General features: G+C 35.0%; 3 protein-coding genes across 5 annotated transcripts; 2 read left to right on the top strand and 1 right to left on the bottom strand.

Moving 5' to 3' along the window:
• Positions 1 to 36,700: 36,700 nt before the first annotated feature.
• LOC126721473 (uncharacterized) lies at positions 36,701 to 38,689 on the top strand. The gene has a single exon (XM_050424509.1). The coding sequence runs from the start codon at positions 36,701 to 36,703 to the stop codon at positions 38,687 to 38,689; it is 1,989 nt and encodes a 662-aa protein (XP_050280466.1).
• A 4,651-nt stretch (positions 38,690 to 43,340) lies between these two features.
• Positions 43,341 to 47,840, top strand: LOC126720711 (zinc finger CCCH domain-containing protein 1-like). 3 transcript variants are annotated; one of them, XM_050423469.1, is made up of 5 exons: positions 43,341 to 43,570; positions 44,266 to 44,341; positions 45,244 to 45,289; positions 45,419 to 46,251; positions 47,296 to 47,840. In XM_050423469.1, exons 3-5 carry the CDS (start codon positions 45,253 to 45,255, stop codon positions 47,386 to 47,388), a joined length of 963 nt encoding a protein of 320 aa, XP_050279426.1. In that variant the 5' UTR covers positions 43,341 to 43,570; positions 44,266 to 44,341; positions 45,244 to 45,252; the 3' UTR covers positions 47,389 to 47,840. The 3 variants fall into 3 exon arrangements, with proteins under 3 accessions (XP_050279426.1, XP_050279424.1, XP_050279425.1); XM_050423467.1 differs by having other exon boundaries at positions 45,419 to 46,257; positions 47,290 to 47,840; XM_050423468.1 differs by lacking the exon at positions 44,266 to 44,341 and having other exon boundaries at positions 45,419 to 46,257; positions 47,290 to 47,840.
• Positions 47,841 to 50,451: 2,611 nt separating this feature from the next.
• Positions 50,452 to 51,126, bottom strand: LOC126721472 (E3 ubiquitin-protein ligase AIP2-like). The gene has a single exon (XM_050424508.1). The coding sequence runs from the start codon at positions 51,124 to 51,126 to the stop codon at positions 50,452 to 50,454; it is 675 nt and encodes a 224-aa protein (XP_050280465.1).
• Positions 51,127 to 59,299: the final 8,173 nt, after the last annotated feature.

Genomic DNA, 59,299 nt, shown 5'->3' with positions numbered 1-59,299 from the left:
CATAAAGGACTGTCAAATTATAAAATCTTCAAGTAAAAGCATGAATTTTATTTACGAATGTTTTGGTAATAATAATTAAATGATTGGTTGTTATATAACTTCACTATATAGTATTACTATATAGTATACTATATCTATACTATATATATAAGAGGATTCTCCTCTTTCAACTAGACTTTTATATAGTTTAAAAATACCCTCATTAATAAAGGATAACTTTATTTAGAAAGAGGGTCATAAATGTCAAATAAAAAATTTCATTTTGAATTCAAAAAGAGAACTCCTAAAATTTAGGATTTTTTTCCCTTTACATTCAAAAAAGAAATTACAGTTATGACTTATCTCTAAAATTTATCTTTTTTATTTGTTTAATATATATATATATATATATTTCTAAATTATAATAGATACAAATTATTAATCTTTACCCAAAAAAATAAAAAGCTTCTGTGCACGAACGTAAGCGCATGCTCAGAGGCTAGTGTTTTATAGTTTCATGTGCAAGGATTGCCTTTTTTGTTTTTGTTTTTTTGTTGTTTTTTTTTTTTTTTTTGGATAGGTTTTTAATATGTATTAAAATTTTCCCATAAAAAAACATATATTTAAATTCATGTTTTTTAGTTTTAGTTAATGGAAAGCCATTAAGAATGTGACTTAAAATGAGTTTCAAACTTCAAAAGTCATGACTTTGATTTAAAATTTTTAAAATTTTAAAGTTTAGGACAGATTACAACTTACCTATCTGTGGTTTGGTCGAAATTTAAGTTGTCTACCTATGACTTGAAATTTGACACTTTACCCACCTGAGGTTTGACCGAAATATAAGTTCATGCTTATAGTTTGAAATTCTATTATACAAGTGTTCTGCTTGATTCATTTTGATCTTATTATTATTATTATTATTATATTTTATTGTCTTTTTGGAGGAGAGAGGCATAAAAGTGGAGCAAAATTTCATATTTAACCATATTTTTAACACATGTGGATTATAAAACTCTAACTAAGCGAACTTTAAGTGGGTAAAGTATCAAATTTCTAAGTAAAGGCAGGTAACTTAAATTTTGGCCAAACTACAGTGATAAGTAGTAGCAAAAGCACAAATGGCATCCGGAAACAGCCATAAGTGGTAACATATCATAGGAAGGTAGTCATACACTCCCTGTTTCAGATCTAAGGTTAGATCCAGAAATTGGAAGATAAAGGTAGTCTAGGTTGTAATTGATTTCTTAGGCTTTTAATCCAGAATGATAAATAGGATGTTTAGAAGGAGTGACTCTTCCACTTCCATCAGATCTAGCAGTACAAATCCTCCTGATATTCCACAAGAAGATGGAACAATCAACTTAGAGTCGTACCAGCTTTCAGATCTAGATCAGAAGTTAGGAGATTGGAACATACCCAAAGTTCCCACAACCCAAGTCTATAAGTCTTCGTCATGGTCCTTGAAAAAGTCTTTTAGAACGGACTACCATGTTAGGACTATAGAACAAGTTTACAGCATTAACAAGGAATTTGAAACTTGTTATTTGTTGTTCCCTGCAGCCATAAAAGCTCACAGGGAAAGTGGTCATAGATTCCTCCACATAGGACTTGTCCAAGTTGGAGTAAAACCATTGATCAGAGAAGGTTTGAATAACTCGATCCTTATGGCACTTAGAGACACCCGTCTTATCAGATTTAGAGACAGTCTCCTAGGAACCATAGAATCTAGTTTGAGTAATGGTCCAATTCACTTCGACTGTTACCCAAACCTCACAGTTGCACTTGATGACCCTCACATCTTGAAGGTCCTCACTCTCAATATCAAAACCCATGGAAACCTAGTGTTACATGGTACCAGACAGATTGCTCTTATATACAGGGTGTATTATAAGTGCATGAGAACCAACATGTCCATTCAAGCATTCGATAAGAGAAAGCCAGGAGAAACTACTCTTATCCAAACCTCGGATGTTAGATCCACTGTTCAGGTACCTAAAACCCTGAAATGGTCTGAAATAACATTCCCAGCACAATGGACTTTGGAAAATGAGAATTATCCTTTACAGGTCCAGAACCCTGTTAGGAGTCCAGATCTAGATATCATCCAGCAGCTAGCCGATGGAACGGTTAGACTAAGCTTTGATCAGTCTAGGTTTAGGTCACCCTTAGACTATGAGGAACCCAGAACTCCCATAGATCTTCATCATAGGTCTAGATCCATAGATCTACGCCAACCCTTTAGGCAGTTAACTATCCTCTTGAAAGATAGACCTGCATCCCAGTATAGTAGTTCGTCTAGAACACGAACTCCTACCTCTAGAAGAGACTTAGGTCCATTGTTTCAAGGTGTCATAGACCACTCCCAGGTTAGTACCCCTTGTTACACAGCCAAACAAGACTCAGTTGCTGATCAAGAAGAAGACAGCACTAGTCAAGATAGTCTTAAGCCCCCCTCACCATCAGGATCTGATTTTAAGAATCCTATTCAGCAGGAAACTGAATATGACCATCAGCTCCTAGTGTTGACCAAAGAGTTCATCCCTGATATGGACATGCTTGAAAAGGAATTTAATTCTGAGCAGAACAAAGTTAAAAGAGAAGCCTATCGAGCCAACCATACCAAGGAACAAAAGGTTGAAGTTTTGGAGAAATGGAAGCTATTCATGAAAGAGGTAAAAGCAGATTATCCTTTCTTTGAATACTTTGAGAAACATTTCACTTGGCGTAAAAAGAATTGTGTCAAAACCAAACTTCCAGCGAAAACCCTCTCACTAAAGGCTAGACATTCAGCACAGAAATCAGTCTCTCCTTCACCAGAAGTAAATGTCCTAGAAGCCCATCTATCTTCTAGTAGTTCTAATGAACCCTCCTAGAACCACTAGACGACCAGCTTGGTGATACACCTCCACTCCCTCCTAAGAAATGGATATCCAAATTTAGAGGAAACCCAGCCTTCAAAGATTTCCACAGGGAAAGGATAGTTTCCAGAGAATATAGAAGACAAAAGCTGTTAGCCAGAGGCTTCTATAACAAAAGGAATCCCAATCCTGTAGAAACCCTCAAACCTAAAGCAAAAGGAAAATGCTTTAAGTGTGGAAAAAAGGGACATTTCAAGAAAGAATGTCCAGGCAAATCTCCTACCCATTCCTTAGTATTTGAAGATATCTCCAAAGCTTTAGAACCTGACCATCCAGAAAATGTGTCTCCAAATAGTTCTATTGACCGAGAAATCTGTCAGATCTATCAAGATTCATCCTCTCCTAGAGTTTCAGATTGCACCTCTAGTAGTCCCGATGAAGTCATACCTTGTCAAGATAGTTGTTGCAGGAACAACACTATCGAAACTCTTTCTAAGCAAGAAGAGCTACTCCTAGATCTCATAGAACAGATCAAGGACCCAGAAGAGAAATCTCGAAGACTTAGTGAGTTCCATAAAACCCTAGTCAAGGAAGCTAGTACATCCGACCCTAGGATTCAGGAACCCAAAGTTGACTTGGATAAAATCTACAATAGATTTACCAAATCCAAGAAAGAGATAACTGTCCAAGATCTCCAAAAAGAGATTAGGGAAACTAAGTCTGAGGCCAGAACCCTTAGGCAAAAGTTAATCATCCTCAAGGTTGATCATGGTCTCATAGATCAAAGAGTCAAAAACCTAGAGTATACTTCTCATCAAGGCAATGAGGACAGAATCTCATTAAAAAACCCTTCTGAAGATGAAGTAGATGAAACTGTTAATCCTACTGCAGATATGGAACCAGAATCATCCAATGGATCGTTCTTGCAAACCATCAGTAGAATTAACTCCCAGAAATGGCATTCCAAAGTCAGGATTGCCATAAGCAAGGATTTTCAATTCGAGGTAGTTGCCTTAATAGACTCAGGCGCTGATCTCAACTGCATTCAAGAAGGAATCATTCCCTCTAAGTACTTCCGGAAAACCAAAGAAAGGTTAACCTCCGCAAGTGGTGGGAAAATGCAGATTGAATTCAAAATCCCAAAAGCACATGTTTGCCAAGACAATGCGTGTTTCAAAACCACCTTTGTTCTTGTCAAAAATATGACAGATAGGGTCATCCTAGGAAACCCATTCATGTGTCTGTTATATCCTTTCACCACGGATAGTGAAGGAATCACTACCCATCCTTTTGGCCAACCAGCCAAGTTTAAGTTTCTTAGGAGTCCAGAACCTAAAGACATCAATAGTCTCCAAAAGGATTCTATCTCCAAGACCCTTAATCTTATCAAAGCCAAAACCCAACATCTTAAGTACCTTAGTAATGAACTAAGTTACAAAAGAGTAGATGAGCAATTAGCCTGCAAGAGTTACCAATCAGACATCAGAAAGTTTGAAGAAAAACTCAAGCATGAAGTTTGCTCTGATCTTCCCACAGCCTTTTGGCATAGGAAAAGGCACGAAGTTGCACTACCTTATGTCAAGGATTTCCATGAAAAGAACATCCCTACCAAAGCCAGACCTATCCAAATGAGTCAAGAACTTATGGATACTTGCAAGGCAGAAATAGAGGATCTTCTTAAAAAGGGAATCATCAGAAGCTCTAGGTCACCATGGTCTTGTCCAACCTTTTATGTCCAGAAAAATGCTGAGATAGAAAGAGGTGTTCCTCGACTTGTCATCAATTACAAGCCCCTTAACAAAGTCTTAGAATGGATTAGGTACCCTATTCCCAACAAAAGAGACTTAGTTAACAGGCTTAGTAAAGCAGTGGTTTTCAGTAAGTTCGACATGAAGAGTGGTTTTTGGCAGATACAAATCAGTGAGTCTGATAAGTACAAGACAGCCTTTACCACACCCTTTGGTCATTACGAATGGAATGTAATGCCCTTTGGTCTCAAGAATGCACCATCTGAATTCCAAAACATCATGAATGAGATTTTTAATCCATTCTCCAGTCATACCATAGTATACATTGATGATGTATTAATCTTCTCTGAATCCCTAGACAAACATTGGAAGCATCTCAGAACATTCTTCCAAACCATCAAAAGAAATGGTCTTGTTGTCTCGGCTCCTAAGATTAAGCTTTTCCAAACAAGTGTCAGGTTCTTAGGTTTTGATATAAGACATGGAGTCATCAAACCCATAGATAGAGCCATCCAGTTTGCAGAAAAGTTTCCTGATGAAATCCTAGAAAAGACCCAACTTCAAAGGTTCTTAGGATCCCTCAATTACATTTCTGATTTCTATCAAAATCTTAGGCAACAATGCAAGTCTCTCTTTGATAGACTCCGAACCAATCCTCCTCCTTGGACACCCACTCATACACTGATTGTGCAACAGATCAAGAAATATGTCAAGACACTCCCTTGCCTCGGAATCCCCTCTGAAAATTCCTTCAAGGTAGTTCAGACTGATGCCTCTAACATTGGTTATGGTGGCATTCTCCTTCAGCGTGTTAGTCCCACCTCCCCAGAACAGATTGTCTGTTTCCATTCTGGAGTTTGGACTCCCACTCAGTTAAATTACAGTACTATTAAAAAAGAGATTTTATCTATAGTACTATGCATTTCAAAGTTCCAAAGTGATATTTTAAATCAAAAGTTTCTAATAAGAATTGATTGTAAATCTGCAAAACATGTTTTAGAAAAAGATGTTCAAAACATTGCATCAAAACAGATTTTTGCACGTTGGCAAGCCATTCTTTTAGTTTTCGATTTTGACATTGAATTCATAGCAGGAACTAAAAACAGTATCCCTGACTTCCTAACCCGTGAATTTTTGCAGAATCCAGAACAAAATGTCCGGGAAGAAACCCGTACAACCCCAACCCCCTAAGTTGCCTAAACAGCAAACCACTAGGTGTACCAGTAAGGCACAGAACCCTGGCCCTTTAGTACCCTTTTCCAGTTCACCTAAGGTTTCACCTATGTCACCATCCGTTGTTGCCAATCGTTATTTGGTTTCCACAATCCCGAAACCTAATTACCAAAGGCCCCAAGGACAACACAGTTACAGTTCTGCTTTAGCCACACTTCCTCCCAAAGCAACTTTAGCTCCATACAAAGTTGAAGAACCCTTTGGTCCGATCGTGTCTAAGCAATCTTCATATACTCTCCCTCCCAGATCAGGTAGAGCTTCTTACATTAAGAAACCTTTTGTTCAGCACATCTCTTATGTTGAGCCACACTTGGCCCATATAACAGATCCACTGGCATTAGCAATGGAAGTATTGCCTCCTGAATGGCATTTCCTTCCCAAAAGCCCAGAGAAAAGCATCAAATTCTATAAAGGCATTCTCACTCAAGAAAAGTCTACCAGAATAGAAGACATCAGGGACAGGAATAATCCCTCAATTGTTCTGTACCATAAGTTCATAATACAGAGTTTTGTAAGCTGCAAAGATTGGGGACACCCCTCTACTCTCAAAACCCTTACAGCACTCAAGGGCTCAGAACCCCTATACAATTATTATGACTATATGGATGCATTTGAAAAGGTATTATTCTTCCAGAATGAGACCTATGATCACTCATGGTTCATTCAGTTTGACAGGAATTTCAAAGGACAAGTACCTTCGTGGTTCCTCAAATGGTGGGAAATGTTCGGTTCAACTCCACAGAACTGGCCAGAGCCCCTACAGGATGCACTAAGATACTTCAGTTCCAGATTCCAAGTAGATAAGCATTCCTCACAGTTTCCAGCCATCTTGCATATGACAATTCAATACAAGATCCACTGGATAAGCATGTGGAGTTATGCAATCAACCAGAACATACTTGATAGGGAGTTCTTTACAAAATGGTGGGATAAGTTCAGACCAACTGATGCTATCACCAAATTGTACAAAGACTTCCCTCTTCCAGTACAGAGACCTATAGCTCATTGTACAAGATCACAGTCAAGTCTGGATTCCGTACAAATCTCCGGAAAATCTAGCAAAGAACTCAAGGATCTTGCCCAACAGCTACTTCTGCAATCCGCACAGCTAGAGTCAGCAGAAAAGATCTCTCCTGCCTCTTCAGAAGCTTCGTGCAACCGTGTCCCGATTGACCCATTCCAGGATTCTCAAGATCCTTATGATGGTTATAATCTAGACAGTGACTGATATTCCCAGACGCTCCAAAACGGCCTCCAAAAGCTTTAGAAATCACCTCTGCAAAGAACCGGTTACTATTCAGAACAGTACCCGCATGCAGACAAATCACTATTCACTGCACAGTCCAGAACACTATGCAGATTCACTATTCCAGAAAAGCAAGGGGACAAAACACTGTTCATAAACAGTGACCAGCTACTGTTCACTCTACAGTACCCCAGACAGAATCATGGAAATCACTGTTTGCTTTCGGTGGAAAAGAATCTACCCTCAGTAAAAGCAAATTACTCTCCGTGATTTCAGCCTCCTCCTGATCTTATCCAAGGCTCTCCGCAGCTATAAAAGGGACCTTTGGCTTCAGTCTTCAGCAGGCTTAATTCTCCTAAGTCCTCTCCTCTAGAGCTCTTTACTTTGTACTCTGAAATACTTTGTAAAAATGGCTCTCTTCTTTCCCCTAGTTTACACTTGTACTAGAACTACATTTGTAACCTACCCAGTCTTCCGCATTGAGTCTGCCCAGATCGGCACGCTCACCCTCTGTAATTAGTAGCTTACCCCCATTTGGTACATATATATTAATAGGTGAAACTGAGAGAAAATCCAATTAGATTTCAAATTTGAATTTAATTAGAGTCTAATTTTGCGCCATGTGTCTCATCTAATCTAATTTTTAAAATTTGTGTCAAGTTAGGAGTTCAATATAAATAAACCATAAAAACCTAATCATATATATATATATATATATATATACCATGACTATATATAGTCCATTACTAACTAGGCAAAATAATTTGACTAATTACTTATATTTTTATAAAAAAAAAAAAAAATTGTGTTTAATTTTAATTGCATCTATGCATTTGCATGGATTACATTCAAATCTATATATATAATAATAGGTGAAGCTAAGAGAAACTCAAATTAGAATTCCAAATTAGAGTTCCAATTTTGCGCCATGTGTCCTAAATGATTTATTCTTAAAGAGTTTTATTTCTTAATTTTAGAATAAAATGTGGGATCACATCAAAAATATTTATCCAAGTAAGTTATTAAGCACTGTGGGGGTAACAGACCGGGGAGCCCATACCAGTATATACGTTGGGCCAAGGGCCCAGTCCAAGGAAGAACCCCTCCTCGGCCATGGGTAGACCCCTCTTCGGCCAGGTGTGGCCGAGGACAAAAGGAACGGCCTATTATTGAGATTGACATTCCGGGTCATTCCATGAAATAGGATACGTACTAAAATGGAAAAGGACAACGGAAAGAATGGAAATATCTGAGGGAAAGCTGCCATTATTGCATTAAGTGCTCTATACCTAACAGAGCCATGTTTTTCAGCCTTTACAACCACTCCCAACGACTTTGGGGAGAGGCTGATGGGACAAGTATCAGCACTATGAATCTAAATCTGCACGTGGACGTTGGGTGGAGGAAGGAAGCTATAAAATGGGGGGTAGGAGGCAATCTAGGGGGGACCCCGAGAACCACTACCACTCAACATGTACTAGAAAAAGCTCTTTGGATCGTACCGAGGACCAGTCTTCTTAGATAAATTTAGTTCATCTTTGCTTGATTATCATGAACACCATATTAACTATTATCCATGCATTAAAGCCTAACTCTTTGACCCACTCTCTACAAATTGATTGTACTAGGTTCACTGGTCTAAGATCCCATACATCTTGGACTTGGGCTGCAAAACGTATCCCTACAATTGGCGCCGTCTGTGGAAAGAGCTTGTGTGTTAGTGGGTGCAACGGTTAATCATGATAGGATTAAGCTCCTATCAGCAAGAGTCCCTCGAGAAGGCAATTTTGGCAGTGGTGCATGCTACACGAAAGCTTTCCCATTATTTCCAAGAACACACAGTTGTTGTCATAACTCAGCTTCCACTCAGGTCTACACTTCGAAATATTGATTACGCAGGGAGGATTGCTAAATGGGGCACAATTCTAGGGGCTTCTAACATTGAGTATATGCCCCGTACACTTGTTAAGGGGCTAGTTCTCACGGGTTTAGTAGCCCGGTTCACTGAATTCCCATTGGAGAAAGAAGCCGAGAATCAAAGCATGGATGGAAAATCGGCTGGCACAATTTCCATGTAAAAACTTCTATTTTGGAAGGAATATATTGGTATATTCTAATCTTGAAGCGGTTAAATAGAACCTTAGCTATGTCAGGTCCTCGGACCTCCTACTTTGGGAAAATTAACACGCACTGGAATCTTTTGAAGCGATTAAATAGAACCTTAGCTATGTCGGGTCCTTGGACCTCTTGCTTTGGGGAAATTAACACGCACTGTAATCTTTTGAAGCAGTTAAACAGAACCTTAGCTATGTCAGGTCCTTGGACTTCCTGCTTTGGGGAAATTAACACGCACTGGAATCTTTTGAAGCGGTTAAACAAAACCTTAGCTATGTCGGGTCCTCAGACCTCCTGCTTTGGGGAAATTAACACGCAATGTAATCTTTTGAAGCAGTTAAATAGAACCTTAGCTATGTCGGGTCCTTGGACCTCCTGTTTTGGGGAAATTAACATGCACTGGAATCTTTTGAAGTGGTTAAATAGAACCTTAGCTATGTCGGGTTCTTGGACCTCCTGCTTTGGGGAAATTAACATGCATTGGAATCTTTTGAAGCGGTTAAACAGAACCTTAGCTATGTTGGGTCCTCGGACCTCCTGCTTTGGGGAAATTAACACGCAATGTAATCTTTTGAAGCGATTAAACAGAACCTTAGCTATGTCGGGTCCTTGGATCTCCTGCTTTGGGGAAATTAACATGCACTGGAATCTTTTGAAGTGGTTAAACAGAACCTTAGCTATATCGAGTCCTCGGACCTCCTGCTTTGGGGAAATTAACATGCACTGGAATCTTTTGAAGCAATTAAACAGAATCTTAGCTATGTCGGGTCCTCAAACCTCCTGCTTTGGGGAAATTAACACGCACTGGAATCTTTTGAAGCGGTTAAATAGAACCTTAGCTATGTCGGGTCCTCGGACCTCCTGCTTTGGGGAAATTAACACGCACTGGAATCTTTTGAAGTGGTTAAATAGAACCTTAGCTATGCCGGGTCCTTGGACCTCCTGCTTTGGGGAAATCAACACGCACTGGCAACTTTCTAAGTGTTTAAGCTGAACTCAATCATGCCTCGGTCCTTGGACCAGATGATGTGGGAAGGTTAACACTCCGTGACAACTTTTGAAGTGCTTAAACAGAACCTAACGCATGCTTGAGTCCTCGGACCAGATGCTTAGGGGAAATCAATACTAGGGCATTGCCATAAAGTGTTTAAACAGAACTTAGCGCATGCCTGAGTCCTCGGACCAAATGTTTAAGGGATGTTAATGCTATAACATCATCGTAAATGTTGAAAAGAACCTTAGTACCGGTGAGTCCTCGGACCGCTTACTTTAAATTACCTGTTCTTTGATGGTTGCACCGTTCATAGTATAGAGCACACAGTTATTTTCCTGATTAGTCCTACATAGTTAACTTATTTAATGTTAGCGGCCAGGTGCCCGCCAGTTTTGATAAACTCAAGGTGACAACTTTTTATTACCATCAACAACATCAATTCTAAGTACTATTTGAAAGAAAAATACCAACACACCTATTCATGAAACAATTATTGCAGAAAAGGAAAGGTTCATAAAGTAAAATGCATCTATCTTTTTATTAAATAAAAGGAAAGTACATTGTATACAAAAGGGCTTAGGCAAGCCTATTTCAAAAGCTAACTCTAAAAAGCAGTCCATAGGAATGGTAAATCCACAATCTTGTTCTAGCAGCAATCGAGCCAGTATAGATGGTATTGGTAATAAGAAAGAAGAAGAAGCGGAGATGCCAAATCCACAATCTTGTTCTAGCAGCAATCGAGCCAGTATGGATGGTATCGGCGATGAGAAAGAAGAAGAAGCGGAGACGCCAGATCCACAATCTTGTTCTAGCAGCAATCAAGCCAGTATGGATGGTACCGGCGATGAGAAAGAAGAAGAGTCGAGAACGTTTGATGGACCCCTCTTCTCCTAACTACAAGATGTTCTGCTATCCAAGCTGAGAGACAGAACACCTCCCTACCCACGTTCTTGTTGGTTTGCTTGATCAACCTTAGTCCATCTCCACGTCTGCGCACACCTGACACACGGAGCCGGGTGAGACCCAAATTTTGTCGTACCAAAAATCTGATGCGATCTACACCTGCTTTGGGTTTTGGTTGAAGGAAGAGGGACTTATTTCGTGCTTGGCTGAAAGGAAGAAATGTCTTTGGCCTCTGTTTTCCTTGCCTTAACTGTGTCATCCTGAACCTTGGCGACATCCAAGGCTTCTAAAGAGGGCTTTATTCCCTCACCCTCACCTTCATCCTTGGCCACTTCATCCCCTAAACCTCAATCACCACCTTGGTGGGGCCCTTGGGAACGTCTGAAGAGTTAAGAGCTTAAAACTCTCGCAGAACTCAAGGATCTATAAACGAGGAAGAATAACCCCCCATGTGTCTTATATAGGAGGCAAACCCGGAGGCAATTAATTCGCCCGAATCTCAAAGAAAGAATTACAAGCGAGATAAATCTCGCTCAATTTCCAAAGCAGTCTTCAACCGTTGGATTTGCGTCACCTCGTAAAAGATCTTAATGAAAGTGCGCCTCGTGTACCGAAACGATAGGAACGCGACTTGGATAAACTAAAAGAATATCTTACAATCAGACGTAGTGTAAAATGGGCGCAAAATAACTATCGTCACATCGAGATCCTCCTTTCCTCCCCGAGGAAGAAAAGAAGAATCCTGAGGGGCTATTATAGGGGTAACAGACTAGGGAGCCTATACCAGTATATACGTTGGGCCAAGGGCCCAATCTAAGGAAGAACCCCTCCTCGGCCATAGGAAGAACCCCTCATCGGCCAGGTGTGGCCGAGGATAAAAGGAACGGCCTATTATTGAGATTGACAATTCGGGTCATTCCGTGGAATAGGATAAGTACTAAAACGGAAAAGGACAACGGAAAGAATGGAAATGGACAACGGAAAGAATGGAAATATCTAAGGAAAAGTTGTCATTATTGCATTAAGTGCTCTATACCTAACAGAGCCATGCTTTTCAGCCTTTACAACCACTCCCAACGACTTTGGGGAGAGGCTGATGGGACAAGTATCAGCACTATGAATCTAATCTACACGTGGATATTGGGTGGAGGAAGGAAGCTAGTATAAAATGGGGGGTAGGAGGCAATCTGGGGAGGACCCCGAGAACCCCTACCACTCAACATGTACTAGAAAAAGCTCCTCGGATCGTGCCGAGGACTAGTCTTCTTAGATAAATTCAGTTCATCTTTGCTTGATTGTCATGAACACCATATTAACTGTTATCCATGCACTAAAGCCTAGCTTTTTGACCCACTCTCTACAAATTTATTGTACTGGGTTCATTGGTCCAAGATCCCATACATCTTGGGCTTGGGCTGCAAAACGTGTCCTTACAAGTACAAAAACCAAATAGTCTAGAATAAATGAATCGTAAAAAAGAAAAAAAGAAAAAAAAAGTGCTTTACAATTTTTTTTTTTTAAATTCACAATTTACAATTTATTCCTAATGATATCCTTGCAAAATTTTTTAAAGAGTTAACAAAATATAAAAATGACTATCAATAATATTTAAATTATACATATATACATAGGAATTATATTATGCATCTTATTGTTTATCTTCAAGTGTATTTATGCATATACATGGGGTTACAAGCTAGTATATATAAAAGTCGAGACCACATGTGAGAGAGCATGAGGTTCTGCCAAATGGCACATTCATTGAACTTCTCTGATTTATGCTTCCACCTCATCAAAGTTTACATTTATGTAAAACTTTTAATTCATTGAATATGTCAATGAAATGAATACACATTAATTATCTATAATTATGTACTAATTATATATATATATATATATATTTTATGGTTTTTAAAAAAATTATATATATACACACGTATATAAGAAACAAAAAACATCACTTGAGAGACCACGCGATTATATCATGTAGCGCTTTGTAAGAATAATTTTTATTTAACTTTACACCTTAACTTCTTTACATATTTGGATTATAATAAAATTCTACTAATAGGATATCACTATTTTCGTTGAGTGTTTAACTTACCACTATCATACTTCAATAACATAAATATGACATCATAAATTTTAGATGATATTTCTGTAAGCCAACTAAACATTTACATTTTTCACCAAAAAAAAAAAAAAAAAAACTAAACATATACATGAAATTAAAAAAAATTTATGCTAACTCCAAGCCAATTTAGAAACAAAAATTATGATTAAAAATTTCAACAAAAAAATAAATGATTAAACAAACAATCAACTTATTACACCACATTTTTTTGAGAAAATATTACACCACATAATAACTAATTTCGAATTTATGTAACTTTTTCTCTATAGTTTAAATTCTCCATCCCCTTAATTTTGTATTACATCATTAATTTAACAAAAAACTCTTCATGTTATTGCAACATTGCTTCATGTTATTACTTTAAAATATTTTGGATATTTTATTATGTTTTTCACATAACAACTTAAAGTATTATCCGTGCATCGCACGGGACCATGGCTAGTTATATATAATAGCAGAGGCTTTTTTTCCTCCGGTTAAGGTAGCTTTGCCATGTAAGAAAAAAGACTACTTTAAAAACTGACATGTATACAGCTTTAAGTTAAAAGACCCCCATGGTGGATATTTTTTGCAATTTAACACCAAAATGCTAACAATTTTGTTAATTAGTATCGTTTCCAAACTATTTAGGAAGCTAACATCTCGAGTCTCCTAGACTCGATTTTATTGTAACAACTTGGGTCTTAAGGACTTGAGTTTTATTCGATGATAGTGTTGAGATGGAAAAATTTTCCATGTGGAAATCAAGTCTTTAAGACTTGAGTTTCCTAAAGAAAAAACGCAGTCATCAAAGATGGCGTAGATCAACAAAGAAAAGAGACAATGCAAAGATCAATGAAGAAGAAAGAACAACCCAACAAAGAAGCAACAAAAACAAAAACAATGATGCAAAACCCAATAGACTAGAGAAGCAACAACAATGCAAAACCAAGCAAACTAGAGAATCAACAACGAAGCAACCCAAGCGATGATTCGGATTGAACCCAGGTGGCAAGGGCTTCAAGCGAGGGAAATCGGATCGGACTTAATGTGGGTGTGGTTTTAGTCATGGGTGTTTGTGGGTTTGTTAGTGATAGACTAAGAATGTATTGACCCCTTATGATGAATTAACCAATTAATTAGTCAAGTTAATTAATTAATTCAATTAGCAGACAATATACGTGGTAGCACAAACAAATCACCAACTAAGTTAAAATGCAATGGAAAATAAATTGACATGGTGATTTGTTTACGAATGGGAAAAACGTACACGGAAAAAACCCCATTAGGTGATTTTAAGGTCACCACTCCCGAGAATCCGCTATTATCACAAGTGGTTACAAGTAAAGGAATCCCAGTACCTTATACCAACCAACAGTTGAACCCTTACCCCAATACCCAATTGTACTTGTTCTGTAGTGATAATCTCTCCTTTCAATGCAAGGCTCCCAGTACGTGACTAACCAATTCGATGCGTGGATCCCAGTACGCGGCTTACACACCAACTTGAGAAAGATGTTGGCTGCAAAGTTCTTCAGTTCATCACACGATGAAGATCACGAACCTCCTTAGTTACAAAACCCTACGATGTACAAACACAGCAACTTCTTCAAGAGAAAGATGAACTGGGGCATATGTCTCCGATACATACTATGCTTGTGAAAAACTTTTGTATTGAGGTGCATCAGCTGTGATGGCCCTTAAAACAATCCTTATATATGTTTAGGGTTGTGAGAAAAGAAAGCACAAATATCTATACATGGATTGAAGTGAAATCGGATCTGAAAACTGATTTTCTTAAATCTCAATAGATGCCTTATCTATCGAGCAGCTATCGAGCATCGGGTTTAAACAGCCTTTTAAATCTCAATAGATACTAGCTATTGAATTTTAAAATCCAGCACTTCTTCACTTGATTCTTGGACGGACTTGCATGGTTTTAACACTTGAACTTGAAACCTTGTTCCTTAAAGTATTAAACACATCCTAGATTTACCCAATTACAAGTAAAGTGCATTTTGTCAAAGGATTAGCCAATTCTATATTTACATATGTTCCTAACATGATTCACATATGTCCTAACAATCTCCCCCTTTGGCAATCCGTGACAAAACCACAACAATCAAATGAACATATGAGAGAAGTCATAAATCGCTCAACTCATACTTATTTGTTGAATACAATAAAATCTATCCTAACACAAACTCTTGAAAAACTTTTCAAGAAGAGAGTTTATGGCAAGAAGACTTTGACAACTTGTATTCTGAAACACTTTAAATAATACTTATCACGGCATCTTAGTGTGAAATAGAAATAAAAGATTGCATACAATAAATAAGAAGCATATGCATAAAGAGAGAAAAGAAACAACACATGAGAAGATAGGTGAAAGAAATGTAATAACAACCTCATCATATATATATATATATATATATATAAGTACAAGGTTTGCTATCATAAAGGAAAAACAATGTATCTAAAAGAGAAGAAAAGAAAAAAAAAATACATAAGTCCTCACTACATCCCTCAAAAAAAAAAAAAAAAAAAACTCCCCCTAACAAAAATCTCTTATGCTAACTCTTCCTCTATGTACATGACTACTCTCAAATCCAAAACTACTCCCCCTTTTTGTCACGCATGAAAAAGGGTAAGTAACTCAAGTAGTCATCTCATCGTCACTAGAAGAGCTAGCACTATCGTCCTCATTAGCATCATCACTCTCATCCTTGAAGTCGGTGGAGATGGAGAAGAAGAAGCAGTGAAACCACCCATGACAACTTGTCATCGTGCGATACGACCAACACGGGTGTTCACCAACACAACTCATCATTGAAAGTGTCAAGGCGAGCATCCATGCGCACAAGCTGTGCCATGATGGCCTTAAGAGTCACTCCACCTGTAAAAGAAGAAGGAGTGGAGGCAAATGGAGCAGAAGAAGCTGGAGGAATCACTATCTTTGTTCATGGCCGCCTTGGTCAAAGCTGGGCCTTGCTCCGTCTAACGGCAACAACGTCTATGGCATACATAACCGTAAAATGAGGAGACTCGAGATAGGAGACAGAAAAATGGTGAAGAAGCCTCGTGATAGCTGAAGGAAAAATGAGTTTATCACTAGTCGTCGTATTCTTGTAGACATCTATAAGGGAGAGTATGAAATGAGAGGGAAAATCTATGGTAAGCCTCTCAAGGAGGGATAACAAAAATCGAGCATGAGGCTTTGTGATAGAGTTATAGTGAGACAATGGATGGAGAACGAATGTTATCACTATGTTAAGGAATCTCGGACCTTTAGTAAAGCCCGAGCAAGGGGTGTTTTGATGATCACCCCAAGATGAAGCTGTCTCACAAAAGCGAGATGAGAGCTCATCTTTGGACACAGTCCTCAGACACTCACAACCGGGGTATTTAGCAAACTCTACCCTTGATACATGTAGCACCTTAGATATAAGATTTAGAGTGACTACAATGCGCGTACCTCAAACATGAATGACAAAATGAGGTACTGAATAATTAAATCCATGCATATTGGAGTAAAACTCCTGTATGATCATAGAGGGACAAGTGACCAAGATGCCACGCAGTGACTCCCAACCCCTACTATAGATGACAGTGGGAAGGTTAGTATCGGAAAAATCCGACAAAATGACTTGGCGTTTCGAATGAATGCCTCGTCGTGAGAAGTTCTCTGAAATGTCCTTACGGCTTTATCATCATGGAATTGGAGGTGAGATGGAGTAGAATTAGAGGGGGAAGAAGAAAAAGATGCCTCGGAACAAAGAGGGTTTCGAGACAAAGTATATTTGCGTTTAGGTGCCATAGAGCAAACTAAGGCAAGAAAGAGAGAGGGAGAGAGAGAGAGAGATACGCGGAAAAGCACCAACATAGATCAATTTAAGAATATAAAGAAATGAAGGTATGTATGCATGAAAAAATGCATGAGCATGTGATATGCAATAATAAAAACATCATGGGCTCAACCCAATCCAATCCTACGAGCACACATGAATTCAACATATATAGCACACATCTATAATGCATGCAAATATAGTTAAGATGCAAATGTAATGCAATGCATGACCATTTAGGATCATTGAAACAAAACCCATCCCAAAATTTTTGCAAAAACCTCTATAATTTTGAAAAACCCTAAAATTTTCAACAAACCCCAAAAGTTAGGTCTCAAAAGATGAAATGCATGATAAATGAATGAATAAGAGACATACCAGTGGAAGTAAATGCTCTTGAGACCGAAGAACACTTAAGAAAGAGGTCTGGAGTGATTGAGAAGTGTTTGGGTAGGTGAGAAGTCAGAAAGGATCGAGAAAAATGAAATGGAGATCGCATTGACCCTTTATATAGAAATCCTAGTTTCTCAATGGATTGAGAGGTGTCGAGAGCTATCAAGAATTAAAATAGCGAGAAATAGCTATTGAGGAGCTATCGAGAGGTGTCCATAGCAAAAGGGGCTCGATGGATCGAGAAGCTATCGAGCATACAGAAACTTCCTCGATCGATCAAGTAGCTATCGAGATTGATTCTCAAGAATCTCCATGGATCGATATTGCGTAACATATATCGAGAAAGGAGGCTGAAGAGCTCGGTAGATAGTCTAGCTGTCGAGAGGTGTCCAATAGCTGTCGAGATTGCTTAAAAACAGTTTTTCAAAGAAGAGAAAAACACAGATATGAATGCAATCAAACATACTACTCAACCAAAGATCTAAACAACATTTTAAGCTCTCAAAACGATCTCTCATCAAGAAAAATGTCAAGCATTTAGATCCAAAACACACACACACACACACACACACAAAACAAGTCTAACCAATTTTATATTTCAAAAACAGTCTAGATAGTTTAGTGAGCATACATTAACATATGTATTCCTTATGATGGCCAAATTACATTGTACTTGCACATGTATCAAGAGTAGCAAAGAATATTGCATATTGTGTGTGAAAAACATCGCAAGATTACATAAGTGTCTACATGTTATGACGATTTGAGATATGAGAAAATCATTTTAACTCACACACAATCATAACTGCTTGATGGAGATTATTACCTTTGAGGTACATCATATAACTCCCACATCTCCTAGAAAACACGCTTGCATTCATATATAAAGAATTTTGATTCTTTTTGCTTTTATTTTTCTTTGCATATTTTCTTTTAAGCAAACCATGCATAAGCATATAAGAGAAAGAAAAGAAATACCCAATTATGTTAAGCTTTTGACATTGCACTTTTGCTATGCCGAAGTATACATATGTCATTTCATGATTGGCGGGTAACAATGGTGAGATGGTTATTTATACATTTCTCTTAGGATTTTCTAGTTTTTCTCGTGAAAAGAGTAATACAGGTGTTAAGTACAAGACATTACTTAATTTTACTCATCACAGACACGAGCCACAAAACTCACTTGCTTAGTTGTACATAGAGATGCTCATCTAAGTTACAAAAGATACAAAATTTAGAAAACTTTATTTCAATGGCTATCCAAGGTACACAAGTACCAATGTACACAAAACATACACTATTTTTGTATTTTTCTGATTTTTTCAATTTTTTTTTATTTTTATGAAAAAAAAAATAAAACAAAATTGAAAGTAAACAAACAAAAACATGTTAAACAAAGCAAAGCATAAACTAGACTAACTCAAAACATGAAAGCAAAACACACAAGTAATGCAAAATCAAAAACAAGAAAAGGAGAGAGAGAAAAAGTGACTAAATCACTTGGAGTCTTTTTCCTTCCACACCTTGGAAGAACCTTTCTGTTTATCAAACCCTTGATCTGACAATGAAGGAGAAGAATTGATACCGTTCAAGTTCAAAAGGAACATGAGGGTTTTGAGTAGATCTCCAAGAGGAACAAAGGAGGATGGAAACTGATTTTGGTTTCTTGATGAGATCATACTGTTGCTCTGTTGAGTGGCTAATCACTTATAGCCTAACTGCTCCATAGTGATGACAGAGATGCTACTTCTTCTGTTTAGGTTTTTGAATGTTTCACTTCTTAGCCCTAGGGTTCTTAGTCTCTTTCTTATCCATCTTAGAGGGTGTTCCTAAGATAGATTTACCCTTGTCTACATTCTCACTAGCCAACATATTTTTTCACATCATTGTTCTCAGATTCAACATTATTACTAGGAGAAACAAAAATAGTAGTACTAGTAGAAGCAATACTAGGAGAAGAGAAATCATACACTAAACCGGTTTGATCATAAGAAGATTTTTGAAGACTCGGCATCTTGTCAAGCTTTGCACTTGAAGTCCTCTCTAGCTGAGCTTTGACTTGAAAAAATTCTGCCTCAAGTTTCTTAGTCTTCTTAGCCAAGAAATAATTCTTAAATCTCAGTACTTCAATGGTCTGATTGGCTTCATCAAGCTTCGTGGAGATTTCTTCTTGTTCAAGCTCCACTTCACTAAGCTTCTTGGTGGCCAACCTATACAACTTCTTATGTTTTTTCGAGTCCTTGTATAATTTTGCATAGGCTGTATGGATGTCATCTTGTTCATCCATCTTCTCAAATTTAAACTCCGCCAAGTCCTTTTCTTCATCCACATCTTTAACAATCCCCTTAGTAGGATTTACAGTGGCAGTGAAGGCATTTAGGATTCCATCACCCTCATTTAGCAAATGCCTTACTCTGCCCATTGGTCTTGAGATATGTAGGGCATTCTTGTTTCATGTGATCAAAGCCTTGACACCCAAAGCACTTTGGTCCTGAGGGAACAGTGTACTGATCGCTATCCCTAACATCCTTCTTTCCTTTGTCTTAGTTCTTGAACTTAGACGAACTAGACTACTTGCGGTCTTTGTCAAATCCTTTAGCATTGGCATTCTTCATAAAATTTTTGAATTTCCTGGTGATATAGGATTTCATCTTAGAATCTTCATCATCTAAAGACTCATAAATGTTACTGCTTTTGGCCTTCAATGCCATGCTCTTGCTCTTGCTTCATTTCCCGATTCTTATCAAACCTAGCTCTGTCAAAGGAATTTTGTCAATATACTTTGATTCCTTAATCGCAGTGATCTTGGCATGAAATCTCTCGGGTAGAGATCTGAACACCTTTCTAACAATCTTGGGTTCGGGAATAGTTTCTCCAAGATTAAAGGCTGAGTTCACTATGTCCTTGAGCATGGCATAGAACTCATCAAATGACTCATCATCTCCATCTTAATCTCTTCAAAACTTGTAGTAAGCCATTGAAGTTTTAAATCCTTGACAGTCTTAGTTCCTTTATAAGTTTTCTGGAGGATGGTCCATGATTCCTTAGCAGTTTCAGTAGAGGATATTTTCTTGAAATCCTCATTCATGACCGCACTGATGAAGCATTCAATGCCCTACTGTTGAAATTTACCGCCTTGATCTTAGCATCATCTCAATCGGTTGGCGCTTCCTTCGGCTTGGTCCAGCCTATCTCCACAACTTGCCACAACTTTTCATCTAATGACTACAAGAAAGTTCTCATGTGTACTTTCTAGCATGCATAGTTAGTGCCATCAAATAAATGAGGTATAATAAGAGACTATCCTCTATCCATGACAAACAGGAGTCAATGGATCACACAGTAAAGATTAACCCTAATTAGAGTGTGCCTGCTCTGATATCACTTGATAGACCAAGAATGTATTGACCCCTTGTAATGAATTATCCAATTAATTAGCCAAGTTAATTAATTAATTCAATTAGCATGCAATATGCGTGGTAGCACAAACAAATCACCAACTAAGTTAAAATGCAGCAAAAAATAAATTGCCAAGGTAATTTGTTTACGAATGGGGAAAACCTACACGGCAAAAATCCCACCAGGTGATTTTAAGGTCACCACTTCCGAGAATTCACTATTATCACAACAAGTGGTTACAAGTAAAGGAATCCTAGTATCTTATACCAACCAAAAGTTGAACCCTTACTCCAATATCCAGTTGGACTTGTTTTGTAGTGACAATCTCTCCTTTAAATGCACGGCTCCCAGTATGTGGCTAACCAATTCGATGCGCAGATCCCAATACATGGCTTACACACTAACTTGAGAAGGATGTTGACTACAAAGTTCTTCAGTTCATCATATGATGAAAATCATGAAACTCCTTGGTTACAAAACCCTACGATGTACAAACACAACAACTTCTTCAAGAGAAAGATGAACTAGGGCATATATCTCCAATACGCACTATGCTTGTGAAAAACTTTTGCATTGAGGTGCATCAGTTATGACAGCCCTTAAAACAATCCTTATATATGTTTAGGGTTGTGAGAAAATAAAACTCAAATATCTATACACGGATGGGGGTGAAATCAGATTTGAAAAATGATTTTCTTAAATCTCTATAGATACCGTATCTATCGAGCAGTTATCGAGCACCCGGTTTAAACAGCCTTTTAAACCTTGATAAACACTAGCTGTCGAGCTAGTTGTCGAGCTTTAAAATCCAATACTTCTTCACTTGATTCTTGGATAGACTTGCATGACTTTAACACTTGAACTTGAAATCTTGTTCTTTGAAGCATTAAACACATCATAGATCTACCCAATTATAAGTAAAGTGCATTTTGTCAAAGGATTAGCCAATTCTATATTTACATATGCTCCTAACATCATTCACACATGTCCTAACAATTCGTGGGTGTTATTCTCATTCTTCTTCTTCTGCTATAAGTCTTTATGGGTTTGTTCCTGAGGTTCTTTTTGATTATGGTCTAGTGGGTGTTTGTGGGTTTGTTCTATGTTCTTATTCTTCTCTTCCTAGTTCTTCTGTCTTGGGTGTTTGTGGGTTTGTCCCTAGGATTTGTTTTTTATTTGGGTTTGGTTGGTCTAGAGAATGAAGCATGAAGGAAGAAAAGGAAAATAAGGAAGAACAGTTCTGGGTTTGTTGAGAGAAGATGAGAGCGTGTGTTTTTTGGGTTTTGTTTAGTGAAAAAAAATTTCCCACCTCAACTTTGCCAACACATTGAACTTGAGTCTCTAAGGCTTGAGTTGCTACAGTGAACTTGAGTATTAGAGACTCGAGATGTTAGATGCTAACTATCGTTATTATTTTGATGTTAAATTGCCAAAAAAAAAAAAAAAAGTCCACTTGGTACATTGTTTCAGTATTCTTAAGGATACGTTTGGTAGATTGTAATAGGTACTGTAATATAATAGTTATTCCTATGATTTAGCTATTCCTATGATTTAGCTATTCAGTAATTTGGTTATATTTTTATTATAGGGAATAGTCATTCCTTATGAATAACTAATCTTTAAAATGAAGAATAACTATTTATCTCTAAAAGATTTGTAATAGTTATTCTTCTGTAAGTGTATGAATTTCTAAAATTAATATATTTCCAAATACACAAACTTTCCATATGCAATAACAATTATGAAAATAAAAAATCATAAAAAATAATTAATCTCTTTCAAATTTAAAAAATATTTTTTTAGAAAAAATAATTATATGAGTAAGATATTTCCTAAAATATATTTTAAGTTTGATTTAAAATGCTTTCATTCCATTGTTTTCAGGATTCTATTATTGATGTGTCACTAAACAAATGACTAATAATAAATATTACATTACAACATCTTGTATTCCTTGTAATACTTATTCTTATTGTTATGTAATTACTGTTACAGTCTACCAAACGTGTCTTAAAAGTTTTAACTTTTACTACTTCAAACGTTCTTTTAAAACCCATAGAAATCCTCTCATAAATCCTTCCTCTGCATCTTCAATGTCTCAAAGGCCAAAACCATCATCTCTTATCCATTCACAAAACAAAACCAAAAAGTAAATAAATAAATAACAATTTTTTTGGCCCAATATTAACCGATCTGGTTCAGTACTTTTTAAGGGATCGTTTGGTTCGGCAGAATTACTAAACGTTCACAATGTTAAAAAAAGCCCACCAACTCTAATAAGTTTTTCACTATAGTTGGGAACGAATAAGAGCCGAAGAGAGTGAGAGAGAGATATGGAAATTTGAGAGACTTTATCAGGCCAATCTCTCTCTCCAAATTCCGCCTTCGAGTCACTGTTATAGTTCCTATAAACATTGTTAGTAAATTTTTCAGTTATGATTTTAAAATTTGCTGACAAAATATGTTTTAGGTTTTGGTATTTCAATTGAATTGCTTTTGATTTAGGCTTAGGTTTGGGTATGTGTTACTCTTTAGGATGATTACCAGATAATAGTTAGTTATTTATTATAATAGTTAAGGTTTCAATATGTTTTCTTTGTTTGTCTTCACAACGTTGTTGAGATGATCATTTAATAATTTCCTTTTGCAACCCAAGTAACTTAATGCAAATAATATAGTCTAATTTTTGAGCTCCACTGGGCTTTTTTTTCTTTTTTCTTTTTTCCTTTCTTCTGCAATTTAATTGGTGGGTCTCAAACATTATTCTATATTCTATATTTGCTTCTAGGATTGTGCCTTAGTAAAATTTGGGAGCATTAAGAAGCATGTGACTTTTTTTACTTTAAGGCATATGTATCCAATTAGAAAATTATATGGGTATTTTTTGTTCCGTGATGAGATTTATTTGAATTGTAGAATTGTACTCTTTTGAGCTCCACTGGGCTTCTTTTTTTTTTTTTTGATGAGTGCCTCTTCTTGCATATATGGCAATTTGGAATGATTTTGTAATGAGTCTTATATCATTTGTCCTCTAGATCATACAAATGTGTATATTCATGTCACCATGTTGATTCTCTAAAATCATATTTTAGAAGTGACACATTTAGTTTTCATTTTTTTTAAAAGGTAATAATTGGGTATATTTGCAATTAAAGGAAGAAAGTAAAAATGCTGCAATGATGTAGCAAGTGAATTTCACCAATTAGAGATTTCTGATATTAAAATGTTGTTAGCAGCTTGCTTTAGTAACCATTGATTATGATTTATGTTTTTGGCAATGAATCTAGAATAATTTTCATACGCGCGTGTGCGCGCACACACACATATATATAGATAGACATTCACATAAAAAAATGCTATGTAATTAGGACACATCAAGAACCTTGCTTTCATGTAACAATGATAGAGGATACTTAGTATATCTTACTTGGGTTTTCTCAAATTGTCGTTTTTTATTGCTTATATTGTGATTGTTTTATATAATAATTCAGCCAAAAATATTTATTGAGTTATAAAATTATCATGCATGCATTTTAAAGGGAAAAAAAAAATTGATCAATTTTACTTAGGTAGTTCGTGCAGTTGGTTGGTATAGTGTCTGTCTTTTTTGTTTATTCAGTTAGTGAGATTTACTTATATAAATAATGTATCTAGCACCAGAATGTAATTAAGCAAGATTAAAATACAATCTCTCTCTATCTTTCTCTCTTTTCTTCTCTCTCTGCAATTGTTTGTTGTTCTTCAATCTTGCTAAACATTGTTAGATTCTCTTTGTTCGAATTTCTTCATGGTATCAGAGCAATCATTCTCTACGAATAATTCAACAATTGCAGCATCAAGCTCAACTATGACTTCGTCTTCTACAGCTCCTTCAAGTTCCATTGTAAGTGTAATCAATCAACCTCTATTGCTGTTATCAAGCATGGCTAACATGATGACTATTATGCTAGACAACACAAACTACATTGTGTGGAAGCACCAGATCACTATGGTCTTAAAAACCTACTTGATGTTTGAGCTCTTGGAGGAACCTTAATAAATTCCAGAGAAGTTCCTTAAGGATCTTTCTAGTTCATTCATAACTATTTTGAATCTATATTATGTGAATTGGAGATCAAAAGAAAAGGCTTTGCTGACCTGTATGAGTTCCACACTTTCCCCTTCTATTCTGGCTCTAATAGTTTGATGTACCACTGCAATGGAGGTGTGGAAGGTTCTAGAGAATAGGTTTTCATCTATTTCTAGGTCTCATGTGATGAATCTCAAAGGAGAGTTGCATAACATCAAGAAAGACATTGATTCTGTGGATGTTTACCTACAGAAAATTAAAGTGGTTAGGGACAAACTTTTGATTGTTGGTGTAATTGTTGATGATGAAGAATTGCTTCATATTGCAAGCAAAGGGCTACCTAAGGACTATAATGCCTTCAGGTCTACTATAAGGACTAGAAGCACTCAACTCAGCTTTGATGGGCTTGCTACAATGCTCAATGTAGAAGAAGAGTCCTTGAATGAAGGATAGGAAGTTAAAGATCCTATCTTTGCTATGGCAGTTGCTTCAAACTCAAGGCCAAACAGCAATTGTGGCTATAATTAGTCCTACAATCAGTCTTACAACAATAGAGGAAGGGATAGAGGTAACTACAACAATAGATAAGGTCGAGGAGGAAGAATTTCCAACACTCCATAGAATCAATTCAACCAATTCTCACATAATTAATTTTCTAGTGCAAAATCACTGAGGGCTACTTACCAACTCTATGGTAAAGTTGGACATTTGGCAATAGATTGTTATCATAGGATGGACTATGCTTATCAAGGAAAGCATCCATCTACCAAGCTTGCTGCTATGGCTACTGCCTCTAATGCATATCTTGCTCAAGAGCAGCCCTGACTTGCTAATAGTGCAGCCACATACCATGTGACCTCAAGCCTTAATCATCTCAACTTTCCTAAGCCCTATAATGGTCAAGATCATCTCACAGTTGGAAATGGACAAAATTTACCTATCACTCATGTTGGTAATTCCACTATTCCTTCATCTTATTCTGCTCTTCACCTTAAAAATGTCCTTAGGTTTCCTTCCATTACTTCTAATCTTGCATCTGTGCTTAAAATTTGCCATGATAATAATTGTTGGTGTTATTTTGATGAAAACATACTCTCTATTCAGGCTTTGGCCATAGGGAATGTTCTCAAGAGTAAAGATGGTGTCTATCCCATCTATCCTCACAAAGCTTTAAAGCTTTCACTTGCTTCAAAACTTTGCAACAGTGTTGCTTTGTCTTCTACTTTCAATAAAACCCTTTAGCACGTGAGACTTGGACATCCACACAATCAAGTTCTTCGTGTTCTTTTTCCAAAATTCAAATTTGTATCAAATAAGTGTACCAATCCTAATTACTCCTGTACTCACTACTTATATGGAAAAATGCATAAACTTCCTTATCCCAAGTCTCATTTTACCGCATCTAGTCCTTTTGAACTTGTTCATCCTGATTTATAGGATCTAGCTCCTGTTACATCTGTGAATGGCTTTAAATACTATGTCCTTTTCATTGATCATTTTACTAGATTCACTTGGCTTTATTTGCTTCAAAGTAAATCTGAGGTCTTTGATAAGTTTGTCCATTTCAAAAATTTGATTGAAAATCAGTTTTCTATCAAGATTAAGATCTTCAGGTCTAATGGAGGTGGCGAATACACATCTAACATTTTAAGTCTTCCCTATCTCAACATGGTATCATACATAAATTTCATGCCCATACACTCCTCAACAAAATGGCTTAGTTGAAAGGAAGCACATGCATCTTATTGAGACTACAATCACATTTTTGTCTTAAGCTTCCATTTCAATTGCCTATTGGTCTTATGCTGTTTAAACTATAGTCTCCTCAATCAACTTTGCACTTCTGTCTTGAGTTTTCATTCGCCTTGGCAAAAATTGTATTACTCTCAACCTGATTTATCTCAACTTAAGGTATTTGATTGTGCTTGTTATCCCTATCTCAGGTCCTATAATTCTTATAAACTAGAACCTAGATTTAAAGAATGCCTTTTTCAGGACTATTCCACAGTCTTTAAAGGTTATCACTGTCTTAACCTTGTTATTAAGCACCTATGCACTTCTAGACATGTGCTCTTTAATGAGTCCAAATTTCCATTTTCCACCATTCCTTCCTCCAATTTTGTGTCTCTATCTTCATTCTTATTATCAGTTTCTGACCCCTTGTGGTTGTCTAATCTCCTTTATCTCCATTCCACTAATCAACCTTCTCTTTTAGGATCTCATACTCCTCCCACTACCTTTACCCAACCTGATCTCACTTCTCTTCCTACCATTACCGAGCTTCCCATTGTTCCTTTTCCTAACTCTCATCCACATGACAATCCCACTTCTATTGTACCAAATTTTGCAGTAACAAATTCTGCAATACCAGATTCTATAGTAACAAATTCTATAGTCCCTAACTCTGTAGTACCTGCATCTACCTCTACTCTTGACCTTATTCCTATTTCCTCATCCATCAACACTATCCAAAATCAGCATCCTATGCTGACTAGATCTAAAATAGTATTACCAAACCAAAACTATGCTACAAAGTTGTTATTGACTACTCTTACACAGAACCTCCCACTTACAAAATTACCTCTCAATTTCCTAAGTGGTGTGATGCTATGGATGCTAAATTTCAAGCTCTTTAAAAGCAAGAAACTTGGTCATTGGTTCCACCTCCTCGTATTGTAAATTTGGCTGGTTTCAAATGGGTGTTTAAGCTCAAATTTCACGCAACCAAACGGTAGGTAAAAATGGTCTCCGTGATGGTTCTATAGCCAGGTATAAGGCAAGATTGGTGGCTAAAAGGTTTCATCAGCAGGTTGGATTGGATTACATTGAAACCTTTAGTCCTGTAATTAAGCCTGCTACAATGAGGTTAGTTCTAGCCATTGCAGTTAGCTTTAACTAACCTTTGAGACAACTTGATGTCTCTAATGTCTTTTTACATGGTTTCTTGAAAGAAGAGGTCTATATGCACCAACCCCTAGGATATGTAGATTCTCAACATCCTGACTATGTGTGTAAATTGAAGAAGTCCCTCTACAGTCTTAAACAAGCCCTTCGAGCTTGGTTTGAGAGGTTTACCTTTAATCTTCTTCATATGGGGTTCATTGCTTCCTTTGTAGACGACTTTATCTTCATTTTCCAAAGTTCCAAGCACCATTATATATCTTCTCTTATATGCTGATGACATAATTATCATGGGTAACAGTTCTTTACAGATCTCTAGTCTTATCTCTACCCTTAATCATACCTTTGAACTTAAGGACTTGGGCTCTCTCAATTACCTCCTATGGCATTTAGATTACTCCTACTAAGTTTGGTCCTACCTTGACTCAAACCAAATATGCCTCAGATGTGCTTCATAGATTCCAAATGGAGAATGCCAAGCCCACAAAAACTCCTTCTTGCCCCTGTATCAAATTGTTGCCACATGAGGGTACTACCCTTTCTAATCCAATTGATTATAGACGTATGGTGGGGGCTCTTCAATATTTGACATTTATAGACCTGACTTAGCTTTCAGTGTTCACCAACTATGTCAATTTATGCATCATCCCACTACTACTCACTTTGAAGCTGCCAAATGTGTTTTGCGTTATGTAAATGGTACTTTGAATCATGGCATTCACTTCTCACTAGGTTCCTTGACTTTATCAGCCTTTGCTAATGCAGATTGGGCCGGTGACCCCACTGATCGTCGTTCTACCATTGGGTTTATAGTTTTCCTTAGGTCTAATCTTGTCTCATGGTCCTCAAAGAAACAGTCTACTGTTTCTCATTCCTCAACTGAGGTTGAATATATAGCATTGGCCACCATTGCTATTGAATTAGCTTGGCTTCGTATTCTTTTTAAAGAACTTCGATTATTCCTTTATCAAGTTCCTGTGCTATGGTGTGATAATGTGTTTGCTATTGCACTCTCTGCAAATCAAGTTTTTCATTCGTACACTAAACATATTGAAGTGGATTATCATTATGTCCATGAAAAGCTTCTTCGAAAGGACATGTGTTTTCTTTTTGTCTTTGGCAAGGATAACTTGGCTGATGTCTTCACCAAGCCCTTGACTGCATCTTTATTTCAAGCTCAGCAACGCAAATTCATGGTGATTTCTTCCCCCTTTCATTTGAGGGGGGATGTTGAAGATGATAAAGCTAAACACTCCGTTTCATTAAGTTTGAAGACCAAAGGCAGTCAAACGCATTGTTTCATTAAAGCAAATAGCTAATGTATTGGTATTGCTCAAACGGTGTCGTATTGAAAGTTCAAGAATCAATTGGTATTGGCAGCAAGGGAGTGAATTCTGTACCGTACCAGCTGGTACCTCCAGTATTTTCCGCACCGGTAGCTTGGCCAATATAGAAATGCATCAATTTTGTTCTGGAATAAATACTAGCAATACTTGAGTTGTTTTAGTCGTACCGAGAAAGTTACTAGATTTTGGCCAGCTAATAGATACCAGTCCGATACTGACCTATAACCCAAAAATGGATTCATCCCTTATTCACTCACCGTCTCTTTTTTCACTGAAGGCAACGGCCTCTCACTGAATCTTGAGTGGTGATGGATGGCAATACAAGCAACAAAATGAACTCAGAATCAAAACTACAAAACTGAGAGAGACGAGACAAAACTGAAAGCTCAAAAGACAAGACTAAGAAGAGAGAGCTAAAATAGTTTGAAATTTGAAAGTGGAGAAGAAAGTGTAAAAGAGTATATCAATAATTTTTTTTATTGGAAGATGTGAAAACCAGTGATTGTGAGAAAGAGAAACATGTGGAGAGGAAAAAGTAAAAAAGACAGCAGTACCAATGAGTGAAAAGATAAGAAAACAAGAGATGTATTTCTTGTTTCTTGATTCTTTCATTTGAAAAAATATATACTGGTAAAAAAAAACTATTAAAAGGATACTAAATTTATTTATTTTAAACGTTAATAAATAAATAAATAAATATAAATATAATTTTGCAGTAACTCCAAAACGGTACACTTGTATGAACCGATACCGAAATATATCGTTCCTATGAATAAACCGAAATAACCTCCAGTACGGTATTAACTCCCTTGATTGGCGGGCTTCTCAGTTAGGAAGCTGTGATCAACCAACTCCACCTTTTATGGATCTAATTCGTACTTCTAGGGGTTCTTTTTATTTAGTTAGGGAGATTTACTTGTATAAATACTGTATCTAGCACCATAATGTAATTAAGCAAAATCAAAATACAATTTCTCTTTGATCTCTCTCTCTCTCTCTCTCTCTCTTTGCAATTGTCTGTTGTTCTTCAATCTTCCGAAACACTATTAGATTCTCTCTGTTAGAATTTCTTCAAGTTTTAGGCCCTAGTATTTGATAAGATATATTATTATTTTTATTATAATTCAAGGTTATTTTTGTTATTAAATAAATTAAGTTTCTTATATCAATTAGAATTAAATTTTAACTCTTACATAAGAAAAGTATTGTACTCCTATTAAAGGGAGATTCTTATGAATAAATCTTCTATTGAAATTGCCTCTAGCCAACCTATACGACCAATTTAAAAAAGACTAGGGTACGTATGTTTGGTAAAGACAAAACTCTATGTGTGTGTGTGAGATGTGTACATCTGTTTGGTAAAGACAAAACTATTTTGTTTAAAATTTTTGGAAGGGCTGTATTTTTGTTTGAGTTAAATTGATTGATTGAGTTAAATTTTTTTTAGCTTCACTATTTGTAATTTCTGTTGTTATGCTCATTTTTTGGTCTTATTAATTTTCTTTTAGATTTTAGATCTATAATTTTTTTTTTGACGTCTTTTAAAAGGATCAATAATATCATTACCTTATGTTTTACAAGCCAATTTAGAAGGCTTACGTTAATAAAGTTTCAAGTTTTTCTCCTCAAAAAAAAAAAAAAAAAAATCATTACAAGTGTAATTTTATTGAATCAAATTGCTAAAATTAATATACTTATATGGGAAATGTTAATAAATGACGTAGGGGCATTGGTTTAAGAACTACTAGTCGCTAACCCGTGAGATCCACAGGAAAGCACATATATCTACAGAATCTATTTAACATTATAGCTATATTTAGTTAGGTTCAAATGCCCCCTTCTTGAATTATCAAAAAATTTTAAAATAAGCATGAAGAATTAAAAAAAAAAAATGTTGGATCAAAGAAGATTTATATGATAGTGGTGGTACTAAGTACTAACCATTCTTCCAAATGTTAAAAACGGTTTACTTACAAAACTAAAAAAATTATACACTTAAGAAACATATTGTTAGTTTTTCTAACAGCTTATTCAAACTACATACAAAAATAATAAATCATACAGTCCATATTCCATCATAATTAACCCTCCAAAATTCCATCAAGATTTTTCCAAAACGCATATTATTCACATGTTTATTGGCAAGTCTTGGGAATGTGAGCCTTTAGTTAGGAGTTTGGTACTATTTGTGGTACTTGTGGATTTCTACACATCATAAAACAAAATTATATCATAGAGTTGTGAGGTATGCTAATCAAGCAGCGCTCCTATCATAGAAGTTAACTACAATCACATACTTTAAAAAATTACAATAAGCCATACAACTATAATTTTCTCTTGGTGTTCAAGTAAATACTTTAGATTATTATTCATTATGAAAACTAAAAGGCATGGAATGAGTTTAATGGCATGACGAAATAGATAAATAGTACCTAAGAGAAGCAATAAAGTGGGACAAATTCCTTTATAATTTGAGAAAGATGCTATCTATTCCCTTGAGTAGCTCCATCTCCTCCCCACTTGAAAGTCCAAGATCAATATAACACAACTGAAATAAAAACAGAATACCATGCCCACCATCAAATTATAATAAGGCCAAGTATTAAAATTTACTAAAGACATATAACTTGGTATTGCAGCTTCTTCAATGTGTGAAGTGTGAACCCCTCTTTTTATAAGCTTTTGCCACCCATCATTCTCTTTCAAAGAATAAATAAAATATCCACAAAACCTAGAAAGCAATCAACTTTGTACAAAGAACAATGTACTGTTAAATTTTACAATTTAAACAAACTGAACAAATCTTTCAGGTTTTTTCAAACATAATCACTCAGGTTTATGGAGAAACAAAAATCACATAAAAATTTATCATTATGATAAAAAAATAGAAAAAACCTAACAAAAGTAGCATTGACAGTACCCAACAAAGAAACCTTAAAAAAAAAATTCCAATTTTATGAAGGGAAGAAAATTTCTTCGAAAAACAAACCAAAGAAACAAACAAACAAAGATGGGGTAAATCGAATGACAATGTTTCTTAGGAAGATACAAAGAGAGGTATTGTGCAACTGTTACTCATCAACATGTCTTATATTTATTTGATTAGGCACCTCTTGAAAGCAAGGGAAAGCTTTTAAATCACCATAGTGAACGTATTATGTTCTTATAATGCAACAAATAACCAAAACAAATAGGGTGAATTGCAATTGTATTCAATTTTCAAAATTACGAATTCTACAACCCAAAACTACGAAACTTACATAGCAATCAATAACTAAAATAATTTTACTTACATGAATCAACTTGTTGCTTCTGCATAATACTAACCTTGTACAAAAATAATCTGGGAGATTGACATAAATGAATTGGGAGAGAGAGAAAGAATTATATATCAAAATGGTGTGTGGGTATTCATAATCTTGCAAGTTTAATAAGAATTTTGAAACTTTCCCCTACGCTCACTAAGCCAACAAAACATATAAACATAAAAAAAAAAAATTGAGAATGTTTGTATGTTTGAGTTACAACATATTGGCTTCTTCTATTTACCTTCCACGGCCTTAGGATTGTATCTTTAGAAGCAGCAGCCACAATAATATCTTCAACACCTGAATATAGAGAACAACTTTAACATTGATAGTGCAAAGAAGTAGAGTCACTGAAACCTTGACCATTAGAAAGAAACAGATATTGGCAAGCAAAGAATAGATGAAAAAAATATCTTCAGAAACTAAGTAGGATAAAAAAAATGTATAAAGATAATTACCAAATTGCTTCAGACATACAAAGTTCTTAAACAATTCAAATTATAGCATTTTTGGGAAGTAAGAAGCACTTTAGATTATCAATCACTGTACCTTATACCTTTTGGGTGGATGACACCAACAAAAGTGACAACGTCACTGACAAAAATTTAGGTTATCAATATTTTGCATATTCAAACTTCCTAACAATGGGAAAAGAAATACCCTTTTCTTTATCCCAGGTTTGGGCCTCTTATAAACATCATTTCCTCTTTTTGTAACAAAGACAGCACCACCTTAACAAAAACAATTCCCATGAATAAAAAATTCTAAGCAAATCTAAATATCCCCATAAAGTAATCTCCAAAAGGATTATAAGTAGAGCACTTAGCAATAGGAAAAATTTTCCTCAAAGCGAAAGCTTATCTAAAAAAATTTAGTGAAACCCTTCACATTAAAGTTAAGATTCAAAATAACTTTCAGTAAGGATGGAAAGTTTTCTATCAGATTATCGTAAATACTTCTGATACAATTTTATGGTCATTTGGAATATAGTTATTTAAAAAGAAGAGAGAGATAGAGAGGTTCATTTGGACAATGAACACCTCTCTATCTTGCTGTGATCAAATCAAGCCTGCTTCATTTAGTAAAAGCTGAAATTTCCGATTAGCACAGATGTTTCCACAATCCCACCCATGACAGTTTATAATCCTTTTTTTTGATAGGTATGACAGTTTATAATCCAACCTAGATTGCTTAATGTGTAGGTCATGCTTTTAGACTTAAACTCAATACGCTGTAATGTGGGATTGATTTTGATGCCAAAACCCATATCCCCAAGCCACATAAGCAGCTTGCCCTTCCCCCTTTTACTATTTCAATCCTATAGTAAAATTTGATATATTCAAAGGAACCAAAATTGAGGGAGAACCTATATTAGGGTTTCAAGTATTGATAAAACCAATTATAAATCAAAACAAAATCTGAACCAATTTCTTAAATCAAAACCAAAAAAAATAGCCGAACCTAAATCCCATTAAACACCCAAAATTAATATAAAAGATTTTACCTGTAATCGTTCCAGCAGTCTGATGTTAGGTTGGTTGTGAGGCGAAGCGTTTGTGGCTTAGTTGAATCGCTTTTGCCAACGTTTGCTTTCACTTTCTTCATTTGAACTAACGGCAAAAAGATAGAAAACAATTTTTTCTATTTAGTTTTAATCGCTTACTGTCGCAGGGGAAGAGAGAAGGCTCTGCGTCTAGTTTTTCCATTTTGGGTTCCTACGTATGGGTCTTGCAGTGTTTGTTGAGCTGAGTTTGTGTTTACGTTTGAAGGAGAGACAGAGACAGAGAAATAGGTTTTTGTATTGGGTTTTGTTTAGGAGTTGAAGAGAGTAAATTTTATCAGGTTTGTTTTGGGGAGAAATAGTTATTGGGTTAGAAATAGTTACGGTGTTTAGGGTTTTAGTTTTTTTTTTTTTAATAGTTTTATGTTTTTAAATAATGCTGATGTGTAAAAATGTGGGAGTTTCAAAGACTTTAGTTATATATATATATAGAGAGAGAGAGAGAGAGAGAGAGAGAGAGAGATTACCCTAAAATGACACCTATTAACATGACCTTTATTAATCCCCTAGCCATAAAAACAACTATAATTCAGTTATCTATTTATTTGTCGTAAATATTTTTTTTTGTGGGAGAATTTTTTGAGCAGACTATAAAAGTCAGCGAACTATTCAGCTATTAGCTGGTAATGTAGACAAGGATATATGGTCTTCGTAGTTTCTTGAAAATGACCACGTCCGCAAACTCCAAGTAGGAAACCTCACACATCACTGTAGCCACGTATCTCCCTTGTTTGCATTGCTTTTGCTTTTATCTATAAATAATTACAATACGAATTGATGGAATGAAATTAAACCAATAATGAATGAGAAATGAACTTTTCAAATTTTATTTTTTGCCTTTAGAAATAATTAAACCAATAATAAATGAGAAATGGACCATTTTTATTTTTCTTTTAGAAATAATTAAACCAATAATGAATGAGAAATTGACAACTTTTTTCCCCATTTTAAAAATGGACTAGTTAAATTAGTATTCAGTAAGATGTTTTTCATTTGGAAAGTAAAAGTGCTCTCTATAGGAAAATGAAAATGGAAATACGAATTGTAATGGAAAGTGAAAAGTGCTCTCTCTCTCTCTCTCTCTCTGGAATAAAAAATCCTCTTACCCACGAGTTCCTTCTTGTTTCATTTGTAAACTATAGTTATTTAATAAAGAGAATGTAAAGTAAAACTTTAATGGGTTTCAGTTAGCTTATCTGGTAAAATTTCTAATCATTGAATAAAAGATCAGGAGTTTGAATCCCACTTACATAAAAAACTGATTGGTGTATTAACCCAATGATAAAGAGCAATTATTATAGAGTAAACATCATAAATTTTTATTAAAAAAAACATCATAAATTGAAATTCTATGATATTATATATATATATATATATATATATAAGAAAACAAATGAGGAGAGAGAAAACAAATGCTCTTAAATTAAGTTAAAAGATATGGTAGTTGACTCTTTCTAACCATTAGATTTCTCATAAATAGAGTTACACCAGAGTTACTAATTCTGTTAGTTTGTTTAGACCCTTGTAAATTCAAATTGTTTAACTTAATTAATAAGCCAAGTAGTTACTTAGGTTAATTATTTAGATCTAGGTTAAACTTAAGCAATCATATCACAAAGTGCAGAAATATATAGAAGACAGTGATATGATGACTTAGGAAAACTGATGAAACCAACAGTTTCAAGGTAAAAAAACTTGGGGATGATTTAATCTAACTATCTTTAAGGTAAACAAATTCAATATTGATATAATGAAAGTTTTATAATAGATTTTCTCCTTAAAAGCTAAAGCTACCTCTTGTTGTATTTACTCACACGACCACATGTAACTCCGAATCCACGAACTCTTCTAATCGAATCTGTTGAGCATAAACACCCATGTTTGTGACTTTGAGATCCCACTCAAGGGTTTTAGATCACCGTCAGCAGTTGATTCTTATGCAGCAACTTTTCTCCACTAGTTCTTAATTGTAGATCTAGCTTTCAGTAGATGCCTGTTGAGTTAGAAAGCTATAGAAACCCCACAAATCTCACAAGAGTAACTCAAAAGACTTTTAAGAACTTCTAAAACGTATTTAGGGTTTTTCTTTTATACTAGATAGTGTAGGACACAAACCCTGAATGTTTTTGCGGTCTTCGAGCCTGATTTAAAATCTACAAAATATGACATTCGATTGGTCGAGTCTTTCTTTCGATTGGTTAAGCTTCACAGATTTTGAACTTTTCTCTCTACAGCTTGACTTTTCTTGAATCTTGACTTGTACATACTTGAGCAATGTCTAACACATAATCTAGACATGTTCTTGTTTTCAGTTTGCCAACATACATAAATTTAGAATCTAAACATTTAACCTAAATATTTAGAACCTACCAAACTCTATTGTAAGAATAAGCCTCCACCACTTATTGCAGAAGTCCAAACGACGTCAGCTCAAACTCACAATTAGAGAAACAAATTAAACACTTGTAATCACCTTATTTAATAGGTTGTTAAAGTAGTTATTTCTCCCGCCAATTTTTCTCCGCACTCTGTTATTAAAACTGTAAATAAAAGTCTCTTTTTTATTTTATCTTTCATTCTTGTAATCTTCAATTCACATCAATGTGAAAAACAATTCATTCTTTTCAGTTTTCCTTCTCTTATTTAAGCTTTGCTTGTAAACTCTTTCACTTTCACCGCGCCAATGGGCTCGAATTCATGTTCTTCTTCTTCTTCTCCAAATCCTAAGAAATTGAAATTCAGACTCAGTCCCTTCCTCTGCTTCTTATTCTTATTCCTCAACTTCCCCACCGCCACAGCTTTTTTCCGAAACCCGTTTCGGAAACCCGAAATCTCCTACTCCCAGCACTGCAATGACGTCGTTCCCGAGCCCCCTTTATCCTCCGACAATGTCCCTGTTTCCCACTCCAACGATTTCCTCAGCTTCCAATTCGCATTTTTCTCCGGCGGCGTCGGAATCTTCAACCGAACATCTGAGTCCGGGATATCTCTCTCCTTCAACCCCTCATATATCAAAAACACCACCTCCCACGGCGTTCACAAGGTCAAAGCCACCCTGAACATTCGAGACCCGTGGAAGCAATCTGTTTTCGGTCGGCGGCGTTTGATTAGTATTAGGTATCGGGAAGACGATTCGGTGTTTTCGGTTAATGGGTATTGGTCAGAATCTTCTGGGAAGCTTTGTATGGTCGGATCAGGGAAGAGTTATGTTGGTTCGTTTAGTTCAAAATATCCAGATGTTGTTCTTAAGCTTAATTATTCAAAAAATAATAGCATTTATGGTAGTTTGATTGGTGGAACATTAGAATGTTTGCATATGAAAAATGATTATAATTACTTTGAACCGATTCTGATATTGGGTTTGTCACAAAATCCAGATTATGAGTATGCAAAGGTTGATAAGAGTGATTGTTTGAGTGCGCAGAAAGGTGATGGAGATATTAATTTGTCTCCAAGCAAATTGGACCGCGGTGTTTGTTTCTTTTTTGATGGCCAGACTAGTCTTCATGAATTGGAATATTGGAGTGATTGTGGTAGTGTGAATTGCAATCCTTTACGTGGGAGTATTGAGTATTTGCCTTACTATATTGCTTATCGTGGGGTTAGGTGTGACCAGCGCAGCAGAAAGGTGCAGTTGTTGTTGGGTTTTCCCAATCCTAATGATATGGAATCTGATTTTCCCGGTCCTAATGCAACATTAATTGCTGAGGGTGCTTGGGATGAGAATGAGAATAAGTTTTGTGGTGTTGCATGCAGAATTTTGGCTAATGCTTCTGTTGGAGATTGTGAAATTGGGTTTAGTTTAAGATTTCCGGCGGTAATGTCATTAAGGAATTGGGGTAGTATGGTGGGGGAAATTTGGAGCAAGAAAGATGTGAAGGATTCAGGTTACTTTGGAAGATTTGGGTTTCAGAATTGGGTAGGAGTGATTGACCCCCAAGGTCTTAGATATGAGTATACTAAGATTGAGGCTGTAAGAAATTCTTGTGCACAAGGGAAGGAAATTGTTAGGGGCAAGGGAAAGTCTTATCCTGATGGGTTTTCCCTCGACATGGGATTTGGTTTGTTGGTGAGGAACACTGAAGGAAAGGTAGCGTCGGGTTTCTTAAGGCCACAATTTGTGGGAGATGTGATTTATGTTCATCAGAATGAGCTGAAAAGTAACCATAGCAGAATGCTGAATATGAGTTACAAGATAACCTTCTTGTTTGAGGCTGATGGTTTATCCAAATTAGTCATTATTTCTGCTGAAGGAATATATGATAGGGATATTGGTCTCCTGTGCATGATAGGATGTCGGCATCTTGATTTTGAATCACATGATCGAAATTCGATAAAAAATGGTTCAGTGGACTGTGAAACAAGGGTTACTGTTCAATTCCCTCCACTGCATGCAGAGCAGGATGAAATTGCTAAGGGAACTATTGAAAGCAGGCGATCAAAGTCAGATCCTCTTTACTTTCAACCTCTTCAACTGTCTTCAAATTCGATGACCACTACCCAAGCTAAAAAATCCATTTGGAAAATGAATTTGGGGATTACCATGGTTGTGATTTGTTGTGGTGGTCTGCTATTTGGTGTGCTATTTAAAGGCCACTGCATTCTTCCCAAAAGGTTTAGAGACAGTTCTAAATACGAGGAATTACCTGTTATTGGCAATGACAAATTGTAAGGGAGCTTATTCAATTAATACATGTACAAGAATTGCTACTGCATATTCAATTTACTGCGCAAAAGTGAATTTAAGCTTTGGGTTGTATTACTGCAATAACAATTTAATGATCCAGCACGTGATATTGATAATATAGGAATTGGACTCCATCGTTTGCCACAAAGTAGCTATGACCTATTTACTCTCTTTTGGTTCCTTGGCATTGCATCACAATAGATGGAAAAAAAAAAACCATAGCACCAGAAATTCATACTTTCGATATTCTTCATTTTAGCAAGTAATGTCACCCATATTTCATTGCTTTCTTACTACTATTACTGTCATATTGTGATTTGTTTTCTCATTTTTGAATATCAGGAATACTATGATTTTCTATAATAAAAAGAAATGTATACCTTCATTTTGCGTTGCTATCTAGCACACAACAATTGTATTGAATGCTTTGTTTCTGATCGAAATGGACAATCCTTTGGAACTGACTTGAGCAACTTGTGAAGAGAAGTAATGGTAACCATTGAAAAGCAGGAAAATACCTCACAATAGGCATCAATCTGTCAGTAACTACTCATTTTCCGCATCGCACTTGAACAGTTCCAAAATTTTCTTCGGATCGGATCTTATGCTTTCTATTTTTTAAACTTATTTTTTGGATGGGCTGCATTGTCATTTTCTGCTGGGTTTAGTTTGAATGCAAGGCTTGTTTCTATATTTGCTGCTGATGTAATGATTAAACATTGTCTTGATTAATGAAATGTTTTTGTTCATCAAAATTCAATCTGTCCAATATTGTTAAATGTCTCACAAATTGACAAAAGGCATCAAATATCCTTCTTTAAATCTTTGTGGCCTAAGATATTCCAGAATAGGATTTATTGCTAAAGGTATAAAATAATAATTGTACGAAATTATCAGAGGAATCTGTCAAGATTTGTTACTTGCCATTCCAGAGTTGCAAATGCATCTTACTTTGTGTTTGAATATTGCAATTTCTTCATGTTCTAGAAACTATATTTTTTGCGTTACCACTATCATAGTGATGTCTGAATATTGCAAGTTCTTCTTATTGCCTTTCTAGAGTTACCACTATGAAAGTGTTGTTGTCTTTTCTTTAATTTTGGAGAGCATGCCTTGGGAGGTACTGTGCTGCACAAGACACGGGATCACCACATCACTGCTACTAGAACACTGCACTTTTCTACACAATTGCTTATCTCGTATTGGCCTAAAGATGAGTTAAGCAATTTTTTTGGCAATTACTTGAAGATATGGTTCATCTTTATTTATTTGCCAATAAAACATAAGAAAAGGAAAAATATATCACTGGAACTTTAAATAAATGATGTAGGAATTACAGAAACTGTATGTGGCAGTACTAGAAATGGTAAAATTAACCATCTTGTTCCAAAATAGTGGACTCGGGATAAGGAAAAGGTGGAATCAATATCACATCGACCCCGAACCAAATTTCATTAGGTAGCACATTCCACTATGATATTAATCTATGAAAGTTGCTACAAAGTGACCAGTTTATGGCAACAACAATTAATAGAGGAAGGATAGTTTTTAGAAAGTACACTTTACACAGCTAAAATAACTACCCTTGAATGGAAGATAAAGCTATCTGATATATTAATTTGAATTGATAAAATTGTCTAGAATATTAATGTTAACATTCACAAGGTTTTTCTCACCACCTAAAGACACACTACTTTGTCTCTGTGTCTTCTCCTTTTCTTGTCATACTCCTTACAGGTGAAATCAAGGGTCTTTTTTGCACATGACCAGAAATTCCCGATGACTTTCTCACAAATTTCAAATTCTATTTTCTTAACCTTTCTCATCTTGCCATTCAGGATCTCAACAATCTATTCTTTTGGACATGATGAACATATAACATGCCACCCAACATTCAATTCCACAAAGCATAAAAGATTGTCAAATTATAGAATCTTCAAGTAAAAGGATGAATAAATTACTTGATGAAGGAACATTGTTAGAACACAAAGCTCTGGCTGAATAGTAAATGATCTTGTTTTTGGGATCACTCCCTCCACTGCATTCATGTTGATATTGGCATGAGTCTTTGTTGTATTTCCAATAAACTTCTTCAGAGAGAGTTGCTATTTAGGGTATGTTTGGATAGAATTTATTTTGCTGAAACTGAAAACTAAAAACTGAAAACACTATAGTAAAATAATTTTTAAATGTGTGAATAGTACCGTGGGACTCATTTTTAATGAAAAAGTTGTTGAAAAGTGTAATTTGTGGGTCCGTGAACAGTGCACATATACACTGTTCACTATGGAAAGTCAACATTTGCGGTTATTGTTCAATGAACAGTAACCGCATTACTCCAAAATGCGTGAAAAAAAAAAAAAGAACAAAAACACAGCTTCAGAAACACAACGCAACAGACGTGGAACCCAAACACACACTCAGTGATAAAAAAAGAAAAAAGAAAAAAAGACATAATTTAACACCAAATGAACATCATCCAACAATTTTTGCAATTAGTTTTTTTTTTTTTTTTTTTTTTTTCTTCAATTAGAGCATTATCTAGGATTAAGGTTACAAATATGAAGTTGAACCACACCAGCACTGTAACAATATTCATGCCTCTTTTTTAACGACAATGCTATCATGTAATGTTTTTCATTATCTAATCTTAGATTAAACCAAAAATTGTGTAGAGTGTTAAAATAACAAAATAAATAATAAACAAATTTTACAAATTATAGAAACTCTTAAATCCTTTTTGAAACTTTTGTAATAAACTTTTGCATAAATCAACTGTGCTAGTTATTTTAATGTTCTTAAAGTATGTTACATGACATAAAGGGGAACAAAATTTGAAAAGGTATTAATTTAAAAATAAATGGGGTCCACCTTTTTTTTTTTTTTTTGGGAGAAAAAAATGGTTCCCACTTGGTACAATCACAATATGTAAGACACGATTTAATTATATAACATATGATATAATTTGGATATGAACTTATATAGTTTGAAATTCAATTAAGAATATTTTGGTAAAAATGATTAAATGATTGGTTGTGTTATATATATACATATATATATTGAGAAAGAAGTAAGTAAGATTGGTTGTTATATAACTTCACTATACTATATGTTTTATTGTTTCATGTGGAAGGATTGACTTCTTCTTCTTCTTCTTCCTCCTTTTTTTTTTTTTTTTTTTTTTTTTTTTTTTTCACCTTTTGTTTTGTTTTGTTTTTTGGTTTTTTTTTTGGATAGGTTTTTAATATATATTAAAATTTTCCAATAAAAAACATATATTTAAATTCATCTTTTTTAGTTTTAGTTAATGGAAACTCATTAAAAATGTGATTTAAAACGAATTTCAAACTTCATAATTCATGATTTTGATTTAAACTTTTTAAAATTTTAAAGTTTAATTTGAAACTACTCCAAACTAAAAAAAAAAATATACTTGTCAGAGTTACAAGTTTATCTGTATATATTAAGAGGATTCGGAGAGTTAATTATTACTTTTTTTTATTGTAAAAAACATCCTTAATTTAATTAATCTAAATCAATCAAAATGGGGTTAAAATAGTAAGTTCTCTCTTAAATAAATTCGTACCCACGTTGAAACACTGCTTCTACTTTTACGTTGAAATACTATCCCATTTTCTTTTAAAAAAAAAACTACCCGACCACCCAAAAAAACACTCCCTAAACACCAAAACACTCCCCATGTTCATAAATATAAATATATATATATATATATATATTAAAATTTACCCAAAAAACTAGTATAAATAGTTTGTGTTAGCTTGTTAGGAAAGCATAATCAATTGTTATAAGATAATATAAATATTTGTTACAGTGTTTATATGATATGAAACCAGGAGATTCAATCCAGGGGCAGCCCTAGACATTTTGGGGCCTAAGGCGAGAACTAAAAATGAGGCATTTTTTATACTTATATATTAATTAAATTAATTTTTATTTAATATTTTTATATTATATTTTTCATCATTATTTTCATTTTCTTCTAAATTATTTTGAAGTTCATTATCAAGATTTGTTGTATTGTAAAATTGAACATCATTTTCTTTTAAATTATTTTGGTGAATTTCTTGCTCATTTGTGATATTTTCATCTAAATTTTGTGTTATATTTTGTTTATTACTAATAACAAATTTATCCATTGATCCTTTTTTAGATTCAATTAATTTTTCTTTTTTTAAGTTTTTCATATCCAAATGCATATTTTCTATTAGAAATTTCTAATCAAACAATATATTTATAAAGATTAAAATAAAAAATAACTTTCAAGTGTAGAGCAAATGAGAAATAGAACCTGATTTATATAAAAAGTATTGTTGTAGTTTCCCTGAACAATAATAAGTTTTTAGTAATCTCAACCTACATAAATTAAAAAAAGAAAAGAAATTAAGCACAAGCATAACAAAAATTTAAGCACAACCATAACACTGACACAAGACTTATTAATAAGATCCACCAAACAAAAAAAAAAAAAAAAACTTGAAGGCCCAAACTTAACGCCTAGTCCAGGGAGGGTCCAGGCAGCCATAATGATAAACTAATAAGTGATAAACAAAGTTACAAAAGCAGCCAGGGAGGGCCCAAATAAACAAAGTTATCTTAAGTTCTTAACAAAAAAATGGCCCAAATATTTATAATTTTATACCTGATTCCTGAACCTCAGAACCTAATACGGTGAGGTGAGCAGTTGAGACTTGAGAGAGGCGGAGAGCAGAGAATCAGAGAGAGGCTGAGGAGGCGGAGGAGCTTCAAGCTTGCTTCCTTGCTTGAGCCTTGAGCTGTTGTCTGTTGAGCGAACAGTGGAGACTGGAGACTAGAGAGAGGCGGAGAGCAGAGAGACTAGAGAGAAAGGTAAATTTTTTAGGATTTTGATTTGTGATTGTTTTGTGGTTAATCTCTTAGACCGGATTTGTAGTTTATCTGGTTGATTTTTGGTCAATGATTTTGTTTAGAACCAATGTTTAATAGGATTTACCAAATTTTTTGTTTTTTTGGTTAAAAGGATGTGCTAGATTATTTTTGTAATTCATTTGAAACTACCCGGTTGGTACTTTTCTAAAATTTTGGGGCCCCCTTCCACTTGGGGGCCTTAGGCAATTGCCTAACTCGCCTAAGGGAAGGGCCGGCCCTAATTCAATTGCGAATCAAGAAAGCACAATCATAGAAGTCAAAATTCAAAGCAAATTAAACAAGGAAAGGGAAAAAAAAAAACTATGTAATCCTAAAATAAATTGAGAGATTACTTATAAATTCTCAATGATAGGCACAAATAATCTGTTGTAAAAATAAAAGGGAAAATTAGATAAAGTTATGTGGCAAAAAAAAAAAAATGTAATAAAAAAAATTATTTAGTATAAATGATTCTTCTAATTTTTATAAAAAATTTTGATAATATTATTTTATTTAAAGTAAATTACTAATTCATGAATTTATTTATTTATTAAATATATAATATTTATTTATCGCTTGTTAGGAAATTTATTCTTTTTAAATAAATTAAAAAAAAGGAAAAAAACCTTATTTCTCGCATTCTCACAAATTCCTAGGTTTGCTCCTTTCTGAAGAAACTTGCTCCTGCTTCTTCTCTCTTGCTTGCTCTTTTTTCTGCCAATTTACTCACAGGTTAGATCAAATCCAAAACCCTAATTTCAATTTCACTCACTTTTGTTTATATTTAGTTTTTATTTCGAGTGGTTTTTGATTCCATAATCTCGGGATAAGGGTTTTTGTATTCACCTTGAATTGGAGCTTGTGAGATCAAATTTGGGACATTGAATTGAAAATTTGATAACCCTAATCTCAATCTCTTACTGGGTCATGGTGATTTTAGTATTTTTTTTTCATGAATATCTTGGATGTGTTTATTGGGGTTTATGAATTGACTGAAGTAGTTTTGTAAATTGTATTTTTTGGGGTTTATGAATGATTTGATGCATTTGAAATGAACCAAGTGTAGTGTCTGCTTTTGTGAGCCAAAAGGGTGCATTTAGTTTTAGGCTTTTGAAATAAATTTGGGAACTTTTTTTGGGGTTTCTGAATTTTTTGACTTATTGTACTATCTGAGGGAGTTACATGGGCATGTTACTTTCTATGTATTTGTTTTCGAGTTATTGGTGTGGTTAGAAGTGGGCAGTGCCTTTTCTGTCTGATGAAATTCTTCAAAGAGGTAGAAACTACTTTACTTTTGTCTATTTAGGGTCTCATGCCTCACCGATACTGAGACGAACTTGTCTCTATGAAACAGACTTACAATCCCACCAAATATAGTTGAATTGTTTGTTAGTACACTCTTTAGTGTTGTTGAAGTATCTGTGTGTGTGATGTATCATTGTAGTATCTATATGTATCAATATGTATATTTTTGATAATTCTGGACCTGCATTCGATGTATATTTTCTTTGGTTGATTATGGTTGTTTCTGTAGATTCCAAATTTGCTGTAGTTTCTATTAATTTGGCTTAATATTCTGTTATATTTTCTGAAGCATTAGTATGGGACTGACACTATGTGTCAATTATTTTCAGGAGTCCTTAATGGCAGATTCGGGTGAAAATCAACAGCCTGAACAAGGTATAATTCTTCTGCTGTAATCCATTCTCTTTCTTTGTATATTCACTATTTGGATACTATTATTATCTTTTGTTTTTGTGGTTATTTGCTATTTTCATCCCAAAATATTTATAATCTTTGTCTTTTCAGTCTGCAACTTTTTCAGAAAGCCGTTAAGGAATAAAAACATCAGAAAAAGAACAGTTGATGAAGATGAAGAGGATGATTCAAAAACAGAAGGCTCATTCTTACATAGTCAAAAGAAAACCATAAAGCCTGACAATAAGCTGTATTTTTCGACTGGATCCTCTAAGAACAAAACGTCTACTGAAGCAAAGGAAGAATCTGAGAAGCCAATTTTTCAGTTTGAGTCTTCAAGGGAAATTCAAGTTGAACATGATAGCAGAGCGACAGCAACTCTAGAAACTGAGACCGATTTCTCAAGAGATGCCCGTGCATTGCGTGAGAGATCTCTTAAGCAAGCAGAGGAGGCTTTGAAGGGGAAAGGAAAAAGCTCTGGGGATGAAAAGTTGTATAGAGGAATTAATGGATATACTGATTACAAGGCTGGTTTCCGAAGAGAGCAAACAGTTGCTAGTGAGAAAGCTGGCGGAGCACATGGGCCTTTGAGGGCTTCTGCTCACATAAGAGTTTCAGCGAGATTTGATTATCAACCGGACATATGTAAGGATTACAAAGAGACTGGTTACTATGGGTATGAAGATTCTTGTAAGTTTATGCATGATCGAGGGGATTACAAGTCTGGATGGCAAATGGAGAAGGAGTGGGATGAAGCAGAGAAAGTAAGGAAGAGAAATCTCGCTTTGGGATTAGATGATGAGGATGATGGTGGTGTAGACCCTGGTGAGGAAGATGATGATGATGATTCGTTGCCCTTTGCATGTTTCATTTGCAGGCAGCCTTTTGTTGATGCTATTGTAACCAAGTGCAAGCACTATTTCTGTGAGCATTGCGCATTAAAGGTATCCCTTCTATACCAACTTAAAATTATGGAGCATAATCAGTCTACTGTTTGTGGATTTATGATGCCTGTTTAAATTTTAAGAGTGAACCTGGCAATGGATTAAATTGCAGACTTGTAGTGTATGAAACATGACAAAGTGTAGGCTTGTTAGAAAGATATATTACCAGTGCTGTCCCCTCCCCAATACTAGTAGCACATACTTACACACTTATGTACATATGTAAACTAGTTAAATTTTTAGATGAGGTGCTCCGCAATGCGAATTAATGATACAATCAAATGCTGAGTGAATTTTTCAGCAAGATACTGACAGATGGGTTTCTAATACACTAACATAGAAAACTTAGAGTTGGTTTAAGTTTGAGATAAAATTCAGGTGTCATAATTATTCTCAGAGTTTTGATGGTTGCATTTCTGTCAAGACATATTTTGCCTAGGTATGGTAGTGGGTTCTTATAATGGGCTTAGGGTTTGTGCATGGATCAAACACATAAGGTTGTTATATGGGTGTAAATAAATTGATGATTAGGGTTTATAAACTTATTTCTCAGTGAAGTCTTTCAAAACATGTGTTTTCTGTATAAGTAGTTTGAAGTCCTATTTATTACAGAACTGAGTTATGCTTTTTTTTTTCTCTTTGTGGTTTCAATTTTGAGCCAATTGCTTGTTAAATTTAAGCCAACTATTGAGTCTGCAATTTTAGGCATTCAGTCAAGGTGTATGTTGGGTCCAACAAATCAATGTAGTCATCAGATCTAGGATTTCCTTTTGATTGTTGCCATAAAATCTCTTATTATGAAGTTTCTAGCAAGATTGATTATGCAGCTGATGACACGAGCTTTTAGCAAATTGCATTGTCAAAACAACTCCGTTAAAAATATATATATCATGTTGTCATTTTTATTTGCTTTTGTTCTGTGCTTAAGCATGGCCAAAGGTTTCCTACAAAACATGTCAGTCTGATTTCATTGTTGCCCATCTCTCCTTTATTTGAAAGTGTATTCTAACTGAAGGTTCTTCTCTTTTTCAACATCACGCAAAGAACAAGAAATGCTTTGTTTGCAACAAACCTACTCTTGGCATTTTCAATACAGCTCATGAGATATGCAAAAGGATTGCTGCAGAGGGTAAATAATAGTCGCTTGGTTGTTCGTCGTGCTCTTTGGTTTGTAACTTATTGGAATGAATTTTTTTTTTTTTTTTTTTTGGTTAGCATTTAAAGAGGAAGTTTCCTTATCAGTCTCTTTTTCCTAGAATGTCTGGCAAAATTCTCTTTAACTAGAGATCTTACTGAAGGAAAGCAATTTAAGTAGGAGTACTATTGTAGGTTTCTGCAGAATTTAATTAGTATTGGGTATCTGAGAAAGCAAACAGATTTGCTCAGTTTCCTATTTGGAACAATTTGTTTAATTAGGTGGAGAGTGCTTCATACATTGGATCCAAAAGGACACAGGTCATGACATTGAAGTTTCTTTTTTGTTTTTGTTTTCTATGATCCTGATTTATACGTCTTAACCTGATATGTAAGAAACTTTTATGATATTTCATATTAGCTTTAATAAGTAAATAGACTTAACATATTAGTCATTCTCTTTTATTGGGGGATTATTGGAAAATTACCTTTTAAATATTTTCTGGTGAGACAAACAAAGTTCCAGTTTTCTTCTTTTGCTAATTGGGTGTTCAAATGATCACAAAAGAGGAAGGCTTGGAGCTCTATGTAGACATGGTACTTGGCAGGGCTATTTATGATGTGTGCACCCAGATGTGTCACGGGAAATATGTTTGGTTTCCTTCTCCTCTACAATGATGAAGAGGAGGCTGTGTTAACCTGGTATATCTAGTTTTTGAAGATGGAAGATTGTGTGATCAGTACATAACATGACATACATGAGCAATGGGTTCCTGCCTCTGCTGTGATATGTGAGCTTGCACTTTGGGCACTGGGTGTTGCCGAGACCATGGTTGTTTGATGTCAGAAGAGCAAATTTTGCTTGGTGGGTAAGAGTTCATTGGTGAAAGGTTCTGGTGGCAACAGGCCTGCATTTAGGATGTCAAGAGTTCCTGTTGATGGTATGAAATATTTTGAAGGGTAGGGAGGTGGCAGAGGCAATTGGAAGGGATAAAAGAGAACGGCGGACATTGGCAGAATTTGAGACATGGGTTTAGAGGACACTCATTGGCTAATCCTGATGAGATTTGTGACCCTGGTGAGCATTTGACTTTTATTTGCCTCTTGCCATTATTAATTTCTTTCTTTTTTGGGTAAGTGCCATATTTACTTCCATTTATATTATTGTCGAAAGGATTTCTCTCTATGAATTGTACAATTAAATAGTTGGTTCCAGTTTTGACCTCTTTTCACATTGTTTGACTTCTGTTTTTCTGAGTGTTTCATGTAGTTGAACCAAATTCAAATGATGCTGCCCCATCCTCCATTCTATATGCCATTTGTATTGAAATTTTTCTATATTCTGATGTTGAATTAATTGAGTTGGATGATTGCTAATGAGCTCTAGGTCAAATAGCACCCCCTTCCCATGCAAGTAAAGGTGGAGGGTGAGGTGAACCAATGGGATGCTGTGTAATTGGCAGTAAAAAATTCACTTTTGTTGGATTATGGCTTAAGGATTATATTGAATAGCATCTTAAATGGTTGATAAGCAGCTAGTTCTCTATCTGGATCAGCTTGGCAGCTGTTTACTTTGATTTGAAGAAGCATGTCAACTGGAAAGGTAGCTTAGCTTTGTCAAGTGCAAAATTTTTCTGGTTGAAACTAAGAGGATCGAGTTGTTGAATTGTTGGGACATGAGTTGATTGTATTAGGCCTATTTTTTAGAAAACCTTTTTTATGAGATGATGGGAATGTAGGCCTTTGGCTTTTGCCTTCTGTTCTTTATATGAATATCTGCCATTGTAGACATTTTGTTGTTTCATTTTTCATTTACCAGAGGTAAATTTATAGAAAATACATTCATAAGTATAAAATTAGAATTGAATGAGCCTGTGCCCAAGAATGGGTCTTCTACTCATAATATGCTTCACTATACATGCGTAGAATCTTGACATCATGATTTGCAGATCCTTACCGATATTTTGAATTAATCTTGCTTTGTAAATGCTTTAAAGTTCGAGTATCTGTTATAGATCAATAGAATTGGACGTGTACCTAAGGATGACTTTTAATTTCTTCTCTTTCTTGTATGACGTTTTTAGTATATTTTTTTGAACCTTTTTGGTGATAAATGTTCACCTCAATTTGTGGTTCTCTTTTGGGAGCTGAGAAGGCACACTATGCTGCTAGAGAGTATAGATCCCATCTCAGCGTTGAAGACTTACATAATCTAGATCATTCTAGGCAGTGAAGTAGAGTTAAAGGCCATAGAAAGAAGATACATCAAGTGGTGAAGGATGCCATGGAGTTTGCAGTTGAGAGCCCTATTGGGCTATTTCTACCCACAGTCAGCTCTCAAAGAATGTCTTTGCGTATCCAAAAGGTTTTGGAATTGGACCTGATTGGCGATTTAGATTTGAGGGTCCAAAATTCTAAAGGCACTGCTCATGAGCAACCTTTTAAGATTTGGACATCATGCAATCTACTTGCTTTGGCATTCAGTTTATGGATGCATGGTTCTAATGTAAGCAGGATTTGTTCTTTAGGTTGCATACTATATTTCCAAATAGTTTTGTCCGCTTATGTTCTAAATTTGTGATTTTTGTTGGACTTCGTTTTGGAATGGCAAAGCCTAAGCCCAGCTTCCATATTTTCCATTTATGTTGCCGCAGTTAGTGGGTTTTATGTTGATTGGGAACATAGTGGTTTTCCTAAATGAATTTCTAAGGTGATCAAAGATTCAACACATGTTCAAGGGGATGTGGTTTTTCACAACCTAAATTAAATTTAACGTGATTAATATTACACACAACATGCTCAAGTATCTAGGTATGGATACTTAAGCATCTTGTGTCAACTTATATACTAATCATGAATTGACGCATAAAATCCATAGTAGCTACCGCCTAAAAAACTTACAAGATTCAAATTTTTATAAAAGAGAATAAGAACGCAAGCTGTACTTTAATTTCGTTTTCATACATATTCAGTCACAAAAGGCAAAATTTGAAAACTATAGTACTCATCCATTACATGAAAGAATATCAAAGAAAAAAAAACTTGCTACTGTAAACTACAATCTAATTAAGTCGGCAACTTGAATCGGCAAACAGGACAGTAATGGCTATTATTCAGCCACTCAACAATGCATTGCCGATGAAAGATGTGAGAACAAGGCATGCATGTGACACTCGAACCAAGTGGAAAATCCTCCAAGCAGATGGTACAAGAAGTACTAGTAGAGCTCGAGTTAAGCCTTCCTTCCTTCAAAGCCGCGATGGCTGATGAAGCAGCAGGTGTAAAAGTATGGTCTTCTCCTTCAAATTCCAAACTCACACTGTACGTTGTGACAATATTCAAATACACACGCATCAACAAATTTACAGCAGTAGGGAAATATTTGGAATAATCGAGCAAAACCCCGTAAGCCCTGGCAATTATCTGAAGCAACAACTCCTCTCGTTGCCGGGGTTCGAGTTGATCTAAGGAAGGAGGCAAAAGCTGAGAGAGTTTTTGATACAAGAAATCAACATCTCGATTGAGAAACTCTTGTTGAAGAATCTCAACGGTGGTGAGTCCAGTTATTGGGAGTTGGGTTTGGTGTTGAACTTCATCATATTCAGCATCTCTCCAGATATGATGATGGGTGGAGTCGGGGTGTAGATGAAAGACAACAGTGGATGAGTTATTGCGTGAAAGCCTTTCGTGGGTTAATCCCACATCCCACGTGGTAGCTTTATCTAGAACCACCACGGCCATGGCTCACTACACTACACTGTCACTGCAACTGGAAAAATAAAGAGAGAGAGACTTATAATTTTGCAAAAGAGAGAAACTGAGTTTGTGATATGAAAAATGGAAAGTAACACCTACTTTCACTTATATGTGTAGAATTGAGAGAGGCGGTGGATGTTTCCGAATGAGAAGAGGAAAGATTATTTTTCCTATTGGCGATGATGTTTTTTTTAAATAGACCGACTTTGAGTTCGAGATAATTGATTGTAAAATCGGGTTGGCTCGTGTGATATTTACTTATTTAGGGTTTAGAGGATTGGTCGGATTTTTAAAAAAATAATAATAATAATAAATAAAATAAAAAATTAATTACACTCCCCTCTTTAATTACACTAACAAGGATTTTTTTTTTGGATGAGAATTAAAGTTAGACAATTACACTACAAGTTGGTCTTTTGGTACTGGGAAATAAATTGTCGTCTTTTACTAAATTGTTTGGAGTGATTTGGAGTTTATTTTCACTATGATATAGGAATTTTTTTTAACTTTGTAATATATTTTTTATTGATATTAGCGAAGGTAAGGAGGTTTTTTTTTTATTTTTTATTTTTAATTTTTAAAGATTTAGGGTGGAGTGTCATTCCTCAAATCTCAAAAAATAGAATTAGCTCAACTGATAAAGTCTTTTATAGTTTAATAAGAGATTTAGAGTTTCAATTCTTACCTATACCAACAATTAAGGGCAGCTCCACTTGGAGCCTAGGGGTTCAAATGAACCCCCTATACTAAACCAAAATATATATATATATATATATAATATGTTTTACTCTTTTTTCGTTTTGACCCCCTAAAGTAAAATTTTGAACAACTTGACCCTAGATTTTTTTTAAGCCCAGTTGAAATAAGTCTGAATATGATTCTTTTAACAATATCTTGATATTTTAAAACACACAAAAAAAAAAAAAAAAAAACCCTAATTACAAACCAATTTGATATAAAATTTGGAAAAAAAATTAATAAGCTCAACAACAAAAGTAAAAATTTGTTGATGAATAATTACTTGGTTGTGTACATTGAAAGAAATATAACTTGTAGGATTAATAATGAAAATATCATGCAACGATTTCAAAATATGAAACGTCGTAGAAAGTAATTGTAAAACTTTATGTATTTTAGTTATTTATTTATTTATTTTTTTTGGTGATATTGATATATTCAAGTTCTCTTATCCTACTGACACTCTGCCAAAATAGAGATTCATGTCTAAGTCCAAAAGAGCACGCTTGCTCCCACAAAACCAAGGCTCATTCCTTCTTCTTCAATTCAAAATAGGGATTTTCCTTCAAGTTCCTTTTGATTAGTTTGAAATTAAGCCAACGGCCCTCGACGTTAAATCTAGGCAAAAATGCAAAACTGACCTTCTAACTTTCAGTCTTTTTCATTTCAGTCCTCTAACTTTTAGTTTTGTCATTTCGGTCTTCTAATTTCCAATTTTTGTCAATGTAGGACTCCGTTAGAACTCAGTTAGGGGCTACCGTTAATTGAGCCAAAATGATGTCATTTTAGCTCTTTTTTTTTTAAATAAATTTCGGAATTTAAAGAAAAAAAAAATCTGTAAAAAAAAAAAAACACACACACACACACACACACACACAAAACACAAAACACAAAGTCACAAACACAACAATGGTCTAAACCTCTTTCACTACAGCCTCCTAACTCTGTACCTCATAGGGCCCCCAACCTTCATCTCCCTCAGGTTCCTCCAAGCCTAATATGGCAAACACAACCGTCCTGGTTGGGGTCCCACCATGTCCACCTTTCTTTTCCACTATTTCCACAGAACTTGCATATACCCACTTCGCCTTCACAACAACAACAATAAGAGTAAGACCAACAATGGTGGCTTCCAGTGTCAGTGGCAAAGATGGCTTTTGTGTTCAATCTTTTGAATGCTTACTTACAAGCCAGATGGGTGTCTCAATATAAGGATTATGAAGGTGATGGGTGGTTCTGGTTGAGGTTTTTTGTTGGGTTGGGGGTGTTTTTAGGTGGCATGGGAGTGAATATTTGGTTAGTTAGAGTTTTGGTGGCTCAACCGATGATGGAGTTCTGAATCAGTTTCTTTGTTTTGATTTCAGGGGAAGGAAGGGGAACGATGATTCGTCGTTCCCCTTAAATGTTTTTTTTTTTTTAATTCCAAAATTTATTTAAAAAAAAAAAAGATTCAAAACGACGTCGTTTAGGCTCTCCTTAAAGGTTTATTTTATTTTATTTTTTTTTTAATTCTGAAATTTATTTAAAAAGAAAAAAAAGAGTCAAAACGACGTCGTTTTGGCTCAATTAATGGCAACCCTTAACTGAGTTCTAATGGAATCCTGTATTGACAAAAATTAAAAGTTAGAGGATTGAAATGACAAAACTGAAAGTTAGAAGACTGAAATGAAAAAAAAAAACTGAAAGTTGGAAGGTCAATTTTACATTTTTGCCTTAAATCTAATACATCTAATCACTCATCCAACTTGGAGATCGATATCAAAGCATGATTCTAGATCAAGTTTCATAGCCCTTTGGATCGTAAAGCACCATGGAGATCGAATCAAAGGAATTTATTATATTATTTAATTATAAGAATCATACAAAGAACTGTACTGTTACATTCATATAAATCAATATAAATTGATAATTTGTTATACTCTTTTTTGACCGTGTGATTTATCTCTTATGAAACTTGTGTGTACAATGACTAATAAAATAAATAATAAAAATTTTATTTGGTATTTAAAAAATGTCACTTTAGAATTTTAATAAATAAAAAAGCCACGTTAGAAAATTTAAACAAAAAAATAAAATATAATTTTAAAAAGCCTACAATATAATTAAATTATATATATATATATATATATATATTGTTTTTTTCATTATTTTGCAAAAGAAATTTGTGTTCTCCCCAAAGAACATGTTTTTTTATTTTTATTTTTTTATTTAGCAACTAAACATGCAAAAGCACATGCAAAACTATGATTAAAAAATAAATCAAGACATACCCAACCACTCATGATCAAACTCAAAAAATTCTAACACAATCAACAAATTGATTTCCAACAAAATAATCAAACCTAGAAAAATTCGAATCTAGGATACACCATCAGGCCCAAAAACACAGAAAAGCCACAAAATCATTCAATCCGACCATGCATAATTCAGAAAATTTCGTTGAATTTCTGGGCATTGAAAATTTTCCAAAAAATCAAAACCCATCTACTTCAAACCCAACAACTATACAGATGAACAAGATGAACAAACCCAGCAAATTCAAACCCGACAAATCTAAAACCCATATAATCAAGAAAAGTCTATACATATAGATGAACAAGCCAAAAAAATTCAAATTAGCACAAGAACACGATGAACAAGCTGGCAACAAAAACAAACCCTATAAATTTTTTACATCTATTTTTTTTCCTCTCACAACACGATGACCAAGCTAGCAAATTCAAACTCGTTTGCACGTAGAAAAGAAATTAATGAAATCCAAATCAACCTTCATAAAAACTAGAAGAAGAACAACCCAGAAAAATGAACTTAGAAAAAAAAAACTTAAATCAACTTCTACATATCTCAGTTCTAGATCTAAAATACTTAGTAAGTCTGCAACCCATTCCGAACTCCAAGGCCAACTGATTCTCTCGCCATAAATTAGAACCAATCTAAGAATTAAATAGGGTTTCAACGGAAGAAGAGAGAGGAAGCTTCACCTCATGAATATTGAAAAGAGAGAGAGAGAGAGGTTTAGACCAAGAGAATTAGAGAGGGAGGTGTGGATTTGAGAAGCACCTCCTGGGGTGGTGGCGTTGATGAACAACGACGGGCAAAGGCAAGGGATTGGGCCAATGAGAGAGGAAAAGAGAGGGTGAGGCAGAGAGAGAATGTTCGTAGGAAATTGGGTGAAAGGCTTGGATTTGGAGGAGGAAGTAATAAGAAACAACTCGGTTTGATATGTAATTTTGTATGTGTTTGTGTTTGTGTTTTTGCTGTTTGGTGCTAAGAAATTGCAAGAAAAGGAAAGAAAATTAATGTTTTAATTTTTGTGTTTTTTTTTTTTTTTTTTTTTTTTTTTTTTTTTTTTTTTCCTGATTTAGATTTTATTTTTCAATTTAAATGATGACATGGCAGCTTCAAAAAAAATAATAAATGCTAACGTGACATTTTTTAATAATGTAAAAACATTTTTATTATTATTGTAAGGACTCAACTCGTAACGACCCCAAAACGATATTGGGTTCGTACGTTAAAAGGGCCAAACAATATAATTTGTAGAGCGTGGGTTTGAAAGGCTAGACCTTGGTCACCTAACGGTGGTTGGTCATGGTGTTCATACAGAATTAAACCATGTTCGTTTGAGGAGTCTTTCTCCTTGATACGGTCTAGGAGGCTCTGGTTCTTGGCCTTTTTTCCCAGCCACTTTCCTGGATTGCTTATTTTTCCTTTTATAGTAGCTTTCACTCCCCTCCTAACGTCCACGTGTAGGTTCAACTTTCCAGGACTGATACTTATCCCATCAGCTAATATCCAGAGTGGTTGGGGGTGGTTGTAAAAACTGAAAAGCGTTGCTCTGTCTGACGCAGAGTATTTAATGGCAGTAATGGCAGCCTTCCTTTTGTCCTTTGTCGCCATACTGTCCAGGACTCCTTTATCTATCGATGCAGATGTGTTCGGCTCTTCCCAAAACTGTTCCTATGCCGTTCTTGTCATTTCTTTTAGGAATGCCTTGGGGATGCCGAAGACAGAATCATCCTTGGCTATGTATCAAAGCTACTTGGACTTTTATTGTGTGTCCTCGGCAATTCCTCTTCTCGGCTCGGGTCTTGGGCCCTGATGTAAAGTGGGCCAGGGCCATAAATTCTCTGGCCCCACAATTATTATTTTATTAGCACGTCAACATTTAATATGGCACTCTGTGTTACATAGGCTATTTTCGTTAGTGAGATAATAGTAGAGACAAAATTGAATGTGATTTCAAAAATTTAGAGACTCAAATGGGAGTTATAATAAAATGAAGACCAAACTGAAAATTGGTCCAAAATATAGGAATCAAAAAGGTATTTTTGCTTTTAAGTTTTAAAAAATACAAGTAAATACTTTGTAGCCAAAGACTGTGTGACTTACTGGGTTGATCATTCAGTGATGATGGCAAAAATGATAATAAAAATAATGGATATCATATTCTACACGAGGAAGCATTCACATTTGCATGAACGAATAAAGGAAATAATATCGAAAAAAAAAATTACTAAAACATCAGACGAAAAGTTGATAAAATCTATTATTTCTATTTATAAAATATTACTGTAATTCGGTGCAATCATTTGCCATCTAAGTAAGATATCTACTTGGTGCATCTACAGCTTTGTTGATGCTTGTCATCTCTTCCCGAAAAAACCCTAACAATCTCAAATCGATTGAGTCGAAACCGAACTTGTTTGACCCAACTTGTTTGTCAGGCCTATCGGTTTTGAATAGTGGCTATTAACGGGAAATTGTGACCTTTCTATTTGTAGGCACAAATTTTTCACAATTGTAGAAAAACCAAACAAATTGAAAAAGGTGTTCCACAAATATAATTTTGTATTAATTAAGTAGTGAGTACAATCTTTGTTTTGACTCTTTTACAAAAAGTGCTCATTTGATTCTATTTTCTTTGTAGTCTTGACTCGAACGCAAAATTTTCTTCACTTTGGTTGGAAGACAAATCAAATGATCTTTATAATGAATCTCCGACTTTGAGCTTATTAGAGATTTGTTGTCCTTCAAGTTCTTCTAGTCCTTCGAATGTTCTTCAATTTCTTCAAAGATACTTTAGACGGAATTTCTTTAGAGCTTGCGCTTCTTGAAAACTTGGTGTTGAAAATGAGAGGAGATGTCCTATATTTATAGTAGTTTCAAAAGATAAACTCCACTTTGAACTAATATGCTTGAAGAGATGTAAAATACTCTAACTGGCCCAAATTTTGCTTAGAGATAATTATCTTTATTTATCTATAAAGATTATATTTTAATAAAGATAATAATCAACAAAGATAAATGATTATCTCTATCTTATCTATTTATTTTAATAAAGATAATTATCTATCAATTTTGAATAGGAAATTTGTCTTTATTTTTATTTATTTATTTTAATAAAGATAATTATCCATCAATATTGCATAGAAAATTCATCTTTATCTTGTAAACCAAATGACATGTGGCAAATTTTAATATGCCAATTTGATGTCAATTTGGATGACACATGTCATCATTTGATTTAATGACATTAATTTAGAATTTGCCACTAAATTTTGATTTTTCATTTTATAATTGGCTCAAAATTTTGCCTCCTACACTATTAAAAAAGAAAGGTTTTTTTCACATTGGAATTTTGAGATGGGTCTTTCTTTGACAAAAATTAAAACAAATGATATTAGATTCATTTTTGAAAATGTCCAAATAAACACTGTAGTGGGGTAAATATTTGGCCTTATTATAATGGGATAAATATTCGGCCCATTTCAAGCATTGGCCTAAACACAAGAAACAAATCCAACATAGAATGATTCATTCTAATAATAGGTACAGAACCTCGGACTATTGATCAAACCCAATCCCCTTCTTGGCCTAGTGTCAAGGTCATGTCTGAACTACTGAGGTAAGTCCCAAAAAAGATCAACTTCATTGAGGTAGCTGTCTGAGATTTTCAGATGATTCCACAACTACCCCCACATTAATGAAGGTCACTTGCCTGACATCACCACATTTAATACAGAAAGACAAGCTTGAACAGTAAAAAAAGGCCCGAGAAGTTTTCATTCATGATGAATAACTAGAAAAGGAGAGATAAGATCAAAAGTTATCCAAGTGAATGCCTGAACAATAAGAAGCCCTAGAAAGCTCTGTTTATGATGAAAAACCAAGAAAGAAGAGCCCGAGAAGATCAGAAGTTATCTAGATATACAAGGACAAAACATAAAAGAGAAGAAGATGACTCATATAAAAGGGAAGAAAGAAGAAAGAGAAAGGGGGACACAAAAGAAAAAGAGATCGAGATACATAGAGTGAGAATTGTAAGAAAAAAAGAGGATATGAATAAAAGTTTTTTTATATACTTTTACAAGAGGGAAACAGTCTTGGTTTCTTGTTCAAATTTCTCATTGCGAATTATTTTAGCCCATAATCTAGATTAATTGTGTTCTTAAGCAAGTAATTAAGCACCGGTCAATTTCTTGCTTCCACATGCACATAATCCAACTTTGTATGCACAAAGGGTTGGATTAGCCAAAGAAAGAAAGTAGACAAGCATAAAACAATTCATAGTGGTTGCCATGTGCAACTAAGATCTCTTCTTGATTCGTGTACATGAAACAAAAACGAACACAGTTACCGGTCTTTTAGTAGGACCATATTACAATCATAAAAGAATTAGTTAATCACCATTACATCAAGTTAACATCTAATGGTCTTTTTAGTAGGGTACAAGTACAAGAGAGAGCATAAAAGAACCCATCATCACATCTTGTTGCCACGCTATGAGAGTGTCACACACACGTACTGGCAGTGATATAACAAAAAGATAGTCACAGATATAAATTTGTTAAGACTTTCACCAATCTACACACCACTCCACTGGACTATCATTTTTTGACCAATAAACTTGTCTAAGAATGCAACTGTTGTAATAATGGTTTATAACCTATATATATATATATATATATATCTATAGGACGAATCTGTCCTTCAGAGAATCATAGCCAAGGAAACGAACTTTGGTTTGGAATAGTTTAACCTTCTTGGCTGAGACAACAAGACCATTTCTTTTGATAGTATCTAGAAACGAATTCAAATGTTTCCAGTGTTCGTCAATAGAGCTAGAGTAAACAAGAACATCATCAATATAAACAATGGTGAAATGACTGAAGGAGTTAAAAATATCATTCATGATATTTTGAAACTCGCTTGGGGCATTTTTAAGGCCAAATGGCATAACATTCCACTCATAATGTCCAAAAGGAGTGGTGAAAGCAGTTTTGTACCTATCATTCTCACTAATCTGAATTTGCCAAAACCCAAATTTCATATCAAACTTAGAGAACACAACGGCTTCATTCAACCTATGGACAAGGTCATTCTTGTTGGGAATGGGATACCGAATCCATTCTAAAAC

The sequence above is a fragment of the Quercus robur genome, chromosome 4, assembly GCF_932294415.1.
Source record: "Quercus robur chromosome 4, dhQueRobu3.1, whole genome shotgun sequence".
Classification (NCBI taxonomy): Eukaryota; Viridiplantae; Streptophyta; class Magnoliopsida; order Fagales; family Fagaceae; genus Quercus; species Quercus robur.
The sequence above is the reverse complement of the archived record's forward strand: the minus strand, read 5'-3'. Positions and strand labels throughout refer to the sequence as shown.

What these genes read in the sequence shown, in the direction of transcription:
- LOC126721473 (XM_050424509.1), top strand. Translation starts at nt 36,701, where the DNA reads ATGGGCTCGAATTCATGTTCTTCTTCTTCTTCTCCAAATCCTAAGAAA.
- LOC126720711 (XM_050423468.1), top strand. Translation starts at nt 45,253, where the DNA reads ATGGCAGATTCGGGTGAAAATCAACAGCCTGAACAAG. An exon ending in AAATCAACAGCCTGAACAAG is followed by an intron (nt 45,290 to 45,418) that starts GTATAATTCTTC and finishes TTGTCTTTTCAG; the next exon opens with TCTGCAACTTTTTCAGAAAG. An exon ending in ATTGCGCATTAAAGGTATCC is followed by an intron (nt 46,258 to 47,289) that starts CTTCTATACCAA and finishes TTTCAACATCAC; the next exon opens with GCAAAGAACAAGAAATGCTT.
- LOC126721472 (XM_050424508.1), bottom strand. Translation starts at nt 51,126, where the DNA reads ATGGCCGTGGTGGTTCTAGATAAAGCTACCACGTGGGATGTGGGATTA.